We start from the raw sequence: 72,089 nt of genomic DNA on the forward strand, positions 1-72,089 counted from the left end.
GCTCACTGGACTGAGCGCGGGCCTGCAAACCGAAGGATCGCAATTTGATTCCCAGTCAGAGCACATGCCTGGGTTGCAGGCCAGTTCCTAGCAGGGGATGCACGTGAGGCAACCATACGTTGATATTTCCCTCTTTCTCTTCTTCCCTTCCCCTCTAAAGAAAAATAACTAAAATCTTTTAAAAAATAAAATAAAATAAACTATGTCTAACCCAAGGGTGACCCTCAGTTCTGGGAGTCAGGACAAAGATGAAGACTGGATGATTGAGTCATTGGTGCCATTTTTTCTTTTCTATTTGACCCAAGCACCCAACATATATGGGTTTTTTTCAGTGTGCATGGTGTTAAGAATGCACAATGTGAATGCAGGTTGGAATTATCAAAAGAGACCACCTATAATTCCCTGCAGTTACTCTGTGGGATTTCAACACATATCCACACCTGCTCCGTGATGCAAGGCATGGATCTGATCTGTGGAGTTTGCTGCTGTTACTGTTGATACTTGTTTTTCTTTTTCTTTCTTTGATTTAATGACCTATGTCTGTAGTCATAAAGGTGATAAAGCTTCACCTCTAAAGTTAGGCTTTATCTTCATCTTCTATTCTTTAAGAATTTGACACATTAGTTCACAACTACTATCATGGATATAAACTAGTCCAAAAAAATATTGAAAATTCTGTATCAATCCCTAATTTGCAAGTTAGTAAATGAGAAGTTACCATGTCAGGCATCAACACACAGGAAAAAACTAATCCTGTAACAATAGCTTTCTGAAAGTTACAAAATATTTACTACCATGATGAAAGGAATTGAAAAGGACTGTGGAAAACAACGGCACCCCTATCCAATAAGGCAGATGTAGGGGGTAGAAAGGGAGGCTAACTTGAAACATGGATGGCAGATAGGAGAAAATCAGTGGAACAAAAAATTGTGATAAAGAGCTGTGCATGTGTTATTCTACAGCTACTTAATTTAAAATCTGACCATAAACTGGGTAAGTATCTCTGTAGAAACCAAATGCAGCAACAGGACCTGGTGACTGATTACCTGACTCTACCAATCTACGCTCCCACCATCAACAACTGAAAGTACCAGTTGCCCTATCTCCTCATAATTTCATTAATGTTTTCATTTTTTATTGATCATTAATGATAATTTGAAATTTTTCAAATAGGTATTAATCATATATGTCAGTATTTGTGAACTACCTATTTTGTCCATTTTAAATACACTCATTCTTCATATTTACTTGCAAGTCCTTTTATATATGAAAATATGAAAGCTTTGTCTCATATAATTTAACTTTTTTTCTAGGAATTTTACATTTTGATAGATTTTGGAGTTACATGCCACATACAAGTTTTTAACAAGATCTATTCCAATGCGTCTGCTCCAAAAAGAGAAGCTTACTTGTTGCATTTTATTTTCCCTGAGTTTTTCCTGGCTCACAGATTTTGCCCAAAACATCTGGAATTTAGTTCCAAACTACTACTAACTGACTCATTTATTTGCTGATGCATTTAAATGAAATTCAAAACCACATAAAACCCTACTGTCTGCATGGCCGGTGGACTCAGGAGCAAGACTGCAGACCGAGCTAGGAAGGTGGCGGCTCGCTCAGAGCGGATCTGCAGAGAAAGCAGCTCGCATTGAGCTTGGAGAACTGCCGAGAGGAGAAAGCAATACGAAAGACAGATGCCACCTGGTATCACTTATTAGTGAAATCTTTTTTTTCAAGCCAAACTTATAGAAACAGAGCAGAAAACTGCTTGCCAGTGGCTGTGGGCGTGAGAGAAATGGGGAGAAGTTGGTAAAAAGTACAAACTTTCAGGTATAAAATGAATACAGTCTGAAGATCTGCTGTAAAACATGGTGATTGTAGCTGATACCACGCCATTGTGTAGCTGGAATTTGCTGAGAGAGAACTTAAGTGCTGTCACTAAAAAAAGTAAATCGCTTGGTGAGGTGATAGATACATTCGTTAACTAGAAGGGGTGGATCCTTTCAGAACGTGTATGTGTAGCAATCAGCACAATGTATATTTTCAGTATTTTACAATTTCATATAGCAATTATACCTCAACAAATCTGAAATTTAAAAAATATATGTATACATGCCATAGCTTATTTCAATTCAGACTAATAGATTGTAGGTCAGGAGTGCCACCTATTGGCAACATTTTTAAGTTCAGGAATAACTTTTGGAGACAGGAATTAATTCCAAGGTTGAATCTATAAAATTCAGTGAAGGATAAGATAATCTACCTCAAGTATTAAGTCATAATTATGTAAATTTTTTAAGTAATGAATAAAGCTACCATACATGTTTGAAAAAAGTCATAATTAAACTTCTACTTTAAAATTATAATTTCCAAACAACTCTTGATAGAGTTTTTCCCAGCCTTCAGCAAATTTGTTGTCAAAAGAAAAATCACAAATTATAAATATCATCACTAGCTTAAACCAACTGCAAAAATCTGGAAGGTAGTTTTATTCATTATAAGGACAATTCATTGTTTTAATAATGCAATATAGTGTGTACTCAGCTTTCTGCTTATTAAATAGAAGATATTTGGAAAGAGGTAGAATACATTTTTTTTTAAGTTTGGACGCTTATTAAACAATGATTTACTGAGCTCCTCTTAAGTGCCCGGAAACTCTTGTAGGTGTTACAGGCACGACAGTGCACAGGATGAGGTCCCTGCTCCTGGAGAGTCCCCACCCTTTGCAGGGCATAGATAAAATAACTAAAGAAATAAATTAAAAGTAACGTTCAGAGAAAGATAAGGGCTTTGGAGGAAACAAAGCACAATAATTGGACACACCAATTCTAACAGCCAGAAGGTTCTAATTTAGAATGGTCGGAGAAGGCCTCTTTGATGGGAGGATATATTAATAACAGTCGCTGAATAACAAGCCACACAAAATTTTACTAGCTTAACCCAACACACATGTACTGTTTTTCATGACTCTTTGAGTTGGCTGGGCAATCCCCATCCAGGCCAGCTCAGCTGGGGCCGGATGGTTTTGGATAGCCCTGCCCACAGCTCAGAAGCCAGAGCCAGGCTGAATGGAGGACCTGGGCTCTTCTGCACATGAAGCAGAGGCGTTCTCAGCAGCAAGAGAGGAAGACAGGCTTATGATAAAGGGAGACAGGTAGGAAGTCACAAACATTTATGATGAATAATCAGTACTTCCCATCTTTCAGTGATCCTTAAAAATCAATCAAACCACTAGACACACTGACTATGGGTTTACGTGTTTGGCCAGTCTATTAGTCTGTTGCTGCTGCTGAAACAAATTACTATAAATTTAATGCCTTCAACCAACATAAATTTATTTCATGTATCATACATTTTTATATCATATAAAATTTGGGTTATACCAGCTTGTCTTGTTGGCATATACATAGATAGAATCGCTAAATCCATTCACCATTTGCTGAAGTGTGTATTTTCAAGGCACACAGAGGAAGAGTGATTCTCAAACACCCAAACACGGCTCCTGGCAGAACCACTGCCTTATTAAAAATACAGATGATAAGGTCCAACCTATTGACCCAGTAAGTCAAAATCTCTAGAAGCAGAGCCTGAACTTTTCATTTTGCTTAAGATACCCAAATGACTCTGATACTGACATTACTTAATGCATCAGGCAATCCAGTGAAAAACAGCAAAAACATTGTGCTTTAGGTTGGAAAGTGTGGCAAAACTCCAATTTTAATATGCTGGGTTTTTTAAATAGGATGACTTCAGGATTTTTGTCAAAGTATCATGCTTTCCTTTCCAAAAAAACTTCAACAAACATTAACTCAATCCTTCAAGTAGACTGCGAGTCAATTGGAAAATAGGAATAAAAGTAGCATGTCAAGGCAAAGGGATTAAGAAGCACAAACTCAAAACAGCAGTTACAAAATAGTCATGCAAATGTGAAGTACAGCAGAGGGAATACAGTCAATGATACTGAAATGACCACATACAGTTCCAGGAAGGCACTGGAAATATCAGGAGACATACTTTGTGATGTATATGACATCTAACCACTGTGCTATACATCCAAAACTAATACAACACAATATTGAATGTAGACTATGATTGAAAAAAATTTTTTTAAGTAGCATGTAGAAACCAAAACTTGATGAATGGGGGCTGACTGTCTGTCTTCCAGTGTGGAGTAAAAAGATGTTATTCTTCTGAGTTATTACAAACAGGCTGTGTAGCCCTTAAACATACAAACAGACATTTGAATTCATTCATAAGAAAAAATGTAACTTGAAAATGTGTCTCACTTATCAGATCGGCAAAAATTTTTTAAAGTTTGTCAACATACGCTGCCCATGAGGCTGTGGCAAAACAGAAACATTCGTCACTGGTACACGTGCTGATGGGTGTCACACCCAGAGAGACCAAAGAGTTCCATGATATCTAATAGAACTACACATGCACTTTTATTTTGATCCAGCACTTTCTCTCCTAGGAATGTACCCTGAAGATGCACTTCCAACAAGAAAATGAATGTGAACAAGGTTAATCATTAAAACATTGTTTGTGTTTGGGGCAAAACGTTAACAATTAGTGAACCTGAGTAAAGGCTACACAGGTAAACTAGCTAAAGCTGAGTTGGAGGGTTCTGATTGGTGGATGTTCGGTTTCCTTGGCAGGTATTTCCTGTAAGTACCAGCTGACTTAGGTTTAGATTTGGACTATGGACGAGTCACTGGAGCAGCCTCTATTATGTAGGCCCCAATGTTATTGTAAATTGTTAGATAATTGTTAATAAAGAAGGAAACGAAGGGAAGTAAACATTAAGTTTAATAAACTAGGGACCATAAGCCTGCTTGCTTAGCCAGGAACCTATAGCATTTATAGACTCATCTGCATACTCCAGGGGATTGGAATTTTCATTTGCACCCCTCCCTCTGACCCTTTGGGGGAGGGAGGAGAAGCCGGGCTGGACGTTGAATGGATCACCAATTAACAATGAGTTAATAAATCATGCCTACATAATGAAGCCTCTTTAAGAAAAGCAAAAGGAGGAAGTTCAGAGAGCTTCTAAACTGGGGAATCAAAACAGTTCCATGTGCTGCTATGCAAGGCCCCCCAGACTTCACAAGCATAGAAGCTCCTTTTGGGACCTCACTCTATGTATCCTTTCATCTGGCTGGTGATTTGTATCCTTTGGTATCCTTTGTAATAAACCAGGAATGTAGTGAGTATACTGGTTTGCCGAGTTCTGTGAGCCACTCTAGTAAATTAACTGAATCCCAGGAGGGGGTTATGGGAACCTCTCTCTGATTGGTAGCCAAATCTGTCAGAACCGCAGATAACAACCTAGACTTCCAGTTGCCACTGTAACCACTCAGAAACTTCATTACTTTGATACGACAACATATTCTCCTTCCTTTTGATGGAAACTGGCCTCATCCAGCACCCTGACACACCTGCCTCCCCTTTTGCATGTCTCTTAATCATTCAGCCCTCAGGACATGAGGTTCTAGTAGCCATCAAATAGTCTTAGGAACAAAGTCTCAGGCCTAATGACCCAGAGACAGAGCTGGATCAAGCTAAAGAGAACATCTGGGCCTCAGCTGTGTTTCGGCTCCAGGCCCAGAAAGTCAGAGGAAGCAGATAAAGCAACACCCTGCTGACTTCAGGACCAGGTATGCTGATCAACTACCGCTGCCCCAGCACTGACCAATCAGGAGGCACCATGACCCTAACTCTCTTAGTCACCATAGTTAATGATTTGTTCTTTATATAACCCACCCCCTGCAAGCTGTCAGGGAGCCAGGTTTTTGAGCATTAACTCACCTGTCTCCGGGCATGGGCCACTTACTACAAACAAACCTTTCCTTGCTTTGCTGCAAGCTCCTGTTATGACTTACTGGATTCTGACGCGTGCAGGCAAAAGGACCCCTTTAGTCCGGTTACACCATCTGAAGTGGGGGCCAGTCTTGGGGATTTGAGTCCTTCACCTGTGGAATCTGATGCTAGCTCTGAGTGCACAGTGTCTGAACGGAGTTAAATTGTTTGAAAATTCCTTGGTGGTGTGGGGAAAAACCTTGACCCATCAGAATTGGCGATCAAGAAAATTAGTGACAAGGCTAGTAATTACGGGCTGGGTTTCAAACCCAGACCATCTGGCTCCTGAACCTGGGCTCTCAATACCTACGTTATGCCTCTTTTCCTGGTTCAGTAAGACCCTTCGGATATTATCTTTTCATTGTATTCCAGGGGAACCTAAAATCTTGACTGAATGCAGATATTTGAAACAATGTACTAATTTCTTTCTTTCTGGCTGGGGAACAGGCACTCTGTGCCTAAAAGCCTATTGTGTTTTGTGTTCCACGTGATACACCCTCCAGCACCTGCATCTCCCTCGGTGGCACCAGATCTTCATTCCTGCTGGCATTTGGAGGTATTCGCTCCTCCTTTGGAGACCATGATGCCAGTTTCCCATTCAAAGACATTACAGTGAAAGGGCAGGACAGAATGTGCAGTTCCATGGAAAGCATTGGGTGGTGCCTGGAATTGAAACCAGTTTCTTCATTGCTGGTCCATTTTTATGAGTCTCAGCTTCTTCCCTTATCAAAGGTAAAGTGCATTTAGTACTTAGCATATGAATGGGTTTTCTGGACATTCTGTGTTAAATGAAGGAAATAGGTCCTAAGTCACAAAATTAAAGACAAAAAAGGATGTAAAAATGCTTGTAGACTTTTAAACTATAGGCAAGTATTAGTTACCATTAGCAGTCGTTACTACTTCAGTCCAGATCGTGAATTAGGTAATAATTATTTCTATCTATTGTGAGATCAATAGAACAGAAATGAGTATGAATTAATACTGGATTAAAGATTAAGAACTAATCAACAAATTAGAAAATTCAGTGGGCTTGTTTACCTTCCTATTGTCATAAACCAGAAATTATTACAGGCAGACTAAGAGGTAAGGCATAAAGAACAACATGAGATAATCCAGTGATCTTTCACTGTATTCAAATGATGAGAGCACATTCCTAAGCAAACTATAATTTTTATCTGTTGAAATTTGAAAACTCTGCTTGGGAGTGAAAGTTGGTTTAGAAAGAGCCCAATGAATGCTCCTGGGTTTCTAAACCAGGAAGCACATAAGACCAGAGAGGCTGAGTGAGACATTTGGGACTTGGTAAGAGATCTCTATGCTTTAGTGAGAACCTCTATGGCCTTAATGGGGAAACTTTCTAGGGCGCTGGTATGTGAACCCCGATGACTAGTGTGTGACCACTGTGCCTGGCTTTAACCCGACTCACTGAGGCTTAGCTCTTTGGACTTCATAGGTTTTGGGTCAGGGATTTATTGTTAGGAAAATAACAGTTTAGTTCCAGTAAATCCTACAACAAGAACACAATTTTAGTGTCTCCATGAGCTTTGAGCAGACAGAATGACTTCACTACCTTTGATGTTTCTTAGGAGGACCACAAGCCAAAACTTTACATGGAAAGGTAGCTAGATATGCAGAGTACTACTAACCTCCACGAAAGAAATCAAAGAACATCTAAATATAAATGGAGAGATACTTCATATTCACGGATTGAAAGATTCACTATTGATAAGATTTTAATTCTTCCCAACTTGATATATAGATTCAAGGCAATACCAATCAATTTCTCAGGAAGCTATCTTGTAGAATTAACAAACACATTTTAAATTTTTATAGAGATGAAAAGACCTAGACTAACACAATACTGAAGGAGAACAAAGTTGGAAGACTTATGCTACCTAATTTTAAGACTTTCAATAAAAGACTACAGCAATCAAGATAGCATGGTATTGATAAAAGAATGAACACATTGGATCAGAATAGAGATCCCTGGGACAGAGCCACACAAATATTGTCGACTGATTTCTGACAAAAGAACAAAAGCAATTCAATGAAAAAAATGATACTCTTTCAAAAAAATGGTTCTGAAACAACTAGAAGTTCATGTGAAAAAAATCTTAAACACAAACTATTCACAAAAATTAACTCAAAACAAATCCTAAATTAAATGCAAAATGCAAATATATAAAACTTGTGGAAGAGAACATGAGAGAAAATCTAGGTAGCCTAGATGATATATTTTTGATACAACACCCAAAGCATGATCTGCAAAAAGAAGAAATTGATAAGTTCGACCTTGTTAAAATTAAAAACTTTTGTTCTATTCAAAGAATCTGAAGACAAGGTACAGATCAAAAATAATATTTGCAAAACACATCTGATAAAGGACTTGTGTTCAAAATACACAATGTATCCTTAAATTCAACCATACGAAAACAACACTATTAAAATCAAATGAAAAGTCTAAAAATACATCTCTACATAAAAGATATAGAGAAGGAAAATAAGCATATGAAAATATACTCTACATTGCATATCATCAAAGAATTAGGACTTTAAACAACAATGAGATTCCACTACACACGTGCTGAAAAGGCTAAAATCCAAACAACGTACCACGCCCAGCTCTGCTGAGGGTGCAGAGCAAAGTTGCTGGTGGAAACACAAAACGATAGAAGCACGTTGGAAGGCACTTTGGCAATTTCATAGGTAACTTACCAATTTGGCCATACAGTCTAGCAGTTTAGCTCTTGGGTATTTACCCAAGTGGTTTAAAAATTATATGCATGCAAAAATATACATGCAAATATTTATAGCAGCATTTTTCATAACTGCCAAAGCTAGAAGCAGTCAAGATGTCCTTCAATAGGTGAATGAATAAATACACACAAAACACAGCAAGATATCACTTCGTACTTGCTAGAATGACTATTGTCAAAAAGACAATAGATAACAAATGCTGGTGAGGGTGTGGAGAAAAGGGAACCCTTTGTGCATTGTTCGTGGGAATGTAAATTGGTGCAGCCACTATGGAAACCACTATAGAGGTTCCTCAAGAAATGAAAATAGAATTACCATGCAGTTCAGCAATCCCACTACTTGATCGAATGAAATTACTATCTCAAATAGCTATCTGCACCCCCGTGTTCAGTGTAACATTATTCACAATAGCCAAGACATGGAAATAACCTATGAGTTCATAGAAGAACAAATAAATAAAGAAGTTATGAGATATATATGAGGTCTGTCTAGAAAAAGTCCAGCCATCATTAATATAACAAGAATAGCTTGTGCGATATTGATGTAACCCGGCAGCCAAAGAGAGTGGACTGAAATGCACATGTGTGAGCAGTGACGACTTCACTGTACTAGTCAGTGGGGGCAGTAGACGTGGTTGAGTGAGCACGTGCACTGTGTGGATGTTGCATTCAAGATGACCGAGCTAGTAGAGCAATGGATCTGTATCAAATTCTGCTTTAAGCTTGAACATTACTCTACGGAAACTATTTGGATGACTCAGAAGGCCACAGATACAGGCAATTGGTGATTAGCAGCTTCATCATGACAATGTGTCCACTTATGCATCACATCTCGTGCAGAGTTTTTTGGTGAAACATCAAATCACCCAGGTGACTCAGTCCCTCTATAGCCGAGATTTGGTGCCCTGCAACTTCTGGCTTTTCCCAAAAGTAAAATCACTTTTGAAAGGGAAGAGATTACAGACCATTGATGAGATTCAGGAAAATACTACGGGGCAGCTGATGGTGTTTGGGAGAACTGTGTGAGGTCCCAAGGTGCCTGCTTCAAAGAGGACTGAGGTGTCATTGTCCTATGTACAATGTTTCTTGTATCTTCTTCAATAAATATCTCTATTTTTCATAGTGTGTGGCTGGATACTTTCTGGATATATATATAAAATCTCCACACACATATATAATGAAATGGCTTTGAGCTATAAAAAAGAAAAGAAATCCTGCAATTTGGGATGACATGGATGATCCTTGAGGGCATTATACTAAGTGAAATAAGTCAGACATAGAAACATAAATACTGTATGATCTCACTTATATGGGGTGGTGCAAAAGGAGTTTTTCAGTTGTGAATGCATGAAACACAGAGTTTATTATTGTATTATTTCCCACACAAGCAACTGTAAGCTTACTTTTTCCCCATTCTATATGTGTAATATAAAAACCCAACCCATAGAAATAGAGTAGATTTGTGCTTGCCAGGGGTTTGTGGGGAGCGCAAAATGAGGAGGTGTTGGTCAAAGTAAAAGCTTCCAGTTACAGAAGGGATAAGTTCTGAGAATCTGAAACACAGCATGATGATTATAGGTAGCAATAGTGCACTGTACATTTGAGAGTTGCTAAGAGATTAGATCTTAAATGTCCTCCCAGTAACGACAGCCAAAAACTGGTAATTATTTAAGGCGAAGAATATGTGAACTAACCTTATTGTGGTAATCACTTCACAATATATGCATATCAAATCATCTCACTGTACACCTTAAACTCACACAATGTTATACCTCAGTTGTATCCCAATAAAGCTGGGAGAAATCAATTCCTTATTTTCATAAAAAATGAAGTTGTTACAACATTGTGGATAGTGGCAACAGAGGTTTATTTCTTTTAATATTTTCAAACTCCCACCTATAGCTTGCCTCAGCAACTAGAAAACAAAGCCCCAAACCCATGGGGAACATTTACCATGAACCCTGGGGCAAGATTCTACAAGAACCTAAAACACAAGTGAGTGGGAACAAGCAACTGAGAGCATCAAGAACTGCGTGGCCATGGCTGTGGATAGGAAGCAGAGGGAAGCTGCTTCCTGAACTAGAGCCCACCCGTAATGACCAGAACAAGCAGAGGACCAGAGTCAGGAAAGCAGCTAAGACAGAGGGGTTTTGCTTGCCCCAGTAACAGCTGGGTGCTGGGGGCCCAAGTGAGATGTGAAGGGGCGGAAGCTGTAGGTGTTCTATGCACTCAAAACAACCCCCACATAGGTTCTTTACAGGCAGGGCCCCACAGTGAGGAGGAACTGCTGATAGGGTCGTCAAAATTGAGCAGAACCGGGACAGAAGGGCACTCCAGGTAAAAATGGGGGACAGACACACAGCCGGGAAGTGTCCCAAAACAAGCCCTGGTATTTTCTTCACCACAAGGAATTTCTCTGCCGTCCTCAGACCCTCGTTCTCCCGCTCTTCTACTGAAGCTTATTTGTTGATATTTCATCTCTTGAATAATCTTCCTTGTGTTTATTGTTTTCCTTGTTTTTTTAAGGGCTTTATTTATTTATCTTTAGAGGGGAAGGGAAAGAGAGAGGAAGAGAAATATCAATGTCTGGTTGCCTCTCGTGTGTCCCCTGCTGGGAACTGGCCTGCAACCCAGGCACGTGTCCTGACTGGGAATCAAACCTCGATCCTCTGGTTCACAGGCCCATGTTCAATCTACTGAGCTACACCAGCCAGGGCTATTGTTTTCCTTATAACTAGCTTTTTTCCCCTGTACATTTTGGGATAATTTATTTACTTAATCTTCTAAATCAAAGGCTATATTCTACTCTTCACTAATGATGCTACCTTTTACTATTAAAATTTGGCAAAAAGCCATTGTCTTTCCAAAAAAGTCTTTTTTAGGTTACCTGCTTTGACTGTTGATTATTCTACTGTATCTAGAGGTTGTCGGCTCATTATTTTTCATTGAAGGTCTAGATTAGTCATATCACCAGCTGCCATTTATTTCAGAACTAGATGAGATCTTATGTTATTCAGTTTTTATGTAAGGCTATTAATATGAGGATAATTTGAGGATAGCTTGGTTGGGATATCACAAGGAGGGTCATGTGACTGGGAATTTGAAAGACAAGCCCCCTTCACCAAGGTGGGCCAGACCATCCTCACTGGGCTTTAGGATCACTGCCCACACACGCACATGCACGCACACGCACACGCACGCACACACACAGGACAGTGGAAGAACAGAGAAACAGTCTCCGCAAACACACTGAAAATCAAACGATAACAGAACAATTCTAATATCTGTACTCATTGCACAGACACGATTTCTTTGAAAGGTTTACCTAAGTCACATGTTTCACCTTTTAGAAATGAGATACTAACAACATCTTATCCACCCCATCCTGCTGGGCTAAGTTCCCAGAATAAATGAGGATACAGTAGACTTGATGTGAGAAAACTATAACCTAGTGTATTTGATGCTGAGGCCCATCCAGTGTGGAACTCAAAGACGCCATTGTGCTACTCGTCTTTGTAAAGGAAGCTGCCAGGTTTCTCTCAGCACAGAGTGGGAGCGACTCAGAGCTCTCTCCACAATGCTGCTGGTCTTGCTTCTAGTGACCTTTGTGACCCTGAGCTCAGCTCAGAGCACAAATAAAGGTAAAGTGGGGGTGGAGGGCAGTTGCTGTGACTGCACTTGGGACTTGGAAGGTCACACTGCAGGGAGAACGAGGCTAGAAAGGGAAGGGACATGAGGGGAAAGATGAGGCTACAGAGCTCTTAAGGATAAGAACAAGGACTTTGAGAAACACTGCCCGTGCGCTGCCTTTTTCCCAATGATTACGCATCTAAAAATGCGCTGGTGGTGAGTAAGGAGAGCATTCTCTCCCTCTGACCCTCCCCTCTCCTCCTCACCAGGCCCAGCCGCTTCCCGTCTCAGGTTTCCACCATTCTTTGCTCAGCCTTGCCTCGCCCCAGGCCTCTCATGTCCAGGGTCCCTGCTAAATGACACCTTAATCTGATGCTGCTAAATGTTATCCAGTGTTTTCAATATCTACTTTTAAATTAATATACGTTCACGTTTTTAAAAACCTAACAGAACAGAAAGTTATGAAGCTAAATCTTAGAAGCATATCTCATCCGACCTTCCCACTTCTTTCTGCCAAAGCCGTCACTTAACTCTTTTGAAACTACTCTTAAAATTTACACCAATAAGCACATAAAATCCTCTTTTCCACAAATGATATCATACCTTATATGCAAATCTATATGTCGATTATTTCAAATAGCATATTTTTAGAACACATCCATATCGGTTCATAGAGATAGATTGACCTTTGGATCTATTTGGTCTGTGTTCCAATTTCATCTCACAGTTGTACACTACTCCAATATGTGCCTGGGTCGATTTCTTTAGCCAACTCCCTGCCAGTGGACATTTAAGATGGTTTCGGCTTTTCAGTGTTACAGAGTATGTTGCAGTTACCATCTTTGTAAATAAATCTTGGAACATTTTCAGTACTAACCAAAAGATAAACAACTTAAGAGTAATTTCTTTATTCACCTTGTAAGCAACGATGTAGAATACATTATCTGTTAGGTAACAGAAGCAATAAAGAAAAAGTATTTGGGGAGAAGAAGAAAGAGGGAGAAAAGATGGTCTGTCACCTATTTCAGTTCGGTAAAATAAAATTTAAATTAAAGTAAAATAAATTTAATTTTTAAAAATTTTTTTATTCTTGCTGTTTTAACTGGATATCTTTTGTTCACTTATGTTTCAAATTATTGCGTTGATTCTTGGCATCATCCACTGCCCTGTTTATTCCCTGTAAATTGTTCTTTATTTTAATTAGTGTTGCCTTCATTTCTGCTAGGATCGTTTTTATGCTGTTGAAGTACCCTCTGAGTTCCTTGAGCATCTTTAGAACCAGTGTTTTGAACTCTGCACCAGAGAGATTGCTTATCTCTATTTTATTTAGTTGTTTTTCTGGAGTTTTGTTCTGTTCTTTCATTTGGGACGTATTTCTTTGTCTCCTCATTTTGGCAGCTGCTCTGACTCTGTACCCTGGTGGCCTAATGTAGTAGGTGTCCTGAAGGGCCCGGTGGCACAGCAGTGTTACTCCATGTGCACCCTCCAGGTGGGTTGCGTAGTTGAGTCTTGTAGTTGAGTCCTGATTGCTGTCAGCAGGTCAATGGGAGAGATATACAGACCAGACAGCTAATAGGACTGGCTGTGACCTCTTGCCACCAACCACCGCGCTCCATGGCTTGGAGAGGTGGTTGGGTGGGTGTACTCTGACGTGGTCTGTAACTGTCCACTGGGTACGCAGGTCCTGAGGCTTCCCAGATAGTACAGACCAGAGTCAGCCACTGCCTGTGTTCTATCTGGGGCCACTTAGCATAAACTGTAAAGTGATCTCTGAAGTCTTAGGGTTTTTTTTTAAGTAAAGACCTGCCGATGTGCTTTGTATACTGGTAGACATTTAATATTAAAGTGTGATTCAGGACAGTTTGAAATGCAGTCTTCTTAAACTACTACCAGATCGGGAATATGTTACTATAATGAAGTGTTGCCAACATAATGTCAAAGTTTGTACATAGACCAAATTAAAGAATCTATAATATGAAAACAGAAAAAAATGAATTTAAAACAGATTCAATAGCTGGCTGTTTCTTAAACTAAAAACAATAAGAAACAAACTTCTTATTCTAATTGAGAAAAAACAGAAAACAATGTGAACTTCAGTAATGAGAAGGTTAAGTTAATCTCGGGTGTTTAGATTTTTTTTCCACTGTGTAACCCACTTCAATGCCTTCAACCAATGAGTAGAGGCCAGGCAATGGTTCAAGACCACAGTTTGCTCTAGCATGGGGCACTGAGAGACCCAGAGGGACGGGCCTGCCATAATAGATTTTTTTTTAAACTAGGGTAACATGTAAAACTTTATTCTGATATAAAAATAAAATTGACATTGTATACTAGCAATTACCAAATTTGACTCAAAATGCTTTGGAAAAGTTGAATAGAAAAAAATATAAAAGAAATATAGGTATGTTGTTTTCATTTCAACTTCTCTGATGGTGTATGATGTTGAGCATCTTTTCACATGCTTATGTATCATTTTTTTGATGAGATGTCTGTGAAGGTCTTTGGCCCATTTTTAAAAATTGGGTTGTTTATTTTCTTCTAATTATTGAGTTTTAAGAATTCTTTGAATAGTTTGGATAACAGTCTTTTATCAGCTGTGCCTTTGGCAAGTATTTTCTCCCAGTATGTAATGGTTCTTCTAGTTCTCTTGACATTAACTTTAAAGTGTAAAGGTTTTAATTTTAAGGAAGTCCTGCTTATAAGTTATTTCTACCGATTGCAAGGACAATTTTTTCTTCTTCCCTGCTAGGTGCCTTGGTTGGGCTAATAATTAAATTGACATAAGACAGATTAACAAGAGTAAAACAAAGTTAATTATGTTGTGGCAGGCCTACAGAGACATGAGACTAAAAGGCAGGCAGGCCATTGGGGTTGATGTGCGTTCTGAGCTAAGGAGAAGGGGACAGGGATCTGGGGCTTCAAAGGGGAGGAAGATGGTCCACAGGAAGGTGAGAAGTATGAATGTTTAGTAAACAAATGTTTGCCATGCAGGTAAGTATGATATAAAAATTATCTCGGGATGGGTCTGCTTCCTCCTAGCAATCCCTGCGGTAAGGTATCCACATCCAGGATCTGAAGAATCATTGGTAGTTACTGTTTTCTAAAGAGGTGGTTTTGCCTTTTGTTTATAGATCACTGATGTCAACACTGCTCTGCATCTAGGGTACCTGTTAATTACACGTGCATTTCCTTCCTTACAAAACTTTTGTGTTTTTCCTGGAGTTAATAATTACCTTTTCTTCGTTTGTTTAGTTTTCTGTAAACATCTAAGGCTTACTGCAACCTCCAACAGATCTGTAAAGTTCTTCCCAGTATAACTTTCCTCACCCTCTCAAATCCTCTGCTTCTGTGCTGAAAATTTTCTTTTCTCCCTCTTCAGTAGGATGATGCACATCTCGAGTTAATACCTTCCTCTAACTTAGTTTTCTTCCTTGTCTGGTAACACAGCCTACCATATCTTCTTGCTAATGAGTGCAAAATAATTTGAGATCTTTCATGTCTGAGAATGACTGTCATCTAGGCTCATGCTCAACTGATAATCTCCCTAGATATTAGATTCTAGGTTGGAAATTGTTTTTTGCTCAGAATTTTTACAATATTATTCCTCTGTTTTCTGATTTCTACTGCTGTTCCACTGTCATTCTGATTCTCAATTCTTTGCATATGACTATTTTTCTTGATAAAATTTTTAGGATCACTTTAATTCCTACAATTTAATTAGATATAAATTAATGTGGACTTTTCCTTTCAATTTATTGTACCAGGTACTCAGGATTCCAAGGGAGGCCCCTTGGCCAAGGCCTGCACTTTAGGAGCCCCACACAAAAACACCAAAACCAAAGGCATTGGATTTTTTTCCTTTTGGTCTCATTAGAAAATATTTTTAAAGTTCAACAAATAAAATAAGCAGGAATTATGAGAAAGGAGCTCAGGCTGAACTGGGGCACTTCAGGCCTAAGAATTAAGAATGTGCAAAGAATAAATGCACTGCTTCTGCCTAGGGCACCAGAGGAAAAAAATGACTACTTTTATATAAACCCAGTCGCCTCCAATCAACCAAAAGCATGTCTAGGCAAACAAGTTCTTGCACCCGCCGCATAACTGAGTTTCCTATGCTCAGTGGTGTAGTCTGGGGAGGTGCTTAGAAGTTTCTGGAAATCCTAAATCACAACTGAGGCATGGGGGAGGAAAACTCACCAAGCAGATTTGCACAGGAAACTGACCAGGTCAGTCCTGGGTCCAGACCAGCTTTTAACCTGCTATTATTCCAGCAGACATCCTGTCCCTGCCTGCCTCTCAGCTTGGAGGGTGAGGGTTAGTACAAGGCAACATAGCTCCTTTAGTCTCTGGGCTTGGCCAAAAGGAGGCTCTCCAAGGAACAGGCTGAAGGACTTGGAAACATCTGAACCTCAGTTCTAGCTCAGTTATCACCTGCAGGTATTTAGAGATACGGTACAATGACCTCCTTTTGTAGTTCTACACTAGGCTCTGCAAATGTGGGCCTGTGGATAATTGTTGGACACTCTTGCATTGGGGAATCATTCTTTTTTTTTAAGATTGTATTTATTTATTTTTTTCTAGAGAGCGGGGAAGGGAGGGAGAAAGAGAGAGAGAAAGAAACATCAATGTGTGGTTGCCTCTCACATGGCCCCCACTGGGGACCTCCCACAACCCAGGCATGTGCCCTGACTGGGATTCGAACTGGTGACCCTTTGGTTCGCAGCTGTGCTCAATCCACTGAGCTACACCAGCCAGAGCTGGAGAATAATTCTTAAGTTCTGAGAAATGTTTTGTAGTCTTTCACTGATAATTTGTTTCCTTTGAAATTTGTGTTAGTTAATTTTTTTCTTTTTTTTTCTCTTTGCCTTTTTGTTCTATTTTATGGAGGAATTCCTAACTTTGACTTCTATTCTACTTAATAATAGCCAATATTTCTTTTTATTTTCTGGTTGATAATTAATAGGGTCCTATTCTTATTTCAAGGATGGAACATCCCTCCAAATATATTAATTAGAATGTCTTAAAGATTTCTTCTGCTCCTCATATTGACTACCTTTTCTCTGAATTTCCTTTTTACTATTTCTTCAGCCTTTTTTGAGGAAGATTTTCAACTGGTGATGCTTTGCTCTCTGTTAATATGGAAGAGGATGATGGTAAGGCAATCAAACAACATTACATGCATTGCAAGAGATTTGTAGAATCACAGGAAGATTGAGTGGCCCGATAAATATTTTGTTGAAGATGTCTCTAAATGCTGTCTCCGAGTCTTACATCTTCCTACCTCCTGCCTGACAAGTATAATCGTCACTGCTGACACTTTGGAGCTGGCCAGGATAGAGGTTGGGGACCTCTCCATTTGTTTTATAGGCTTTCATTTCATTGCCCTGTTCCTTTTATTTATTTTTTTATTTAATCTTTATTGTATTTTTCCATTGCTATTTAGTCCCATTACACTCACCTCCCCCCAGCAAGTACCACCCTGTTGTCTATGTCCATGAGTCTTTTTTCTCCATCCTTCCACCCCCTAACCTCCCCTCCTTAGCTGTCATCTTACTCTCTACCTATGAGCTTGTTTCTGCTTTGCTTGTTAGTTCAGTTTGTTCATTAGATTCCACATATGAGTGATATCATATGATATTTGTCTTTCTCTGATTGGCTTATTTCACTTAACATAATGTTCTCCATATCCATCCTTACTATCACAAAGGGTGAAATGTTCTTCTTTTTATGGCCAAGTAGTATTCCATTGTGTAAATGTCCCATAGTCATTTTATCCACTCATCAACTGATGGACCCTTGGGCTGCTTCCATATCTTAGCATTTGTAAATAGTGGTGTTTATGTTCTTTCAAATTAGTGTTTTGGCTTCCTTCAGATATATTCCCAGAAGTGGTATTGCTGGGTCAAAAGGCAGATCCATTTTTCATTTTTCTGAGGTATCTCTACACTGCTTTCCACAGTGGCTGCACCACCAACAATGCCAAAGGGTCCCCTTTTCTCCACATCCTCACCAACACTTGTTTGTTGATTTATTGATGATAGACATTCTGACAGGTGTAAGATGCTATCTCATTGTGGTTTTAATTTTTATTTCTCTGATGATTAGTGACATTGAGCATCATTTCATTTGTCTACTGACCATCTGTGTATCCTCCTTGGAAAAAGTGTCTGTTCGTTCGGGTCCTTTGCTTATTTTTTAACTGGGTTGTTTGGTTTTTTGGTGTTGAGTTTTATAAGTACTTTATAAATTTTGGATATTAATCCCTTATCAAATGTATCAGCAAATATGTTCTCTCATTCTGTGGGTTATCTTTTTATGTTGTTGATGATTTACTTTACTGTGCAAAAGCTTTTTAGTTTGATTTATATGGGACCAGAAAATGTCCCACATAGCAATTGTGAGAAAGAAAAACAAAGTTGGAGGGATCGCACTATTTAATATCAAACTATACTATAAGGCCATAGTAATCAAAACAACATGGTACTGGAATAAAACAGACATATAGATCAGTAGAACAAAATAGAGAGCCCCAAAATAAATAATTTTATAGTAAATTAATATTCAATGGAGGAAGCAAACACATACAATGGGCTAAAGATAGTATATTTGATAAATGGAATTGGGAAAATTGGACAGATACATGGAGAAAAATGAAACTAAACCACCTTCTTACACCATACACAAGAATAAATTCAAAATGGATCAAAAATTTATGGTTACACCTTAAACCATAAAAATCCTAGAAGACAACACAGATAGCAAAATATTGGGCATTGCTCCTAGCAATCTTTTATTAGATATATCTCTCCACACAAGAGAAACAAAACAAAAAATAAACAAATGGGACTACATTTTGTTTTTTTTAGAACAGCATTTCTCTTGTATCCTCTTCAGTTACAGTTGCCCCGATGTCCAGCACCTCTCTGGTTCAGCTTTCTAGAACATAAAATTGCTCTATCTTGCTGAAATAATGGAGGATATAAACCTAACTGTTTTGTGTTACCTGTCTCACCACCGTCATTACTTCTCCTCCAATCTAATCATCACAGCACCTGATGTCTATAATCCTTGAGCCCTGCCAAGGATTTGTAAGATCATCTGGCATACTTCTATTTGGTATCACTCACCCCAAATCAGACTTCCACAGGTACTTGAGTATTTTATCCTTTCTGTTACATTATTAACCACTCTGTCTGTTTTCAGTCTTCGATGCATTATGGCTAGTATTTGTCCTATAAGCTTTATCAAACATGATGTTTGCATTTCTGTTTCTTGCTATTTTTATTTGGGGGTGGTCTTTAAGGAGAAAGGATAAAATGGTTTTACAACAAAACTCTGTCACTCTCAGTTATGTTCTTGGAAACAACTTTAGCATAAAACATACTCTTCCTTTGATACTGTATGTACCTCTTTTATATTCTAACTCTTGGGTTGTTCCTCAATCCTTATTTTATTTATAAAGTATTCACTGGTTTTTTTCTTTATGCCAGTTATTTTATGAAGAGTTTAGGGTGTTATGATTAATGCAAACTCACAGTTGCCACCATCTAGGAGTTAAAGCCTTGTGTGTTTTTTTTGCAGAGGTACCATCCTCCATTTAGCCATGAAATTATATAAAATTCTGCAGATTTGTTTTAAATTCTTGTCTCTTCTCACTATCTACTATCCTTAAAAAACTCATTCTGGCCCTGGCGGGTGTGGCTCAGTGGTTGAGTGCCATCCTGTGAATTGAAGGGTCACTGGTTCGACTCCCAGTCAAGGGTGCATACCTGGGTTTTGGGCCAGGACCCCAGTGTGGGGTGTGCAAGGAGCAACCACTCATTGATGTTTCTCTCCCTCTTTTTCTCTTTTCCTTCTCCTCTCTAAAAAGTAAAATCTTTTTAAAAAACTCATTCTAAAAAATGTCACTTTGTGAGGTGATGCATGTGTCAATTAACTTGATTGTGGTAATCATTTCATAACATATATGTATATCAGATCACCACATTGCACGTTTTAATTATGTAGTTTTGTTTACTATAGCTCAATACAACTTCAATTATCATCTATGTACCAATAATACAAAATTCTATCTCTTGCCAAAACCTCTACTGAGCTTTACATCTGCTTGACATCTTCATTTGAATATTTTAAAGGCATCACTCAATATTCCCCAAATAAATTAATCTGGTAGCACTAACTTTGTAGACCACCATTCAACCATGAGTATAATACAAAATCTATAGCTTTGGCTCTGTCTCATTTGACATTAAAAAAATCCATCACCAACTTTCGTCCCCTTTTCTAATTTTCTAAATTTTTCTCCACTTTATCCACTGTTCTCTATCTCCATTGCCATGCTCCCCTGCATACCACAATCTCCCACCTGGTGACCTGGAACCATTCTGCCTTTCCCTCCAAATCCTCCTCCGGGCTGCGTCTGCGGTCAGAGTAAGGTTTTTGAACCATACTTGTGATGATATAATATCTTCTGCCAGCCTCAGCTTTAAAACTCCCAAGAGCGCCTACCATTGAGGCTAAAATTCTGCAGGTGGCCATCAAGGCTGCCATGACCTGGTCCCCGCTCCCTCTCCAGACGCATCTCAGATCTCACTCTCCCCTTTGTTTCCTGCTGCAGAACTGCTGCTCCTGTCTGTCCTTCCTGCTCCATCCCTCCAGAGCGTGTAGTCCCTTCCACGCTCCAGCATGTTCTCAACTTTCCACCTTCTCTTTGCCTACTTAACGCCCACCCAGATCCCTTTGTCATAAACTTGCATGGAATCATGTTCATGTCCTTCCAAATTCTTGTAATTACACATTCATTAATGTATTTATTTGATTTATAGTCTTATCTTCTTTAGATCGACACTAACACGGTACTCACAAGCCACATTGCAGTTGTCTAAATCTAAATTAATTAAAATTAAGTAAAATTTACAATTATGTTTTAGTCACACTAAGCCAAGTTTTCTATATTGGAAAAAAATGCCTTTCTGTAATAATCAAAAAATTGATTTATATGAAAAAGGATTTGTATAAGTTTTATGCTTTTAACCCAAGTTGTCAGATAATGTGACAGGATTATTTATGAGATAAGTGCATAATGTATGGAAAATTATCTGTTGTGGGATATGGCAATAAAGAGCAACAAATGCAAACTTCTTCATTTATTCTTTTATTCAGAGAGGTGGTTTTGTTCTTTATCCCTCATGACAACCTTCTAAAACTGAATTATCCAAAACATAGATGATTCACAAGTAACTGCTCTTTTCACAAGTAGTGAAAGCAGAAGGGCCATCTAAAAGGAATGATAATGGTGAATCTATGATAATATATTATCTGATGGCTTGTGAACATTAATGATATCTAAGTCTTATTCTTCATTTAAATGCCAATAATTCTGCACCTTGATATACTCAAGACTCAGTCTGTTCTCTACCTATACAATGAGGAGTGGTATTTCCAAGTAATCTTCCCTAAGGTGTTTCAATATGGGAAATAAAGACCAGTTTCTTCTAAAAAATCACCTGCTTCTTCTTTATTTGTATCTAAAATAAAGCAGGTGTCACTTCCAGAAAGATGGAGTATACACACTTTTTCCTATTCTTTCCACTACATACAACTAAGAGCCCCAGACATAAGACTGTGAAAGTTGGAGAAAATAAAACAGTTGAGATAGGAAGGGACCTAGGGATCCAGAAATGACCTGATGGCAAGTTCTCTAGATTTTTTTTTTCTTTTTGTTTATGGTGGGGTTGGGGTAGTTTATAAACCTCTGACTTACAGCTGAAACATGCAGCAACTCAGAAATACTAATAGACCCAAATGAAAAAAAGCCCCAGCAAAAGCCTGTTCTCTCTTGCCAAATGATCCAGAAAGAACCTAGCAAGACAGAAAACATTTAGACAATAGTCACTCTATCAAACACCACAGAAAAAACTATGACCCAAGTGGGGAAGTAAGATTGCCACATTTGCCAGGCTGTAGGGATCAAGGTGACCTAATTTTCTGCCGGAGCAGTGCCAGAGAGGGTTAGGTGGGAACTGGGACTTTCATCCTCACCTAGCAGCTTGAGCCTCCCTAACCCACAGCATCAGTGGTCGCCTGAAGAGGAGTCTGTACCTCACCCCACATCAGTCAATGAAGAAGCACTCTCCTTCCTACACTAGGGTGATACCAAGAGAGACCCCATGAGAAGCAATAACAAGGCACTCTTACCCAACCCAAAAAGTGCGGGATCAGAAGAGGTCTGGTGGGGTGCCAGCATTCCATTCCTCACCCAGCAACAATGAGGAACCCCTCCCTATTGAGGTGGAGATGTGCATTTCTGCCCCACCCAGCAGTATTGCTGTGCCCCCCCCCTTTCTCCTGCTGGAGTGGCGTCAGAGGAAGCCAGCTAAGACAGAAGATCTACATAAAATTCAGCGTCTCATGATACAACAAAAATATCCTCGTTCAAGTGAAAATATTCACTTGTCAAACCAAGAGTCAGGAAAACCTCAACTTGAATGAAAAGGATAATCAGTAGATGTCAGAATGAAAATAACAGGGATGTTAGAATTATCTGCAAAGATTTTAAAGCAGTCATCATAAAAATGCTTCCATGAGCAATTATAAGCATGCTTAAAACAAATGAAAAAAAAATGAAAATCTCAGCAAGAAAAAGTGTCAGCAAAAATTGAAATGTATAAAATAAAACAAAAGAAAAATTTACAACCGAAATTATAGTAATCAAACTTTGAAAACTTAATGGATGGACTCAACAGCAAATGGAAAAAGACCGATGAACTTGAAGACAGAAAAATAGAAATCACCCAATCCAAACAATACAGAGAGAAAATGGGCGAGGGGGGAGCCAACAGAGCTCAGGGTCCCATGAGACCCTGACAAAGGCCTAATATGTGTGTGGTCTGAGGAGACAAGAAACAGGACAGTCCTCAGAAACCACTCAAAGAAATATTGACTGAACATGTCCCCACCCTGGTAAAAAAAAAATAAATGAGTGCATAAGCCTTAAGACTTAAAAAGACAAGCAAAGTCCAATGAAAATAAACCCAAAGAAATTCACACAAGACACATAACAACTAAATACCTGATAATAAAGACAGAGGAAAGGACTGGAAAACACTGAGAGAAACAGCATATCTCCAGAGGGAAACAATACAGGTGACAAGAGAAAGCATCAAACGTGAAAGACAGCAGGGAGTGGTACAATCTTTGTTAAGAAGTAAAAGAAAAGCATTCTCAATTCTGATTTTTATGTAGAAAAAGTTTATCTCACCTACTAATTCCCAGAAACTGTGAATATGTTAAATTACACAGCAAAGGGGAATTAAACTTGCCAATCAATGGAGCTGACCTTGAAGCAGGGGCGTCCAACCTTTCGGCATCTCTGGGCCACACTGGAAGAAGAGTTGTCTTGGGCCACACATTAAATACATTGCAACACGTAATCACAAAAACAAAAAAATCTCATAATGTTTTAAATAAATTTACGATTTGGTGTTGGGCTGCACCCACAGCCGTCCCAGGCTGCACGCAGCCCGCAGGCCACAGGCTGGACGCCCGATAGAAATCATCCTGGATCACCCGGGCTCTGGCCAAATGTCCTTACATGTGGAAGAGGGAGGTAGTAGCGTCCGTGTCCGTGGCTCTGGGATATGATGTGAGAATCGACCGGCCACTGCTGGCTTTGAAGATGAAAGAAAGCCACGGAAAGAGGGACAGAAAGTGGATTCTTCCAGAGAGACTACCACGAAGAAACCCAGCCCTGCAGACACAAGGTTTTTAACCCAGTGAGATGCCTTTCAGTCTTCTGAGCTACAGAAGTCTAAAAATAACAGGTCTGTGTTGTCTGAAGCTCCTAAATTTGTGGAAAACTGTTACTGCAGGCCTAGAAAAACTAATATACTTTCCGTGGTCTCATTTCATGCTTTCCTGTGACCATGAAGCATTGGAGGGAGCCTGAGCACAGAGTCTCCATCAGAGAGGAATAACAGGATTACAGGTACTGACACAAGGCAACCAAGTAGTCTGTGGTCTCGTGAAATAAAAACCCATCTCAAAACTCATTTCAAATAAGCATTTATTGATCCTGTGTTCAATGGGACATGGTTAGGAAACATGCACCCTCTGTCTGTGGACGGTTCTCGCCACTGCGTGCGTCCTCGGCTGTGTCTACTCTATGGCTCGCTAGTATTTCCATTTATTCAAACGCCTATGTAATGGAATAGTAGGCTTCTGCAGAAGCTCAGAATCTTCTTAGAAAGCTGTGGTTAACAGAGTGAAGATCACAGTCGATGGAGAATCTGCTTCATTTTCTAAAATAAAAAAGTAAAACAGGAAACAGGCATTACCAACAGAAAGAAGAGAACCTGGTGCTCCGAAGATTAGGCTCACCTTTCCCACTTCCCTCTGTGACCTTGGGCACGTGACTATAAGGTCTAATTGCTTGTTCTCCCTCTCTCTCCTTTTGCCTTAAGTGAGATATTTCTACACAGTCTAGTTATCCATTTGACTGCACAAAGAAACCATGTTAGTGAATCCAAAAAAACCAAGAGCGAGGTTAAGTATCAAAACTGACACCTCCTCATTCAGAGCTCCTAGGAATTACAGTTTATAACTGAATTATGTTCTGTGCCTAGGGAAATCTGATGCCTTTTCTGCAGGCTCTCTCCCTTTAAAAGATTCCATGGGTTGGACTGGAATCCACATTTTAGAAAGATGGGAAGAAGGAAATCCCAGAAAAATCGAGGAAGAGAAATTGTGTATACTATGGCTATTTGATTACTAAAACCCCAGACAATTAGATTGGGAAGCTAAACATCAGAGAGACAAGAGGTTGTCTTTAACCTTCAATATTAGATTTTATAGCTGGTCTCAGCATCCTGGAAGGCTTTTAAGTTTGGAATTCTTACCCAGTGGCCCAAAACCTGCATTGAAAATGGTGTCAAGTCCTTAATAAGATATCATGGTCAGGAGAGAAGACACTTACAAGTAAGCTTTGGGATGAACTCATCACCCACTCTGGAGGTGTTGGGCTCCTCTGCAATTAAGAAAAGAAATGGTTTTTTATTCATTTGCAGTAAGGACCATTCACAGTGGGTCTTAGCATTCAGCTAATAGCCTCAAGCAGCCCTAGTAAAGGAGGACCCTACCAAGTCTGTGGCACCAACACCGCCCTTCTCCCACCCTCCTCGCTTCTGCCAGGCCTGAAGTCCTGCCTGTGGGATACAACGCAGACACACTCCAGGGGCATTTGGGGAAAGGGCTGGTCTCCACTCACACCTGGCAGTCCCCGAGAGGAACACATGGTCATACCTTCGTGCAACAGTCCCCCAAAGTGGACACAGCTAAGCTAGCATATGCCTGCCAGGAGGGGTGTGGCTGTGGGCAGGGGACCCCCACCCCCACCAGAGCCCCACTTGTTGACACTGTCCTTGCAAACCTGGAAGAAAAAAAATCCCCCCTTAAAGATCAAGAATAGGAAAAAAAATTCAAAGATCTTTGTTCTTACCTAACTCTCCAGTCACAGGCTCTTCCAAATTATCACCAGTGCCACTTGCTAGAAATAAGGACATCATTTTCTTAATTTCAAAGGTCAAAACCTCCGTGAATTTTCTCTTCCTATTAAACCCCAAAGCTTCTCAATCTAAGTGTATTATCAGATCACACATTGTATATTGTATACCTTAAACATATACAATGTTATATGTCCATTATACCTCAGTAAAACTGGAAAAAATAAACAAATGCATTACAATAAAGAACAAACAAAAACACTTCTCAGTTCATTGGTAATTGCCACGGCCAGAAATCACCTCTGGATGAACAGGCTGTGGAGTCCAGTACTTTTAATTAGCTGCTTTATTTAGAGCTGGGGACCAGCTCTTTTAATTAGCAGAAATGACAGGATGGCTCTGGACCATGAGGCTGCATCTCGCTCTTATAGTCAAAGGTGAGAATTGTCCTAGTGCTGCAAGGGATGGGGGTAAGGATGGGAGGGTTAGGGTGAGACCATTAGCTTATATTAACTTATTAATCAGCAACTACAGGGTGGGCAGTTGGGGTACAATACTGAGACAGAGCTTCATTCCACAAATGAGGTCCATTCTGTGAGGAAGCTGAAGGTCATGGAAAAGAATTTGAAGCCAGAGAACCAAGTCTTCTTTTAATAGGCTCCACAGCCACCACTTAAATACAATTTCTAGATTCCTGCAACTACTACCCACATTTCCCCAATACATTTAGGACATTCCACAGCACTGGAATGCAGTAAATATCAACAAATGTCAGCTATTATTTGTAGATGTAAGAATCAGACTGTTTCAAATTTGTTTTTGCAGGTAAGGCCCAGGGCACATTCTTAGCAAAAATAAAGGCACCCCCGCCATTTCTTGGGTTTTGTTGATTGTGACAGAGGCATTGAAATCTTGTGACTCGAAAGACACTAAGGACAAAGGCCTGACAGGGAGATGGGCCAAGACAGGACCCCAGCTTCATTCATGAAGCTTTTAAACCCCTTTTCCTTCTGTTCAGCCTAAATTCAAGTAAGATTCACGCTAACATAATCTTCATTCATAAAGTGCCCTGTGTAAATTGAATTGTAATCAACTGGAAAAGAAAAGGAAACTGCTAACCCCCTTCTTGCCACCACAGCCCGCAACCCCTTGGAGGCACAGGAAGCTCATCCTCTTTAGAGAAGCCGGCTGGGATGGTCCTGGAAACCCAGGCAGGCCAGGCACCTGGCTGGAAATGATTGGAATTCAAATGGCTCTATCACCTGACACTCAGAAAATGCTTCAGTTCTCCTCAAGTTTCCAAGAACTTTTGGCAAAGTTTAGTTCACCTCACAGACCAAAGCAACAAAGTATCTCCAAATGTGTGAGTTATCAGGGGACATTCCTATGCAAGGAGCTATAAATAAGGATATGGAGGCAGGGAGAAATTTCTGCATTTTTGAAGACACGAATTTTTACCTGTGGCCCCGTTGGTGGTTTCTTCCAGAAAGCTGGTGATGTTTGATTCCACATCAGTAAACAATTCTAAGAAAACAAAACGGGAAGTGGGCGTGGTCACATCTTATGCTGGGAATCCAGTACACTGAGAGAAAACAGCCTTTGCCCAGACATGCAAAAGATGGGAGCCCACCAACTTTTGCCCAGGGATCCTCTGAAGTCAGAAGCCTTACTTACTCAAAACCCGTGTAGTCTCCAAATCAACATCAGTGATCCACTGTACAGCACCAAGGGGGAGAAGGTTAATGGTCACCTCTACAGAAGTGGAGTTAAGGTCATTGGGTGGCACTGCAGAACCATCGAGGTGAAGGCTAGTGTTCAACTCAAGAGCATCAGCGGGATCACGGTTAGCAGCTGGCACTTCAGCTCCAGTGAAGGGAAGGCCAGTGTTCAACTTGAGAGTATCAGTGGAGTCAAGGAAAGTGGGTGACAATACAGTACGAGTGCGGCCAAGGTCAAGGATCAACTCTACAACTTCAGTGGGTTTGAAGTCAGTGGTTGACTCTGGATCAGCAATTGGCTTTAGTTCAGCCTCTAACTTTGAGTCACTGAAAATGTCTGCATCATCGGTGATATCTAGGGGGGAAAAAAAGCAGCTCAAATACTAGAAAGCTAGAGTATCTCCACTACCTCCATGTCCTTCCCATTCCCAGTGAGATCTTCTCTGAGGAAAGCACAGCCATAAGTTCATATACTGCATCAAATGTGGTCTCACCACAAGTCTCTCTTTTACCAACTGCTAGAAAGTGCAGAATACTGCCACCAGGAGAATGTTGGGTGTCCCCTATGTCACCCTCCCTGAAGATTCAGTTTAGGAAGAAACATTTGATATTGTGTCTCTAAATGTAAATTAGGCAGACCGGAACAGAATAAACATTCCAAAGACTCTTCCCATATAATCCTTCCAAGATTTCTGAAAACTTAAAACAAAAACAAAGAGGAGCAAGGAGCAAGAATCAAGGAAAATAGCTATTCCCAAGGCGCCTGTCAAGAATGTAACAGAGGGCCGAGGAGGTTGAAGAGATGAAAGGGGGACCCATGGTGGTGGACAGGCTTGACTGGGGTGGTAAATACACAGATGGTGTATTACAGAATAGTGTGCCCGAAACCTATGTCATTTTATTAAGTGTTGTCACCCTAATAAATTCACTTTAAAAAAAAGAATGGAATGGACTCTCTAACAGGCTCCTCCTATCGTTTGCTCATTAACTATCCAGGATTTCATCTCCCACAGTGTCCCATCAATTGCCCGGTCCGGACAGTTGGGTGCTTGCTGACCATATAAGCACCTAACCGTGCAGGCCTGACGAGGGTACAGCCGGGGGCTCCTTGGGCAACAGTGGAAGATACGGTCATCGTGGCGGCCTGGTTCAGCAGGTTATGGGCATCCTGCCAAAGTGGCCAGAGTCATCAGCTCTCTAAGTTAGTCACTTTACTTTGTTATTCATTCACGTACAATAAAGCACCCAACCCTAGTCAAGGATAGATTGGGAGCTACCGGAGGGAGAAGAAGGAAAAGAATGGGGAAAGTGACCATTTTAAAGCAAACGAGGGAACAGCTGTCCTCCTAAGAACTGAACGGGAAGAACTAGAAAAGAAAGCCTTTGGGTGGTGGGGGTGGGGGGAGCTTCCTTTCCCTGGTCCAGGAAGACCCCTTCTTTCCTTTCCCAGTGTGATTCACAAATTTCCATTCCAGACCCATTGGTCTCCATTGCATGTGACCTAGCCAGATGCTAAAGCACTTTGAAATTTACTCTGCTGTGAAATGGGGAAACATCCTAAGACCTTTCAACCCACACTAACTAAAGCATCTTTAGCACCCAATAGTGAAGGAGAACACAGGTAATCTTTGGCATCTCTCTAGTCACCTACCCTAACCCCATCTGGCTCAGCCTTTTTAGCCTTTATAATGTCAATTCAAACACACAACCCAAATCTGAGCTTAGCCGCTCAACTACCCAAGGCCTCAAAACTAAGCCCCATATCCCCCTCCTAATAAAGCTTTTGACCATTTTACATTACAGTGTTCGTTACATCTGTCTCTCCCTCCCCACCACCACCCATCCTGGTCCCCCCCTCTCCCATACACAGGCACACACACCATGAGAGGATTTTTAGCCCCGTTCTCCAAAAGGCTTCCCAGCGGTCCACTTACGTGGCAGTGTTAAGGGGAGAGCCCCAGCCAAGATGAACCAGGTAGAGAGGACGAGGGCCTTCCTGATCATGGTGTGGGCGGTGGGAGTGCAGGACGCTGGAGAAGGTGAGCAGGCAGGGTGCAGGTCCTCCGTGTACTGAACCGAGAGCTCTGCTCAGCTTTTATAGAACACTCAGCCTCAGGTTCCTGAAGGCAGCATTCCCAGGTCATTACGGAAAAAAACCCTGGCAACCTCACCTGCCCGCACACAATGAGAATGCCCCTGCAGCAAGGACCTGGGGGAGGGAGAAGAAAGGAGGAGTTTGGAGGAAAACTCTGATAAGGTCTTGGGTTGCTGTTGCCATTAGCACCTATTATCTGCGTTTCAAAGCACAGGGGAGAAATCCCAGTTCCACTAGCTAAACAGAGAGCTCCTTTCCTAGCCCGAGGTTGCAAGTTTGTCATCTAGGATGGAGCCAAATATTGCTTTACATACTGAGTCTCTGAAATGCTGCTTGTGTCAGAATACCGGAGTAAGAATGGTGGCCAGACTCTGCTGGCTACTTAGACTGTAAGAGAGAGTCCTATGGCAAGCAGTCTTCTACCCCAAGCTGGTCTCTCTCAAAGAGAATTGTTGAAGAGAATAATTACTCCCAATATTAGTATTATAGTAAAGCAGATATATCTAAATCGATAAGATTTCACATGTGCTATCATTGTGTTTGATTTTCACCATGATCCTGTAAAGGGAGTCATTATTACCCCATTTTTCTGATGAGGAACCTAGCCCAAGAGATTCAATGGTTCCAGACTCACCTGAAGATTTTCATGTTGGGCATTAACAGGAAGTACTTCTTGACTGTGTAGACTTGGCTCCTGCTAGTGACCTCCCCAGTCCTCTAGGGGGCCGGGATCAAGTTGCGGTGTGTCCTTGGTTGACGCACAGACTCTCATCCTCACAGAAGAGGTAAAACAGGCTGAGAATATGCAAGAGGGACTCACATAAATGAGCCTCAGAGTTTAAGAGTCACGACCATTACCTGGAAAGCACATATCTAACATACACACACTCCCTTCACAGAGTTAAACTCCCATGAGTCCTTTAGGCCTGTTTTCTGCTGATTCTTGTACCTCCAAACCCACAGGGTTGGCAATGTCATTGCGAGAATCTTCTCAGCAATAATAACAGCCAACATTCATAATGTGCTTAACTGCGTGCCACAGGTATACATTATTTTATCCAATACCAACCCTAATAGGTAATCTTATTAGTCTCCGTTTTTAGAATAAGGCAACCGTGGCACAGGATAGTTAGGGAATGTGCAGAAGGTTCCCTGAGTGTGGTAGAATCAAGAAGCATAGCAGTGGGCAGTGTGATGCTCGGGCTTCTGCTACCAGCCACAGAACTGTTTCTCCCCGGAACCCACTTATCTCCCAGAACCCCTCACTGCCGGCTTTGTTCTGCGAAGTGTGGCCCTGTGCAGATTTCACTCTAAAGGCAGGGCTGGGGCAACTGCGGAGAGGCCATGGTGGGGAAAAGAAGGACAGGAAGGCAGGAGAGGAGAAGCCTAAAAAAGCAGAAACACCTGTAAAAAGTAAGACAGGCCCTGGCTGGTGTGGCTCAGTAGATTGAGCGCCAGCCTGCAAAGCAAAGGGTTGCCGGTTTGATTCCCCGTCCAGGGCACATGCCTGGGCTGTGGGCCAGGTCCCCAGTAAGGGGTGTGCAAGAGGCAACCACACATTGATTTCTCTCCCTCTCTTTCTCTCACCTTTCCCCTGTGTCTAAAAATAAATAAATAAAATGGGGGGGGGGGAGACAGTGTCTTCAAGTAATGGCAGGGAAAGTTCTCGTTGCCACGCTGAGAACTGATGGGCTGAAGAAGCTTCAGACCCCCCAGCAAAGCCTACAAAGATCTTCGTGTCTGGGTTTCCCATAGATGGTCAGATGACAAAGAAAACCTCAGCCATAGCCATCAAATTTGAGTCAAGTAAACCTGAGGAAACTCTTCCAACTCTTGCTCCAAAACCCCTTTGAGTAGCAGCAGCTTTTAATAAAGTCAGAGAGAGCGAACCAGAGGAAATGACTTCAGAAGCAAAGATGAGGGTGAAGAATATTGGAAGGGATACACCAACATCAGCAGGACCACACTCCTTTAACAAAGGGAAGCACGGGTTTCTGATAACCAGAAGCTATGGGAGCGAAACGCAAAATCTCATCTTGGAAATGCCCAGGACCAAGACAATTAAGAGACATGTTTTGAAATCGGGGTGTGGGGAGGGTGTACAGGGAGATGGAGCACTTTCCTTTTTAAAGACTGGGATAGGACTATCTTGACCACACATACTTTGTCAGAGCTATGTGTTGTGGGAGAGGTTGTATTTTTGTATTGTAATGTGACAGTTAAACACATTTTTAAGGCACAATCATAACTAAAAAAAAAGTGCAGTTTAATGATTCCCTTGAAAACTCCAACGTTAAATTTGCAGGCAGCTGCAGACCATCTTAATGGCGGTAACTACTCACTCAGCTCTTTTAATAAGTAATACCTCCAGAGAAGCAGCCTGTATGTATGTATTCCTAACACTGTGTTCATTAGTATTTAAGTTTAGAGTAAACCCCAGGTAAAACAATGGAAATGTTCAGAGAACTATTAGTTTTTCCTTGCAGGATTTAATCACATCAAGATATGTGAATTTAACTTGTGTAAATGTAAGTGACCTTTTTGGCTTTGTCCATTTTATTGTTTATGTTAAAATAGCATCGATCTCCTGCATATTCTTTTCTTGACTCAAATACTAACGTATGGTCAGGAAGAGAGAAAGAAACAGGTGAGATGAATGTCTTTACTAAAACACCAATAAATTTGTCACACTAAAAAAAAAAGCCAAGGGAAAACACACATATGAGAAAATATTTTGTTTTACTGAAAACAGAATTGCCTTGGCAAGCCTTGTGCAGTAGAAATGTAACCCAAACACAATAGTCAGGAGTTTGGAAAGCAAGAAGCTCATGAAAAACTGGCAGGCAGAAAACACGAGCAAACAACGGAACTCAAATGAGACAGTAATAGAGCAAGTCATGGGCCAGTGGAAGAAGGGGGAATTTTATCCTCATGGGTGACAATAGGAGAATGTTTCCTACACAAGAAAAGTGCAAGAATGAACTTTTGAATGTGCAAGGTAGAATCTCTGAACTCGGAGGAGGGCTAGTCTTAGGAGTTAAGATATTGAAGGGGCAGAAATGACAACTTCCTCTAGAGAAGTTTTGTTTTGCAGCTCAACCACCTAAAAATATAGTAGACATCACTTTAGACAGTACCAAATATCCTGGTACCATTTTAGGTGCCTCAGTTTCCCCCAGGGTCAGAGAAAGAGCTGCTGCCTTAGGACCTCTGTATTGAAATATGGGAGCAATTTGGTCTCCCTTCATGAAGATGTGTTACTCTTTCTCACCACCTAAGAATCAATATTTATTAGGTAATTGACATAGTGGGTCTCAGAGAGGAACCAGCCCAATCTTCTAGGGTTAGAAAAATGTAGTTTATACCAAGATACTAAAATACTAAGTGATCCACTCCTGCATATTTATCCAAAGTAACCCAAAACACTAATTTGAAAAAAATATGCATCGTATGCATTATTTATGATGACCAAGGTATGGAAGCAACCTAAGTGTCCATCAGAAGACAAATGGATAAAGAAGTGGTGCCTATATACACGTACAATAGACTATGACTCAGCCATTAAAAAAAAGCATAAAATCTTGCCATATGCAACAACATGGATGTGCCTAGAGGTATTGTGCTGAGTGAAATAAGTCAGACCTAGGAAGACAAATGCCAGATGAGTTCATTTAAATGTGGAGTCGAAAACAAAACAAAATAAATGAGCATACACAACAGAAACAAAAACTCAGAGATAGAGAACATTTTTACTGTTGCCAGATGGGGTTGGGAGATGGGTGGAAAAAGTGAAGGATTAAGGAATACAAATTGGTAGTCACAGAACAGTCACTGACATGTGAAGTGTAGCATGGGGAATATAGCCAAGAATACTGTCAACTATGGATGGTGTCAGATGGGTACTGGATTTATCAGAGTGATCACATCATAAGTTACATAAATGTCTTATCACCATGTTATGGAAAAGTTCATAGTACATGATTTCATCTTTATAAAATCATAGACAAAGCAGATTGATCTCTAGTGACAGAAAGAGTGTCGGTATATTCAGGGATGGGAGGGTGGCATGGGAGTGGGAGGGGGGAGGAGGGAGAAGTGGGGATGGTTACAAAGGAACACCAGGAGTCTTTCGGAGGTGATGGATATGTTCCTTACCTTAACTGCGGAGATGGTCACATACATGTATGCATACATCAAGGCTTATCAAAGTGTATGATTTAAATGTATGTGGTTTATTGTGTGTCGATTAAACCTCAGTAAAGATATTTAAAATAAAAATGTAAGTGAAGTATAAAATAAAAACTTTTGAAAATAATAATTTAGAAAGAATTTTAAAGAGCAAATTGTTCCAGTGACATACACAGAGGAGCCAAACCAGGAGCCAGTTTCTGAGTGGCAGGGAGAAGAGCAGGAAGTGGGCGAGGAGGGATTTACAGAGGCCTGGGCAGGATGAGCTTGCCTAGTGCGAAATCAGGTGCTTTCAGAGAATCTTGATAGAAATATACCACAGGCAACAGAAAACATGAGGCTGAAGTCCATGAGATTTGGGTTTATGATCATAATTTTTGCTCTAGGCATAATGTGAGGGTAGAAAAATGAAAATTTCTATCTTTTCACATTCAAATAAAAAGTCATACAGTCCAGAAGCTAAGTTTGTAGGTACAATGTTCCATATTTTATTGAACAAGCACTTCGTCCCTAAGGCAGGTCAGTTCAGTTAAATAATTGTTTCTCATTTCAGGAGGCGGCAATGCAGGCAGGCCCCCCAAAGTAGGTCTACACCGAGGGAGCCAGAAATCAGGTATTGAAGAAGAGACTTTTCTAGCAAAACAAACAAAGGTTAATCTTTAGATCGAATTAAAAATATGATTTCTGAGCCTGGAGGGCTGCCAGATTTCTACACGTCAGGCTTGGCATGTACACTGCAGCTGAAATGTCTCTAATGACGTCATCCGGGGCTGGGAAAACCTTTGAAGTGGCGTACACGACCGCAGGCGTGGACGGCCTGAGTCCTGGACGTCATGGCGACTTCCTGAGGTTCATACCCAATCATCAAGCTGCAGTTTGTACAACTTCAGGGAAAAAAATGGCATTTTAGTTCTCAGCGACTCCAAGTCAAAGGATAGAAGAAATCGAAAATGTTACTTTGAAGAACTACAGCCAAATAAATATTTGAGAAAACTAGAAAAAGTCAGGATCCAGTCCAGTTTTCTGATGAAAAACAAACCCTCAAAGATGATTAACTGAACTAGAGTCTAATATCCACAAGTATGTTATAATTACTATTGAAAGATAATTTTCCTTCTCTAAATCACCCTCATTTTTACCAAGGATAGCACAATTGAGACTAATTTATTGGCAAAATAAGTCTAGTTTTCATAAATATGTCCTCTTTAAGTACAGCAAGAATCGCCATCGATCACATGGGCTCTTTTAAGTCTACTTTGCTGAAAGTTTTCATAAGGAATCTCCAGATTAAACTTTTTAAAAAATTTTTATTTATTGATCCAAGAGACAGAGAGTGAGGGAAGGAGAGGGAGAGAGGGGTGTTGATTTGTTGGAAGCCCACCACCTTGGCCCATCAGACAACGCTCTAACCAAGCAAGCTACCCAGCCTGGGCCAGATTAAACTTTTGACAGCATCTCGAAGCTAAGAGGGCAAGCTGTGTACTATCAGTTTGCCTACAGTACACTTAGATCTGGAGCGATTTTTCTCTTCTTGAGGTTCTTGAAATATACTGATGTTTCTATACTGTCAGGAAGTGACCTTCCTTAATCACCTGGTAAGGTTGTTGGGTACCCAGCAAGCAAGGTACCAGGCCAATATTTCCAATGGCTTCCATAAGTCCATCTTAATTCCTTAAAGCTGTCTGTTCATATTGGATTCTATGCATGCCTTTCTCACACATGACACTCCTGTCAAAGCCTTGGTATGTAACCACTTTCCAATTGTGTCTTGCTATAAGGAAACCAGATTCTTACTGAACTTATGCAAATAATTATATTGCCATGAAAATAAGAATATTCACTGAACGTTTCTCAAAGCTGGAGGGCTTAAGTATGGTGAAAAAAGTAAATGTTACAATTCTGCTCACAACAGTATAATTTACCACAATGCTCTAGGTCCTAGGTAGTTTAAGAGAAACAAGTTTTCTTATATGTGGAAAACAAAATTTTTTTTAAATCAGCAATATTCAAAACTAAAAGTAATTAAAATTATAGTCATGATCAGTTCAGTTGACAAACAATTTTTAAAGGAGCTGGGTGGGTGGGGGACTAGACTTGGGCATGGAGACTTTTCAGCAGCTTCTGCTTTTCAAAAGCTCTCTGTCCCTTTTTTCTTTTCCTTTGACTTATTTGGTCTCAGGCAGCTGTGCGCTGTTTACATTCCTGATCATCCACAAAAGGGAATGGGGAATTGCCAAGGAGACTTAGAAACTTCCCTATCAGACTTTGAAAACCAAGCTTCAAATTTTGCCAAATTTCTGATCATGGAATTATTAAATCTTTTCAAATGTCCTTTCAGGTGGCAGCCAGGACAAACAGTCATTTTTTCTGGCAGTGTTAAACATTTTTACAGACTCGGTGGCATGTAAAGTTTATTACCTTCCAGAGTCATTCCCTCTGACAGTCAAAGGAACATGTCCCAGGCAGACAGAAAGCTAATGCCAAGTCCTTAGGCACAAGCATATGTAGCTGCCCTGGGAGAAAAAGGATCAACAACCGACTGGTCTGGATTGGAAAGAAAGGGACAATGTGAAATTTTATTTTTACCTTTCCTTGGGCTCAGGAAATAGGGATAAACTTTCAAGGATCCTCCCTGGCCTAAAAAAAATTTTTTTTTAAATTATGGCTTAGATTGGCCTTAGACCAAGGACTGAGGTTATAATTTCCATGAGGACCAACAGCAGTTTGGTAGGACTCTAGCTGAAAATGGACTTTGGCCCACCTTTCTGTCTGGCCACATTCCGGGGCTCGCAGCTTGATTACCCAGCCAAGTCCTTCGGACATAAAACTTTTAGGTTGTTGCTCCTCCCTTTTGGGCCATCGTGGAGGTACGAGCAGTCAAAATGAAGTTCAATCCCTTTGCAACTTCTGACCAGAACAGGAACCACAAAAGGCATTTCAATGTGTCTTCCCAACTGGCAGGAAGTTTATGTCTTCTCCTCTTTCCAAAGAGCTGCGATTGAAGTACAGTGTTTGGTCCATGTCCATCCGAAAGGCTGATGAAACGCAGGTTGTGGGAGGACATCGCAGAGGACAGCAAATTGGCAAAGCGGTCCATGTCCACAGGGAGAAATGTGTCCTCTACACTGAATGAGTGCTACGGGAGACAGCTAATGGGGCAACTGGCCACGTGGGCACTCGCCCCAGCGATGTGGTCATCACTACACTGACACTGGACGAAGACCACAAAGAGATCCTTGAACATAAAGCAAACGCTCACCAAATGGGAAATAAAAGGGCAAATACAAGGAAGAAACAATTGAGAAGATGCAGGAATAATATAATCTTGTACACAACTGTATTTGAACAATTAAAATTTAAAAAGTTTTTCTTAAAAACTTGAAATGGGTAAAAACTTTTAGGTTGTCTTTAGCAAGATTTTTGTCAAATTTTTCTTCTTTTTTTTCTTAAGTGCTGGACAATTGTACATTCAATGTCCTGATTTTTATAATATCCATAAATATCTGATGGCAAATAGGAATGAGTATGAGTGGACTTTGACTTTTGTTCTAATTTCTGTCCTTCCATCCTATTAAGGGAGTTTTAATGGCTAGTCATCATACCAATATGAGAGCTTTCTTCAAAAAATTTTTTGACTTAGAAACTTTGCCAGTTCGAAGGATCCATTGTCTGGCCATTAATGGTAAGATCTACAGTGACTCTAACCAGTAATCCTTTTATGACCTAAGGAACCAAGAGGCTTCCACAAGAGAGTGGGAAGGTTACAGCCCTCACAGATGCAAAAGTCCACTCCAGCCCGGGATGCTGTGGCTCAGTGCTTGAGTAACAACCTGCAAATTAAAAGGTCGAGGGTTTGATTCCCGGACTCGGGCACATGCCAGGGTTGCAGACCAGGTCCCTAGTAGGGGGCTCACTGGAGGCAACCACACATTGCTGTTTCTCTCCCTTTCTTTCTCTCTCCTTTCCCCTCTCTAAAAAACAAATAAATAAAATCTTTTTTTTTTTAAAGTTCACGCCATAGTGGTCTAGAAAGATCGGTGCCCTGTCTTTAAACAGCTGTTCCAAAACACAGGGAATCATGCGTTTTTCTCCCTTTAAACAGAAGAAGCTTCTAGATTCCCTAAACTTGGATCCACAGCCCCCCAGGTGCATACGTCCCCTCAGCTGGAGGAGATAATGGCCATCTCTGCAAGGGAAGGGATCAACAGAAAACAAGAGATTCAACCCAGATCTTTACTCCAGTCATGTTTGCCCAAGAAACTTGGGCAGACCAATATTCCTTCCTGCCAATCTAAATTTAGAAGGGGAAAAAATGCTCAAAACTTTTGCTCCCACTGGATCCCACAGGCAGAGATCTAAGGGGGTGCCTACACGGTAAGAGCCATTACCTTCTTCCAGCCTGTGTTAGATGCTCCCAGGGCTGCATCTGCTGCCACCAGAGTGGAACGTGTGGGGCTCCAGCCAGTAAATTTTCTTTTCTCCCAGCTGCCTCGCTAAAATCGTGCAAGCAGAAAAATAAGTATTTCTCCTATTTTTCTAAGTTCTTCTGGCTGGACTAATAATTAAATTACCACAAGACAGATTGACAGGAGAAAATAATCAAACTGATCACATGTGTACACATAGCGGTTCCAAAAGAACATGAGGCCCAAGGACAGGTTGGGCAGGTCAGGCTTAACATGCCATCCTGAACTAAATGGGCAGCAGTGGGAGAGGCTGGTGCTTCACAGGGCAAGAAGGCAATTTACAAGGAGATGAAGAGTTCATGTTTGGTAAACAGATGTTTGTTGGACCATTTTTTTTTACTTTTTAAAACTTTATTTAATTGTTGTTCAAGTACAGTTTTCTGTCTTTTACTCCCATCCCATTCCACCCCCACACTGCTCCCCACCTCCCTCCCATTTCCACCCCCCTTAATTGTTATCCATGTGTCCTTTGTACTAGTTCTTGTAAATCCTTCCCCTTTTCCCCTGAAATTCCTTCCCCTCTCCCCTCTGGTCACTGTTAGCCTCTTATCTATTTCAGCATCTTTAGTTATATTTTGCTTGCTTGTTTGTTTTGTTATTTAGGTTCCTGTTAAAGGTGAGATCATATGGTATTTGTCTTTTACCACCTGGCTTATTTCACTCGCCATAATGCTTTCCAGTTCCATCCATGCTGTTGCAAAGGGTTGGAGCTCCTTCTTTCTTTCTGCTGCATAGAATTCCATTGTGTAAATGTACCATAGATTTTTGATCCATTCATTTACTGATGGGCACCTAGGTTGCTTCTAACTCTTGGCTATTGTAAATTGTGCTGTTATGAACATTGGGGTGCATAGGTTCTTTTGGATTGATGTTTCAGGGTTCTTAGGATAGAATCCTAGCAGTGGAATTGCTGGGTCAAAAGGCAGATTCATTTTTAGTTTTGTGAGGAAATTCTGTACTGTTTTCCATAGTGGTTATAGCAGTCTGCAATCCCACCAACAGTGAACCAGGGTGTTGGACCATTTTAAAACAATGGGACACAGAGGACTTTGACCAAACCAGCCTCACTAGCTATCTCCCTATCAGGTCGTGTGGTTCACACTGAACTAGAGTTGCCTGTGATGGTATCTCCCTTCCTGGAACAGGTCCTCTCTCTGAATTCTTTTAGGTAGTTAGGGGAAGGTCAGAGGTTTGTCCTGAGTCTTTTGTTTCTCAAAACTAACCAGCTTAATCAATATCCCAAAAGGGCATATTTTGGGTTGGCAAACTCTGTCCCCTTCAATACAGACGTGTGATTGATTTCCTTTGAAGTGATGACTGTGACCAAGTGGTGGATACAAGTCCAAAAGAGATGTGGAAAAACAGGGGGACCAGGCAGAACCCTGGTGTAGGGGAATTATTTTATTTAGGGGGATGGAGGAGAAGTCAGCAAAGAAAAATAGAGAAGTTAGGGAAGTAGAGAACCAAAATGTGATATGGGCAAAGAAGACAAGGAAATAATTGATCAGCAGCATTAGATACAGCTGGGAGAGGCCCAAAATAGAGAAAAATAGGAAGTACACACAGATGAGAAAAAAGATCAAGAGAAAGTGTGGTAAAGTTGGGGTTTGTTTGTTTGTTTGTGGTGGGGTGGGGGAATGCAGTTATTTTGGTTTTTAGATAAGGAGTGTTAAAAACAACACAACAGACCCAAAATGGAGCTACTTATGCTAAGGTCCATGTCAACAGACCAGGACCTAAGTACAATTTCAGCTCTCCCAGAAATGGAATCTTAAACCAGTCCCTCAGAAGTGTCCTGGTGGTTAGGTGTTCTACCTGACAGATCCCTGCTGCGCCCTAAAGGAAAGTGTCCTGGCAAAAACCAACCCACTTTTTTGCCTGTTACGACTCCCTTGTTCCTGCTCCCTTCTGCCTATAAAGGTCTTTTATCCTGTACATCTCTTCAGAGTTCGTTTCTATATGCTAGATTGGGTACTGCCCAATTCATAAATCATTGAATAAAATATCTTTAGAAAGATATTTTAAGTATATTTTATTGATTATACTATTACAGTTGTCCCAATTTTTATCCCTTTTGCCTCCCTGTACCTAGTACCCTTCTTCCCTCTAGCATTTCCCAACTTAGTTCATGTCCATGGGTCATGCACATAAGTTCTTTGGCTTCTCCATTTACTATACCATCCTTAACTGTCTATTTTGTACCTACCAATTATGTTTCTTAATCCCTGCTCCATTTTTCCCTTTCTTTCCCTTCTCCCTCACAGCTGATAACCCTCCAAATGATCTCCCTACCTGTGATTCTGTTCCTGTTCCAATTGTTTGCTTAGTTTGGGTTTTTGTTTTGTTTTCTTTTCTTTTCTTTTAGATTCAGTTGTTGATAGTTGTGAATTTGTTGCCTTTTTAATGTTCATGGTTTTTATCTTCTTTTTCTAAAATAAGTCCCTTTAACATTTCATGTAATAATGGCTGGGTGATGATGAACTCCTTTAGCCTTACCTTCATAAGAAGCATTTTATCTGCCCTTCCATTAGCTTTGCTGGATAGAGTAATCTAAGTTGAAGATTCTTGTTTTTAATCACTTTGAATACTTCTTGCTAGAGAACTGCAAGATTTTTGCCACTTAAAGGGCCCACACAAATTTACAACATACTCAAACCCACCCACTCTGGAATTTACCACCAGGGCAGCAGCTGGAAAGGTACCAGTCACATACAGGAAGTGGGCAAAGTGACTGGAAATGGGGCTAGTGCCCAGTAAACCTCTAGGAGCTAGGCAGCAACATTGTCCTCTCTCCAAGCCCTCCATCCCCCCCACATAGCCACAAAGCAGTGAAGCAGGTGGCCCCACCCTGGCAAGTACCTAAGGTTCTGCCCCACACAATGTAGGTGTGCCGTGTTTACAATAGGCCATGCTACTGAGACAGGGAGTCAAAGCAGCTCCACCTAATACACAGAAACAAACACAGGGAGATTACCAAATTGAGGAGACAAAAAAATAGGGCCCAAATGAAAGAACAGAACAAAACGCCAGAAAAAGAACAAAACAAAACAGAGATAGCCAACCTATCAGATGTAGAGTTCAAAACACTGGTGATCAGGATGCTCAAGGAACTCACTGTGTACGGCAAGAACACAAAGGAAAAAATTAAGTTTACACTATGTGAAGTAAAGGAAAATCTACAGGGAGCCAACAGTGAAGGGAAGGAAGCCAGCATTCAGATCAACGATTTGGAACATAAGGAAGAAATAAATATTCATTCAGAACAGGGACAAGAAACAAGTATTCAAAAAAAGCGAGGATAGTATAAGAAGCCTTTGGGGCAAGTGCCAACATCTGAATTATAGGGCTGCCAGAAGGAGAAGAGGAAGAGCAAGAAACTGAAAACTTATTCGAAAAACTAATGAAAGAAAACTCCCCTAATCTGGTGAAGGAAATAGACATACAAATCCATGAAGCACGGAGAGTCCCAAACAAGTTGGACCCAAACAGGACCACACCAAGACACGTCATAATTAAAATGCCAAAGGTTAAATATAAAGAGAGAATCTTTAAAACAGCAAAAGAAAAGCAGATAGTTACCTACAAAGGAGTTTCTATAAGACTATCAGCTGATTTTTCAGAAGAAACTTTGTAGGCAAGAAGAGACTTGCAATAAGATCTTTAAAAATTACTCAGTTGAATTTTGTTTTTTAGCAGTTGAGAAGAGCATGGCTTAGGCAGAGGAAAAGGAGACACAAAGGAGTAAGGGAGTGAAAGTATTGGATGGTAAATGTGTTGGGCTAATTAACAGCACAGAGTTGCAAAAAATATGCTTACTTTCCTATGTACACTTCCATTTTCTCCCGCCAAAGTAAGCAACTTTTAGGAAAGAACCAAAAGCTTTCATATTTGCACTCCAGAGAGAAATTACTCCTTATCCCTAATACCCATTCTCCCTTTATGACCCAGAGTGACAGAATGCCTGTGTACAGAGGGCCCTTCCCAGAGTAAACTATGGACACTGCTATGACAACAGCATTTCCCAAAGGATAAAACAGAACTAAAAGGTGCAGCCTCTCGGTTAGTCCTCAAAATGAAGAGGCCTCTCCTTCACCCCCATGTTCCTCTGCTTCACTGTGTGGTATGTGGGTATGGTGGTTAATCATCTTGAACCATCTAGATGAGGGCAACATTGCAGGGATAGCAGAGAAGATAAAAGGAAAAGGTCCTGCATTCCTCTCATAGTTGCAAAACAGAGCCACCATACCAGGCCAAAGAAATCAGCTTCCATCCCATTTGGGGTGGTGCTGGCGTGGTGTTGCTGTGGAATACACTGTTCAGGTAGCCAAGTAGCCCAGGCTAATCCACAGCCGGCCCTTGCAGAGCTCCTATTAGTTGCTTCCTTAAGATGGAAGGGGAGGAAGGAAAAGATTTACAGGGTCTGAATTAGTAAGGAGACCTTGAAAATGGTAAGATAGGAAGTTAAAGAAATTTTGGTGACACTGAGTCATAAGCACACAGTTTTGTTTCCCTGTGTTTCCATTTCTTTGTACAGAGTCAGGCCTGCTATGATGAAAAGCTCCAGTTTGATCTTGTTTCACTTTGCTGTTCTTTAGTGAAAGGCAATATTACCACAAGGCAAGTCTTAAATGAGGCAAGAATTTCCTTCTTTGATTTGCAGTCTTTTATTCTCAGATGCATGAGGCTTACAAATGTTCCAGAGGATTTTCAAATCCAGATCTACTGACACCAATTCTAAGTCATTGACAGAACACATACTAATATCACTCTAAAAGTGGGCACCCAGGACACTGCTGCCTCCATAAATAGCTAAGTATTAAGTGCTAAACCAGGAAATCAAAGATGGTAAGCGACTTGCTCAAGGTCACAGCTAGTTAGTGCAATGCCGAAAGGTAGGACAAACACCTCTAGAATTCCTTCCACCTCTGATCACTTGGCACGATCAGAGGTGGTACAATAACCTCTGAAGAGCCTCAGTGAACCCAAACTGGGAGAAATACTGGGAGGCATCCGATTCCTCATTTTTTTTAAACCAAGATGTCCCATAACTGGCATTTTTTTCACCATCACTTATGGAAAAATACATACAAGCACATTTCCCTAATTTATTTTATACATGCAGTAGTAAACAGTAAAAGGCAAAAAATTTTCTAATTTGTTTCCAAGTAATTAAGATCAATTTATTCTCAACTTATCCCCCCCCCATAACAGCCCATCCACAATGCAACAATCAGTTTTTTCATCTTTATTCACTACATTTAGCTAAGAAGTCCAACTGTAAGCATGAAAATTTATAAGTTCTCCTGCTTAAGGCACAGAAAGGCTAACTATAAAAAATATTTTTTTTAATAACTACAGCAAGAATCCACTGAATCATGGGAAGCTGAATCATGGGAAATATTCTGGAAGGGGAGCCAGATAGGCTATTTTACCTCCCAGGGTTTCGTAGTTATGACTAGGGTGCTGGGTGCCAGTGTCCTTCTGAGCAGTCACTCAACATCAGTGGTTAGAAATATTCGCTGTGTTTCCTCCAACCCCCAGAGGCCAGCAAGGAGCCCCAGTGTGCCCCATGAGATGACCCCTTATTCCATGTCCCCAACAATGTTCTTCACTTAATGGGAGGTCAATAAAATAAATACTCATTGAATAAATAAGCCAATATATAAACAAATTGATGTTTTCAGGACAATTCTATGTTGTAGACCGCTCTGCCTGGTTCTAGGAATTGTATCTCGACTCCTTGTGGCTAAGGGCAAGGAACAACCTTTGGAATGCAAGCCACAGCAGACAAAGCTTTTCTTTGGTAGCAAATGCTGCCTCAGTTTCCTCTCCCTATCCCCACAAAGCTTGGTTGGAAGTCAATGATGGGTAAGACCCCTCACAGTGGGGGGCAACCTAAGCCAGACTCCATCACTTGGGAGGCCTTCATTGAAGGACTCGGGGGCTGCAACAAAGAGCAATGGACTCTTGCTCCCGGCTTTGACATAGCCCGAGTTCCCATGTTCTCTGAGAGAAGTACTTCCTGGCTCTAATCCCCTTAAGCCTGAATACCTGATGGGGAGAGGTACAGCTCCTTGCCTTGCCTTGCTAGAGTGAGTCCTGGGGGGAAAATCTGGCATCACAAAGACTTGCTGATAAACCTGTGAAATCTGATCTACTAAGAGTCCTTTCATTCATATGTTAAGGGTTTGAGCAGGAAACCCTAAAACTCTGTTCCTGACAGACTCTGACTCATACTAAGCCCCTCAGATTTCTTTGAAATGTTATCTACTGTTTGATCCTTGCCACCCTGTATTCCTGTGTATTACAACCCAATAAAAGGCCCTGGAGGAGGGGCCTCGAGGCCTTTTTCTCCTCGGAGAAACTGGCCACTGCTCACAGCCTTTTTTCTCTGGGAAAATGGCCACCTCTCCTCCCCAAGCAGATCACATCATGTCTCAGTCATATTTACTCTCATCCATGGCACATGAGGGGACTTGAGAGGAAAGTGGCTCCTACAATTTTAAATATTCTCCATTCTCAATTCACTGGACCATCCTAGGACAGCTATTCTGTGTGACTTAGCAATGGGTCACCCAGATTAAAGAAAATAAACATGTATAACAGGAGCCCAAAGGCCCAGGAAGCCAGAAATAAGAGCAGAAGAAATTCAGGAATGTATCCAACTTTTCCACCCAAGAATATAAAGATGGGTAATGAGGATTGGTATGTGAATCAAACGGAATTCTAAAGTCACTACTCAAACAGCATTTTAAGTGAAACCAGCAGGAATTTTGCCCTACTTACACTTTTTTCCCCACTGGTTAAGGAAATCTAATGGAAAATTTAATGGGATGATGGGCCTGCAAACTCTGACTAGGGACCAAACAGCCTAGAGGTTTGTTTGGGGAGATTGTTGTGTTTTGACCCTAGAAAACCTAAAGCAAAGCTGGGTGTATCTTGCCCTTTAATTGTCACGGACACTAATCTGGGCAGACAGAACATATGTTCGGCTTCCCACATGCAATTTGCATGGAATTCAAGTGGAAAAACCAGTCCGCTGGTTTCTAACTGTGAATCAATGTTATAAGACCATACTAGTAATTCCTTGCATTTATATAGAATTTGACAAGTTACAGGAGAGTCCCCAGCATTATCTTATTTGAGTCTCAGGGGAGCCCTGTGGGGTGGGTGTTATTCTTATTTTATTGATTATCTTCAAGAATTGATATTGGCTCTTTAAAAGTGAGAAAAATGGGTGGATTTATGCTTCCCTTTAAGGAACAGATATCGGTTCCTTTGTCTCAATTGATTCTACTTTCACGCTCTAAAAAACAAAAACAAACAAAAATAAAGAAAGAGAAAAAATGTCTGCAGTCCTAATAAAAGCAGCTCGCCAGGGCACCCACCCTTACTTTTCCTGATTACTACAAGAAACCAAAACATCCTGCAGTGGTCCGGGTAGGATTCCCAACTGTAAAACCTCACAGAATCATTTAGAATAGAAATAAATTCAAAGACCTTATGACCTGTTACCTTCATTCTAATGAGAAGGAAACTGAGATATGGAAAGATTAGACGAGATTGTTTGGGTTCTAATCCCAGCATTGCCTCTTAGCAAATTCCTTAATATCTCCATACTTCAGTTTTTCTATATGTAATATGGAAATAAGGATACTTACCTGGTAGGGTTGCGGTGAGAATTAAGATATTGACTGCACTTATAAAGTACTGAGTACCTAGTAAGTACTCAATAAATAGCCAACACCAGTATCATCATCTACCAAGCACTCATTGAAGAGCTGGGGCTAAACCTGACCGTAAATCCAGTATTCTTTTCACCACAGAGAATTATCAGTTTCTGTGGAAGGAGCTCTGTTGCTCCCTTTGAGGTGCCAAAGGCATTAAAGGTAATTCTTGTTTCCCACATTTTAATCTATAGTAGTAACTGAATTCAGAAAGACTCCAAGGGAATGGGTGTCTAAGAAATAAAATGATGAGTGTTCATTATGGCCTTTCATTCATTTATGCATTCAATCATTCCAGAAAAATCCTCTGAGTATTACTTGTATTACACAGCTGAGTATTACATGGCTCTGTCAAGCCGTGTGGTATCTGTCAAGTGTACCACGGTGCATTAGACATGATCATCGCTATTAGGGAGTTTACAATTCAGAGGGGAGGCAAAGCAAGCAGGCAACTAATTGGAATGCTATTTGTTAAGGGGAAGAAGGCATGATGACATGAAATCCAAAAGGTGAGTGTTGCCCTGTACACAGGATAAGTGTTGTAGGGAGAAGTTCCTAGTAAAAGAAAAAGAAGAAAATCCCTCTCTTTCAGTCTCTGTTCTAGAACTGTGCATTTATATGCAGTACCTCAGAGATATATCCTCAGAGATATAGCAACTTTGGTTGCAGACCACTGCAATAAAGTGAATATCACAATAAGCAAAATCACACAAATGTTTTGGTTTCCCAGTGCATATGAAACTTACGTTTACACAACATTATATTCTATTAAGTGTGCAGTCTGAAAAACAATGTACGTACCTTAATTTAAAAACACTTCACTGCTAAAACACGCTATCATCTGAGCCTTCAGGGAGTCGTGATCTTTTTGCTAGTGGAGGGCCTTGCCTCAGTGTTGATGGCCATTGACTGGCCAGACTGGCAGCTGCTGAAGGTTGGGGTGGCTGTGGCAATTTCTTAAAACAAGACATTAAAGTTTGGCATGTGAATTGACACCTCCTTTCATGAATGTCTCTGTAGCATGTGATGTTGTTTGATAGCATTTTATCCACAATAGAACTTCTTTCAAAATTGGAGTCAATCTTCTCAAATCCTTTTCAACTCAATTTACATAATAGTCTAAATCCTTTGTTAGAACTTCAGCAATCTTTTTAGCATCTTCACCAGGAAAGATTCCATTTCAGTAAACTACTTTCTTTCCTCGTCTCTAAGAAACGACTCTTCATCAGTTCAAGTTTTATCAGGAAATTGCACGGATTCAGTCATGTCTAAGGCACCACTTCTAATTCTAGTTCTCTTGCTATTTCCACCACATCTACAGTTACTTCCTCCACTGAAGTCTTCCCCCCCTCTCAAAGTCATCAGTGAGAGTTAAAATCCACTTATTCCAAACTACTGCTAATGTTGATATTTTGATCTCTCTCCATGAATCTGAATCAATGTCCTTCACGGCATCTAGAATGGTGAGGTTTCCAGAGGTTTTCAATTTACTATGTGCATATACATCAGAGATGTCAGTATGTATGGCAGTGATAGCTTTGTGAAATGTAGCTCTTAAAAAGTAAAAATTATTCTTTGATTCATAGAGCTACAGAATGGGTGTTGTGTTGATACAGGGTGCAGCCAAAGGGGGCCCCCCCCCAGAAAAAGATTTGGAATGGTGTCCAGAATTCAAAGTGTATGGGAATGATGGAGAGACATATAAGATGTCCTCACCCCCCCCCCCCCCAGGGGGAAGGGATGAATAGAGCCAGGCCATTGAGAGCTATTTTGCATAGCAACAGTTTTGGAGCTAACCTCCGGAGGAATGGTTATTTAACATATCTATAACCTTTAACTGGTTTCATAGATATGTTAAATAGCAGTGGCCAAGTTGGGAGCCAGAGAGAAGTTGGTGGCAGGGACTCAGGAGTGAGTAGCTGGGACTCAAGATGGGATCTATGAGCTGTTCTCCGGAGTGAGAAGGGCTTGGACTCAGGAGGATGTAACTGAAGAGCTGCTGCTCTCCTGAGTGAGTGGACTGGGACTCAGGAGGATGTAACTAAGGTCTGCACTCCTGAGTGAGAAGGGAGCTCAGGAGGTAAAAGGGAAAAACCACGCAGCTTTGCCAGAATGGAGATCCCTGCAGCCAGGTGAAGAAGACAGCCACATACTTTTGGTGGAGTGCGGACTCCTGCAGCTTTGGTAGAAGAGGCCCACGCGGCTTTGGGGTGCCCCCTTTGGCCGCGGGGCCTGAAAAGCAACAGAGACTTTGACTGGAACTGGGTACAAAGGACTCTTGCCAGTGGACCATGAGAGGGTACCACAGTACTTTGGATTAACTCGAGATCCTGCCTGCACAGTGACACAGCTGACGGTGCCAGCGGCCTGCAACACAGACGTGTGCTCTTTTCCTGATTTACGGTACCCGGAGTTGGGACAGCGGGGGAAGGGAGCGCTGTGTGGGTGTAGGTGTATAACCTAAAGGACTTTGATATTTTAGTGGTGGCATTAGGCCTAAATAGCATTAAATAAACATTTTGTTTCCTTTTCACAAATCTCTGGCATTAAGAGATGTGTTTCCAATTGGCGGCGGACAGAAGGGCCCAGTAGATTTTAGTATTTTGGTTTTTGGGAGGGGCCCCTGTTGTACAGCAGTTTTGGGCATCCCTAGGTGGGCCAAATATTGTATTGCCCCTCCCTCGGACCTCCTCTTGTTCGGTAACAGTTTTTGGCGACTCCGGTGGGACGATAATTGTCCGTGGCAGACCGCCCCCCTCAGGTGCGAGAGAGTGAGGCTTTGGAATTTTCCCAGTCTCTGAGCATTTCTCTGCGCTCTTGAGGGCATCGGCCGCCTAATCACGCCTGGAAAGGTGAAAAGGAAACAAAGAGGGAAGGGAGCAGAGACGTGAAAGTGTTCGGGGTTGAAAAACTTGGTTTCTGACTGCTCTTTTGCAATAATGGAGCTGGAATTGTGGGCGGTAGCAGGGGAAATACCTGGTCTTTACGCCATCTGTATTCTTTTTGCTCTGAATCTATGTTTGCTTTGTTGGAACTCTATGAGTAGTTCTGAGCCGGTACCTAAGTGGAGTCCACTGGGCAGAATCCTTAGAGATTGGGAGAGCTACCGTGCTAAGTCGACGTACAAAGATCCTTTGACTAAGGAGTTAATGATTTACTATTGTAACAAGGTGTGGCCTACTTATGTTTTGAGTGATGAGCTGAGATGGCCTGTGAATGGTTCTTTAAGTTACTGCATCATTACTAGATTGAAACGGTATTGCCGGCAGTATGAACTCTCGGAAGAATTACATTACCTTAATGCATTTATAATATTGCACAACAGCCTTATGCCAGAGACAGAGAAGCGTGTAATGGTCCAGAAGGAGAAAAGGGTCTCAGAACCCCTCCCTGATAGATCACAGGAGGAGAAAGATGATGAGGAAAGAAACTTAATTAATGCTCTGAACCCAGGGAATGGGGGACCCCAGAGAGCTGGAACTCCTTCTGGGGAGGTGAGGCCCACTGCGACTTCTCCTGCCCTGCAAGTGGGAGAAGTCTCCACCACAGACTCGCAGCCTCTGCGACTGGGCTCTGGGCGACAGGGGTTGCGAGGGTCTTCCTCGGAAAGGGGAGCTTCAGGGCCCCCACCTACACAGGTGGGCGGCGACTGTTCTCCACCTGCACTGGTGACCACAGCCTCAGTGCACCACCCCCAGTGGGTGGAGGGTGGCTCTGCAGCGCCCCCACACCTGCAGGGGGGTGGAGCTTGTGGTCAGCCGGGGCCTGTAGCCTGGGAACCCAGGCCCCAGTCCGTCGGAGGAGTGCTGCCTCTGCCACCTTCACAGATGAGCGGATTCTGCACTCCTCCTGGGCCTGGGGCCTCGGCACCCCAACCCCAGTGGGTTGGAGGAGTTCCCCCTCCGCCACCGGCACAGGTGGGCGGGGCCTCCGCCCCGCCTCCACCAGTGACGGCAGCCTCAGTGCACCACCCCCAGTGGATGGAGGGCGGCTCTGCGGCGCCCCCACACCTGCAGGTGGGCGGAGCTTATGGTCAGCCGGGACCTGTAGCCTGGGAACCCAGGCCCCAGTCGGTCGGGGGAGTCCCGCCCCTGCCACCTTCACAGGTGAGCGGATTCTGCGCTCCTCCTGGGCCTGGGGCCTCGGCACCCCAACCCCAGTGGGTTGGAGGACTTCCCCCTCCGCCACCGGCACAGGTGGGCGGGGCCTCCGCCCCGCCTCCACCAGTGACGGCAGCCTCAGTGCACCACCCCCAGTGGGTGGAGGGTGGCTCTGCGGCGCCCCCACACCTGCAGGTGGGCGGAGCTTGTGGTCAGCCGGGACCTGTAGTTTGGGAACCCAGGCCCCAGTCGGTCGGGGGAGTCCCGCCTCTGCCACCTTCACAGGTGAGCGGATTCTGCGCTCCTCCTGGGCCTGGGGCCTCGGCACCCCAACCCCAGTGGGTTGGAGGAGTTCCCCCTCCGCCACCGGCACAGGTGGGCGGGGCCTCCGCCCCGCCTCCACCAGTGACGGCAGCCTCAGTGCACCACCCCCAGTGGGTGGAGGGTGGCTCTGCGGCTCCCCCACACCTGCAGGTGGGCGGAGCTTGTGGTCCACCTGGGCCTGTGGCCTGGGAACCCAGGCCCCAGTCGGTGGGGGGAGTCCCGCCTCTGCCACCTTCACAGGTGAGCGGATTCTGCGCTCCTCCTGGGCCTGGGGCCTCGGCACCCCAACCCCAGTGGGTTGGAGGAGTTCCCCCTCCGCCACCGGCACAGGTGGGCGGGGCCTCCGCCCCGCCTCCACCGGTGACGGCAGCCTCAGTGCACCACCCCCAGTGGGTGGAAGGTGGCTCTGCGGCTCCCCCACACCTGCAGGTGGGCGGAGCTTGTGGTCCACCTGGGCCTGTGGCCTGGGAACCCAGACCCCAGTGGGTCGGGGGAGTGCCACCTCTGCCACCTTCACAGGTGGGCGGAGCCTGCTCTGTGCCTCCGCCCCACCCCCTGGGAGTGGGGAGCATCTCCACTGGCCAGATCCCCTCACAGGTGGGAGGGGCCAGGCCTCCTCTGCAGGGTGAAGCCTTGGGGCATCACTCCATTCAGGTAGGAGGGACCTCCATAGGGTTGCCGCCTTCACAGCTGGTGGAGGTTTCTACATCTCCAGCAGCACAAGCAATGAGAACTGCCGCTGCCGTGATGCCTCCCCCTCCACAGACGGTGGGAGCCAACACAGTACTGTCTCCTCCCGGAACTGCCTCTGAAGCTGAGACAGATAAGCCAACTGCTACACCCTCACCTGCTGAGGAATGCGTCTCACCCCCGCGAACTCGCCAGGGTACCTCCTATAACCGGGGAGCCTCCAAAGGCGTAGCCAGCCAATACCCTTTGAGGCAATACCCAATAGGGGGCATAAATGAAGAAGGTCAGCCTGCTGGCTATTATTGGGCCCACACACCGTTCTCCACTTCAGACTTACTGAACTGGAAGAATGCCAACCCCTCATATAGGAATGATCCTCAGAAGATGGCAGATCTTATTGCCTGTATTTTTGCCACTCATCACCCAAACTGGGCAGACATACAGGCCCTCCTGAACATTTTACTAACGGCAGACGAAAGACGGTTGGTTCTAAATAGGGCTCATCAGGAGGCCCAGCGTCTCCATGATGATGACACAGAAGGGATCCTCCACCCAGCTGAGGCAATTCCTCGGGTGGACCCTAACTGGGACCCGAATAGCAGAGACGGTTTAGCCTCTTTGGGACACTATAGAAGGTGTATATTAGAAGGACTTAGGAAAGGAGTGCCCAAGCAGAAGAGTCTGAATTTGATACAGACTCTCCAGCAGAAGCCAGACGAGGATCCTTCTGAATTTTTAGAAAGGATCTATCAAGCATACAGGAAATACACCGATGTTGATCCAGAGGCACCAGAAAATGCGAGAATGATAAACATGACTTTTATTGGACAGAGTTCTCCGGATATCAGAAACAAACTCCAGCGTGTAGATGGAGTACTGGGAATGAGCTGCTCCCAGCTAGTAGATATAGCATTTAAAGTCTACAATGCTCGGGAAGCAGGAAAGGCAAAACGGGCCACAGTGTTTTTGGAATCAGCCCAGGGAAACCAAAAGAAGCAGGATCCTGGGGCAGAGAAAGGAAACTCATCAGGTGCCCACCACCGTGCCAGTGGCAAAAGGGGCCCTAAGGAGAAGAAGAAAGGTACAATAGGCATTAATCAGTGTGCCTATTGCAAGGAGGAGGGGCACTGGAGGAATGAGTGCCCACATCGTAAAAGGGAAAGTAAGAGTAAGAATCCAGGTCGAATGATGGTAAAGCAAGAAACAGAGAATGCCAATGAATGAGGAGGCCCAGGGGCTCCATTGGACATCTCCCGACCCATCACTATTTCCCCACAGGAGCCCCGGGTGCAAGTGACTGTGGGGAACAAGCCAATTGACTTTCTTGTAGATACGGGAGCCACATACTCAGTGTTGAACACGAAGTTGACTGGAAAAAGCTCAAATGAAGTAACGGTTACTGGTGTGTCTGGCCAGGTACAAAAGCAGACATTCCTGCAACCTCTGGAATGCCAGCTTGGGGGTCAAAAGCTTACACATAGTTTTTTGTATATGCCTGATTGTCCCATTCCGTTGTTGGGCCGAGATTTGCTGTGTAAATTGCATGCACAAATAACCTTTTCTCCCAAGCGACAGCAGCTGCGTGTGGAGGTCCCGCTGGAAAATGCCCTCCAGTTGCAGGCTATCCTGACCTGTCCTGGAGGCCCTGAAGGTGAACCCTTCCCACCTGAGATCTGCGAGCAGGTCGATCGAACTGTTTGGGCCGACGGAACTCCAGGTAAAGCAGTTAACGTACAACCCATAAAGATATATCTGAAAGAAGGGGCGCGGGTCCCAAGAAAGAAGCAGTATCCCCTCAAAAAGGAGGCTTTAGAGGGGATCCAGCCAGTGTTGCAGAAGTTTTTGAAATCAGGACTAATCCGGCCTTGCCGGTCACCATACAATACTCCCATTTTGCCGGTCAAAAAGCCTCACTCAGATGAGTACCGGTTTGTACAGGATCTCAGGGCCATCAATGATATTGTCCAGGACATTCACCCTACTGTGCCTAACCCTTACACCCTGTTGACTATGGTGCCTGGGGATAGCAAATGGTTTTCAGTCCTAGACTTAAAGGATGCGTTTTTCTGCATCCCGATAGATGAGCAGGCTCAGCAACTGTTTGCCTTTGAGTGGCAGAACCCAGAGACTAAAGCCACGCTCCAATATTGCTGGACTGTGCTGCCACAAGGATTTAAGAACTCACCGACCATATTCGGGGAAGTGCTGGCAAAAGACTTAAGGGATGTTCAGTTGAGATCAGGAGTTCTTCTGCAATATGTAGATGACCTATTAATAGCCAGCAGTAACTATGAGGATTGTCTGCACAACACCATCACGGTTCTAAATCATTTGGCAAAGAAAGGATATAAAGTGTCCCCTCATAAGGCCCAAATTTGCAAGCAGGAGGTGGCGTATCTGGGATTTCAACTGAAACAGGGTACCAGGAGTCTAATGGCAGATAGAAAGCAAGCCATTGCTACGCTAAAAATCCCGGAAAATCGAAGGCAACTTCGTGGGTTCTTGGGAATTACAGGGTTTTGTCGAATTTGGATTCCAAACTTTGGACTTATAGCAAAGCCACTGTATAATTCCCTAAAAGGACTGGACTCTGAACCCCTAGATTGGACAGGAGATTGTCAAGTAGCATTTGATACTCTGAAGGAGAAACTGTCCTCAGCCCCTGCATTAGGATTGCCAGACTTAAAGAAGCCTTTCAAATTGTATATTCATGAAAGGCAGGGGATAGGACTGGGGGTGCTGACCCAGACCCTGGGAAATATCCCCCGACCCATAGCCTATCTCTCAAAGAAGCTGGATCACACAACAAAAGGATGGCCACCATGCCTCCGAGCCGTAGCAGCCACCTGTGATATCTTACAGGAAGCTGAAAAGTTTACCTTGGGACAACCTACTACAGTGTTGGTGCCACATCAGGTTCTGACTCTGTTAGAACAGAGAGGAGGATATTGGCTGACAGCTGGGCGTATGGGGAAATACCAGGCAATTCTGCTGGACAATCCTAATGTTACCTTGCAGACCACCACCACCCTAAACCCAGCCACCCTACTCCCAGATATGGAGGGAGACTCTGCCCTTGAGCACGAATGCTTGGAAATAATTGACCAAGTTTATTCTAGCAGGCCAGACCTGACAGACCAGCCGCTGGCATCACCAGACTGGGAGCTGTATACAGATGGGAGCAGCTTCATGGACAATGGCCAGCGACGAGCTGGGTATGCGGTGGCCACTGCAGACAAGGTAATAGAAGCCCAAGCTCTTACGCCAGGAACCTCAGCACAGAAGGCTGAATTAATAGCTCTCACAAGAGCCTTGCTGCTGTCCCAAGGGAAACAAGTTAACATATATACAGATTCCAAGTATGCCTTCATGGTAGTTCATGCCCATGGAGCAATATGGAAAGAGAGAGGACTCTTAACCTCGGGGAACAAGGATGTTAAACACGCAGAGGTGATTTTACAATTGTTAGAGGCAGTGAATGTACCGGACCAGGTTGCTATAATGCACTGCCCAGGACACCAGAGGGATGGTTCCCACACCAGTCAGGGAAACCAAATTGCTGACAAAGCAGCAAGACAGGCAGCCAAGGAGCTGCCACACCTAGCAGCCTTGGTTCCCCATCTGGACTTATCAGAATTTAAACCTCATTACACAGAAAAGGATGAGGAGCGGGCCCGTGAATGGGGATTCACTAACACTGATCCCGATTCTATGTGGAAAGTCAATGCTCATGGTATGATTCTGCTTCCTGAGGCTCTAGTGTATCCTGTGCTCAAGCACCTACATGAAGGGACACACTATGGAAGGGATGCTCTAATGGACTTCATTAGACCGCATCTAAAAGGCCCTTATTTGCAAAGGACTGTCCACAGGATCTGTCAAGCCTGTCAGATATGTGCCAAAAACAATCCTAAGACAGAGCGTGTTCCCACAGAAAAGGGAGTACAATATAAAGGGATGTGCCCCTTCGAGGACTGGCAGGTGGACTTCACGCAAATGCCTAAAACAAGGGGAAACTTCAAATTCTTGTTAGTCTTTGTAGATACCTTTTCTGGGTGGGTAGAAGCGTACCCCACCAGGACTGAAAAGGCAACTGAAGTGGCAAAACTGTTGCTTAAAGAAATAATCCCCAGGTTTGGACTTCCCCAGAGCATTCAAAGCGACAATGGACCATCGTTCATTTCAGAAATCTCCCAGAAGGTTGGACAGGCATTGCAAATACAATGGAAACTGCATGCATCTTGGAGACCACAGTCCACAGGAAAGACTGAGAAAATGAATCACACCATAAAGAAGACTCTGGCAAAAATATGCCAGGAAACACATTTAAAATGGGACCAGGCATTGCCCATTGCTCTGCTCCGAATCAGAGTGGCACCCAGAAGTGGGCTTAAACTGAGCCCTTTTGAAATAGTTTATGGGAAACCCCTGCAAGTTTCTGTTTTAGGTACGCCCCCTCTGGATCTGGAGCATGAGGCACGAATTAAGCAGTATGTGCAACATTTAGGGCAAACACTAACCATTTTGCACAAGTTTGCTCATTGCAGGTCTGCCTACCCCTCTGACGAGCCTCTGCACCCGTTCCAGCCAGGGGACCAGGTCCTACTAAAGACCTGGAAGAGCCAAGGCCCTGAGCAGCAACTGTCTGAACAGTGGACTGGTCCCTACGATGTCCTATTGACAACACATTCCTCCCTGAAGCTGATGGGAATTAAGCCCTGGATTCACCACACACGGGTAAAACGGGCACCGCCTAAGGGAGATGCAGACCCTACTGCTGCAGTAGGGGCAGAAAGGGAAAGATGGACCTGCACTCCGGAGGAAGGTTTGAAATTCCTCTTCCGGAAAGAGACAACGAACCCAAATATAGGGTGACAAGGTTTGATATGTCATGCAAGTGTTTGTAAAGCTGGGAACTTTTGGCTGCCAGATACTAGGTTTGAGTACTGAGCTTAAGTATAGTCCTTCCCAATGTGGGAAAGGGACCAAGAGTAAAAGAGAGTAATAGCTAAATCTAGATAAGTAGAAATGTGTATAAAGGATATGAAAGTTTTAAACCTGGAGTAAGGAAAACCTCAACTACTTTTTTTCTGGTTTCATGGGAGAAGAGCAAATTTCTCACATGTGGTTCTATTTCTGATCAGAAACTTGTATTGTAAGACCTAGTGAAGGTCACCTGTAACCGGTTGGGGAGAATGCTTTTGCCACCTGGGACCCAGGAAGGGTCATTTGGGGCTGATGAGTGTTTCAGCCTGAGGCAAAGCAGCATGTCTCTGCCAAGAGACCGGGCCTGAAGGAGCATGTCTCTGTGAGGCACCAGTGGAAGCATTGGTGCGAGAGAATGTCTCTACCTGTATTGTTTCGGAACACTGTGTTTCAGATTTTGCTCTGTATCTGCTCTGAAAAGGAAATTGAGGATTCCAGGAAAGATTGAAACTTCATACTCTGTAGGAAAGTGAACAAAGAAAAGGATTTTCCATTATGCTTTGTATTTTTCTCCCTAACTAATCTCTCCAGAAATTTGGCATTCTAAAGGAATGAGTGATGACATAAAGTTTCTTTGCATAAAACCAATAAGACCAGTCTTTAATAGTGGTTTTGTTAACCAGGACTTTGACTGGAATGTCACGCCTGAAGGAGGCATGTATGGGTTCTGGTCGTTACCAGAAAGCCCTGAGGAACTGGGATTGACCTCTGAAGCTAGCGAAAGCCCACAAGAAAAGCCTGGTACTTTAGTTGGTTGTGCGGTTCGTGCCAGTATTTCCAGGGGAGAAACGAAGGTTGCTTTCCTGAAAGATGGCTAAAAAGGAACCTGTAGGCACAATGAAGGCTCAAGGACTTGAGTGAAACAACTGGTACAGGCAAAGCCAGATGGCAGGTGTGTGGCTCTGCGTTTGTGCCCTGAGGGGCGAACTGAGAAGTCAATCTGAAAGTTCCCTGTGTCAGTTCCAGCAAAGTAGACTTAGGGATCATAAGTGATCCAGGCTGCTCTTGGTGTGTTTATGCAAACGAACAGTCAAAATCAAAAGCGGGACCCAAAGTAGTCCCTGTAAATAACAGTGAGGGTGATCTTAGGGAGAAAAATTATAATTCAAGGAAAATCACAATGCTCAGTATTACACATCAGAATGGCGCAGCTAATTGTCTTGAAAGTTTGTTTTCATTTGAAAGTTGAAACCAGGTTTGTGATGTTACCGAAAATGTACAATTTACAGGTGCAAAGGATCTTGCAATGGAATGTCTTCCCAAAAGACAGTCTCACAGCGCAGAGACTGGTTTGGGAATTGTTGTGTGAATTAACCTGTGTGTTCTCTGTTTTCATAGAGTGTATGCCTATGACCTGCCTATGCCTATGAGTGATTGGTTGCAATATAGGCCTCACTTAAGGAGCCCATCTTTGTCATCGCCCCCCTGAGACTCAACGGTTTGGCTGAACTAAGTAGTTGGGTTGGTAAAGGGCTGGGGCAGTCTGTGGGCTTCACTTGAAACTGATTTTCCCTTTTCTGTCTCGATGGCTTGGGCAGAAAGGGCGCAGAAATCTGAAAGGAGGGAAATCTTAATGTATTCCCCTCAGCCTGAGTGAAGTATAGTGGAGCACAAGAGTTTTTAGATAGGTGTAGCATGCCTTGTACACCTTCCACTGGATAAGCCATTCTTTACTGGAGTGTCTGCCTTTGTCATTTAATGGTTATGATTTAATTGTGCTTCCAATTTCTTGCCTAATCTGTCACCTCCAGAATATGACCTGACCAGAATGCCAACAGTCCAGTAATGCCAGCCTTTGGACACCAAGCCTGCGACGTCCAGGTGACAGCCAACTGACCAGGACCCTGTAAGGTCTTTCCCCTTGCAGGAAGGACTCCCTCTGTGCTGCACTCCCCTCCCCTTTCAGGGCACCCCTGACCTCGGAGTACGTAGGACAGCGTCCATTTTCAGCTCGAAGCAGTTACAAGAAGATGAGATCTGCGTCCATTTTCCTTTATATGATTATAAAGGTGTATATCTGAAAGGAGGGATATTGATACAGGGTGCAGCCAAAGGGGGCCCCCCCAGAAAAAGATTTGGAATGGTGTCCAGAATTCAAAGTGTATGGGAATGATGGAGAGACATATAAGATGTCCTCACCCCACCCCCACAGGTGTGAGTTGGGGGGGAAGGGACAGGAGAGCTTTTGCACAGCCACAGCCTTGGAGCTAATCCAGGCATTGTCTTTTAACATATCTATAACCTCTGACTGGTCACTTGGATATGTTAAATGGCTGTGGCCAGGCTTGGAGCTAGGGAGATGAAGTCACTTCACCCAAGATGTAACTGGGGGCAGGTCCCCCAAGACAGCGCTTCGTAGGAGCTTGGAGAAGATTGGCTCGAGGACATGGGATGATTACGGCCCAGACTAACGATGGCAGCCCAGTAAACTTGTATTATACAGAATACTGGCAGGTGTAACTGATTTTGGGAGGAGTCGGAAAGGGGTACAAGGAAGATGGGTCTGGGACTTAAGAGCCAGGCACGGCAGCCATAGGGAGAGAGCCACGCGGTTTCAGCAGAGTGAGGACCCCCTGTTGGTGAGGTGAAAGAGGGAGCCACGTGGTTTTGGCAGAGTGTGGACCCCCTCTTTCCCAGGTAAAAGGGAAAAACCACGCAGCTTTGCCAGAATGGAGATCCCTGCAGCCAGGTGAAGAAGACAGCCACATACTTTTGGTGGAGTGCGGACTCCTGCAGCTTTGGTAGAAGAGGCCCACGCGGCTTTGGGGTGCCCCCTTTGGCCGCGGGGCCTGAAAAGCAAGAGAGACTTTGACTGGAACTGGGTACAAAGGACTCTTGCCAGTGGACCATGAGAGGGTACCACAGTACTTTGGATTAACTCGAGATCCTGCACAGTGACACAGCTGACGGTGCCAGCGGCCTGCAACACAGACGTGTGCTCTTTTCCTGATTTACGGTACCCGGAGTTGGGACAGAGGGGAAGGGAGCGCTGTGTGGGTGTAGGTGTATAACCTAAAGGACTTTGATATTTTAGTGGTGGCATTAGGCCTGAATAGCATTAAATAAACATTTTGTTTCCTTTTCACAAATCTCTGGCATTAAGAGATGTGTTTCCAATTGGCGGCGGACAGAAGGGCCCAGTAGATTTTAGTATTTTGGTTTTTGGGAGGGGCCCCTGTTGTACAGCAGTTTTGGGCATCCCTAGGTGGGCCAAATATTGTATTGCCCCTCCCACGGACCTCCTCTTGTTCGGTAACAGTGTCAGTATGAGAACAATATGAATCTCATTGTACTTCTCCATCAGAGCTCTTAAGTGACCACGTGGTGCATTGTAAAAGGCCAGTAATATTCTGGGGAAAAAAACTTTTTTTGAATAGTAGGCCTCAACAGTGGGCTTAAAATATTCAGCAAACCATGTTGTAAGCAGATATGCTATCATCCAGATTTTGTTGTTCACTTGTAGAGCACAGACAGTCAATTTAGCATAATTCCTGGGGGCCCTGAGATGACAGGCTTCAACTCTGTCATCAGGAGTAGTAGTCCCTAACAAGAGAGTCAGACTCTCCTTTGAAGTTTTGAAGACAGGCATTAACTTCTCTCTATCCATGAAAATCTTGGATGGCCTCTTCTGTTGTAGACTGTTCTGCCTGGTTCTAGGAATTGTATCTCAACGCCTTGTGGCTAAGGGCAAGGAACAACCTTTGGAATGTGAGCCACAGGAGACAAAACTTTTCTCTGGTAGCAAATGCTGCCTCAGTTTCCTCCCTGCCCCCAAAGCTTGGTTGGAAGTTAATGACTTGTAAGACCCCTCACAGTGGGGGGCAACCTAAGCCAGACTCCATCACTTGGGAGGCCTTCATGGAAGGACTCTGACAAAGAGCAATGGACTCACCTCCCCCCCACCCCGCCCCAGCTTTGACATAGCCCAAGTCCCCATGTTCTCTGGGAGAAATGCTTCCTAGCTCAAATCCCCTTAAGTCTGAATACCTGATGGGGAGAGGTGCAGCTCCTTGCCTTGCTAGAGCATGTCCTGGGGAAAAAATCTAGCATCACAAAGACTTCCTGATAAACCTGTGAAATCTGATCTGCTAAGAGTCCTTTCATTCATATGTTAAGGGTTTGAGCAGGAAACCCTAAAACTCTGTTCCTGACAGACTCTGACTCATACTAAGCCCTCAGATTTCTTTGAAATGTTATCTACTGTTTGATCCTTGCCACCCTGTATTCCTGTGTATTACAACCCAATAAAAGGCCCTGGAGGAGGGGCCTCGAGGCATTTTTCTCTGGAGAAACTGGTCGCTATTGGCTTTTTTCCCTGAGAAACTGGCCACTGCTCACGGCCCTTTTCCTCTGGGAAAATGGCCACTTCTCCTCCCCAAGCAGATCACATCATGTCTCAGTCATGATTACTCTCATCTGTGGTGGCTGGAAAGACTTTCAAGGAAAGTCGCTCCCACACTCTTCTTCCAATGTAAGGCTGTCTCATCTACATTGACAATCTATTTAGTGCAGCACCTTCACCAATCATCTCAGCTACATCTTCTAGATAACTCTCTCCAGCTTCTATATCAGCACTTGCTGCTTCACCCTAGACGTTTATGTTACAGAGACGGCTTCTTTCCTTCAACTTCATGAGCCAGCCTCTGCTGGCTTCAGACCTCCCTGCTGCAGCTTTCTCGCCTCTCTCAGCCTTTCGAGAATTGCAGAGCATTGGGGTCTTGCTCTAAGTCAAGCTTCAGCTCCAGAGGATATTGTGTCTGGTTTGCTCTTCTATCCAGACCACTAAAACTTTCTCCATATCAGCAATAAGAGTGTTTTCCTTTCTTATCTTTTGTGTGTTTGTTGAAATAGTGCTGTTAATTTTGTTCAAGAATATTTTCTTTTAATTCACAACTTGACTAATGGTAGAGTCCTAGCTTTTCCCTATTTTTGGCTTTTGACATGCCTTCCTCACTAATTTTAATCATTTCTAGCTTTAGATTTCCAGTGAGAGACATGCAACTTTTCTTTTTTATGTGAACACTTAGAGACCATTGTAGGGTTATTAATTGGCCTAATTTAAATATGATTATGTCACAGAAAATAAGGAGGTTTGAGAAGAGAGACATGGGAACCATTGGCAGACCCATCATAACAAACATTTATCAATGGAGTTTGCTGGCTTATATGGTTGCAGTCCATGGCCCTTCAAAACAGTTGTGATAACAACATCAATGATCACTGATCACAGCTCACCCTAACAAACATAACAATGGTGAAAACATTTGAAATATTTTGAGAATGACCAAAATGTGACACAGAGACAGAAATGAGCAAATGCCATTAGAAAAGGGGCACCAACAGCCTCGCTCAGTACAGGGTTGCCACAAGCCTACAATCTGTAAAAACCACAATACCTATGAAGTGCAAGAAAGTAAAGTGCAATAAAACAAGATATGATGATACCTCATATGTACCATGTAGTTCATGGATTAAAAAAAATTTAAATTCATGAAGAAAATGGCAAAGAAGACACAGACAAAATAAAGAATTTTTTAATTGCACTTTAAAGTTGCAGTAGAAATACACCATCCTGATTTTAAAAGCTAAATTGTCAATGCCTATAATACAATAATCTGTAATGAGGGGAGAGAAGCAAAATTCAAAACTCTATATACAACTTGCCTGTAACTGAGTTTTAAAAAAACGTGGCATAATAGACATATATAAAAGTCTGTGATGGAAACACTGTCAAGTTACCGAGTATGTGGTTCTACTTGTATAATAAAATTTTGGACGTTTCTCATTAATTTCATAATAATTTTATTGCATGAACAAGATACTCTTTATAATAAGGGATAACAATTATTTAAAGGAAATATAACACTACCATTCTCTTTACATGTTCTGACATTTAACAAATATATATTGAGTATCAAACATTGTTCTAAGTACGACTAGAAAGTAAAACAGGGTTAGTCCCTGCCATGGAGGTGAAGGAAGAGAAACGCCAATAATGAACAAGTAAATATAAATAAACTAGATGGGATAAGTAGTATGGAGAAAATCGACAAGGGAAGATTACAGTGTCGGTGTGGGCAGCTCTGAAGGAAGCTAAGAGGTGTGCTATTCTATTTAGAGGCTCTGCGAAGGGCTCTCAACAACATGAGGGAGAGAGACAGATGCTATCTGGAGAGTGTTCTAGGCGGCAAGAACAGGAAGTACAAAGGCCCTGAGGAGACATGACATCAGTACACTCTCTTCATGCTCTGTTGTCGAGTCTTTTCCCAATCTCATATGAGTAAAATCGAGAATCACCAAAGAGCCCTGGCTGGTGTAGCTCAGTGGATTGAGTGCGGGCCCGTGAAGCAAAGGATCGAGGTTTGGTTTCCAGTCAGGGCACATGCCTGGGTTGCAGGCCAGTTCCCAGTGGGGGACACACGAGAGGCAACCACACATTGATATTTCTCTCCTTCCCTTCCCCTCTCTCCGAAAATAAATAAATCAAATATTTTTTAAAAAGAATCACCAAAGAGAAATGGTCATGAGTTAAATATATATAAATACCAGACCTCATTTATGCAGCAACTATTCGTGGAGTACCTGTAAGATACCAAGCACCGTTCTCAGCATTAGGGACCAAGCAAAGCCCGAGACAGAGTTGCTGGCCGTGATGAGTGTGACACTGTAGAGGGAGCCCCTTGCCAGTTAAAGGAGTAAAACATACTTGGTAGGCTGCACAGAGCAAGTGCTAAGAAGGAAAGCAAGGCGGAGAAGAGGGATGGGAACCGTGTGTGTCGGTGCAGAGGAGCCACAGAACCTACACGGATTCTACAATAATTACAGGTGAATCACAAAAAAAGGAACACATGGCTGACCTTTCCTGTGTCGAAACTGATGTGTCAGTGTGGCTTAAAATTGGGAAATAAAGGTCATAATTTCAAAACAGCCACAGTGTTCAACTCAATTTAAGACCATGTTCTATGTTATTCCCTCCTTTTCCACAGAGCAACTGGCGTGTATGTACTCAAAGAATGCCAGTCCACAGTGAGCTTGGCTTAAGCAAGGCATAATTAAGGAATCAAGTCTGTGAGAGTAACAGCTAACATCGATTGAACATTTACTCTGTGCCTATCACAGTTCCAAGGAATTAACATATATGTAATTTATATATAATTACTTATACATCACTTATATATTAATGTATACAATTTATATAAATTAAAGTTTTATCCCCACAGCAACTCTACAAAGTAGATGCTATTATCTCCAACTTAAAACACAATAAACAAACAGGACGAAAAGTCAGACCACTTGTCTGAGGTCATACGGTCAACGACTGACGGAGTCTGGCTCGCAAACCCATGGTGTGCGACATCTGGGGTCAAACTCTGGACACGCTGCCTCCACGGCCACAACAAAGGAAACCCACATAGCATAAACGTCACAAGAAAACAAAGACGACTTAGAATCACCCAATGTGAAAACTTGAGACGACGTTAGAAATCTTGTCCCCTGCCCTGATTTTAGAGACCCCGAATCAATGGCCCACAGCCAGGTGTCCGGTGCTTTCACTCCTAAGCTGGTCTTTTTCAGTACATTGAGTTTGTGCTCGCCATGGCTTATGACTAAATATCTAAATCTATAGATCTCATCGTTGCTTAAAGAGAACAAAAACCACATTCCTAGCAGGGCGTGTGGGGCCTTTAGTACTTAGGAAGCCGGTTTTTTATAGAACACGTACTCTCAGAGACCCATCAGTGTTACTGTTCTAATCCAGAGGATAGGTCTTCACTTCCTCTAACCCCACTGCTCTTAGATACTAAGATATAAAAGATATCTTACTTGGGCGGGAGCCCCAGCTCTGCTTATGAGCAAAATCCAGGTGATCGAGTGTCTAAGAGAGTCAGTCTGATAGCACCAATGCTATATGTCCATTTGTCATAAGAACCACCTGCCCAGGTGAGCTCTGACTCGTTCTCTCACGTGACACGTATTTGCTGTGAATCACTTCGTGCTTTGCTGTGCTGGGTACTGTGGAAAACACAAAGAAGGGCGAGACCAATCCTTGTGAATGAAGAAAGCAGCTAAGTGTTAACACAAACAACTAAGACACAAAATGATAACAACACAAAACACATATTACTGTAGTCATTGACTAATTTATTCAGTATTTTTCAGAGTTTTTGAGGTAAGCTGAAGAATAGGCTAAATGAAGCTGAGGGAGGAAGCTGCGTGTGCTCATCAAGGCTGAGGAGAAATAGAGAAGGCTCTGAAGGAATGCTACCAGGAAAACATCGAAGAGCAGATACAAAGATATAAGAAGAATGTTCCAGAGAGATTGGAAAAGACTCAGAGCATGAGCAGCAGTGCTAAACTCATACTGTTATTAGTGGAAAACAAGTTCTTTCCACTTGTTTTCCACTGATAACAGTGGGGAATCACAAGGAAAAGAATTTTTTGAGACGTGCATGGGAGGGTGGGGCTCTGTGGTAAGTTGACTGATGATGTAAAATTAAGGGGGTTGCCCTCCTGACTTCCCAATGTCCCATCTCCTCTGTCTGGCCATGGGAAAGGTTCAATCTTGTCTTTAGCATTGCCAAGACAAAAGTCAGTGTCCAGAGTTTCTGCTCTGTATTAAAGCCCAGTCCAGTTGAGCATCTGGCTAGTTTAACCTGTGTTCCCACCTGCAATCATTGCTGTGCTGTGTTCAGGCTCCCACCTGGGGTCTGCTTGTGGAGTGTGCGTGCTGTCAGTCACGTGGCTATGGAGAAGGGATGCATGTGTACATGGTCCGAGTGCAGGTCATTGGCATCAGGCAAGAGAGAGAGACAGAGTGTGTGTGTGTATGTTTCTTTGTTCCCCTGGGATGCTATCATATTGGGTTTAGGACAGTCCAGGTACCCTTTCAAAAGACCCAATCCCTTCCCAAACTTTCACAAGCTTTTGTGAAATAGCCCACCCCTTAATTAGATTGACAGGCCTCTATGTCCCAGCACCACTCCCAATGCCCACCCCCCACAATCCCATACTGAAAGGGGGAAGAAGTATTCATTTACTTGGTGGAGCAATGCTGTGGTCCCTTGGAGTGTGAAGCTGTATCTTCCTGGCTAAGTAAGCAGACTCATGTTCCTCAGTTTACTAACCTCAAAGTCTAAGTCCCTTTGCTCCTCTTTCTTTTTTTTTTTTTTAAGATTTTATTTATTTATCTTTAGAGGGTAAGGGCAGGAGAGAGGGCGAGAAACACCAAAGTATGGTTGCCTCTCATGTTTCTCCTGCTGGGAACTGGCCTGCAACCCAGGCATGTGCCCTGACTGGGAATCGAACCACAATCCTTCAGTTTGCAGGCCCGCACTCAATCCACCGAGCTACACCAGCCAGGGCCTCTTTCTTGTATTAATAATTAAATATCAACAGTAGCAATTCCATGGGTATCATTATTCAAAAAGATCCTATAATCCACTCCATTTGTGTCCAGAATCATCTCCATTTGACTTTTAGTATGGATTTCCACTGGCTCACTACTAGCTTTCACTGGTAACACATTCGTTGATTTAGTAATTCTTCATACCTCTTCTGCTCAAAGTAGCAATAAATAAACTAAGTAGGTTAGTAAGAAACTAGAAAATTCCTTGGCAAGTGGAATGAGGAAACCAAGACAAATGGCTGGAATGGCTGAGCAATTAACAGCCAGCTAATAAAGCACAAGACTCTGTCTTCCCTAACCAATAATATCGAAGAGCAGTGTTTTAAATCACCCTAGTCAGGGAGATAGATAACAAAAAAGTTAATAATCACCAGGCTAATCCAAGATTGAGGTGAAACTAAGCAGAGACAACCCCCAATATCACTTACACAGTCATTTCAATACAGCAGCATACTAAATGACACACCTGGAAATCTAACAAATATTCTGTTGAAATCCTCCCCTGATACCTCTCCCATAATTCCCCCCTACAGAAAACAGATAAAGCCCTCAGGACAAACGACACCAGTGCAGATTCTCCTTCAAACACACCTGTACCCCTCTTGCTTCTTCTATTCTAAACTCTAAGAGTCCCAACAGGACTTGCACCCAGGGGAGCAATGGGCAACAGCAGCTCATCTCAGGCTTACCCCCTGAACCTGTCCCCAGGGGCATTTCCTTTGCCTTCCTGTCTCAAGCTTTAATAAACTTACTCTCACTTTCACCTAGACTTGTGTCTTGAAATTTTCCTGCACAAGTCAAGAACCTGGAAGCTGCCTGACAAGTGCAAGGTCCTGGACCATGTAGGGGCATGGTCAGCCCCCCTCATGGAAGTGGTCTGGTAACAAAACCATTAATACCAATAATCCTTCTTAGTTTGATTCAGTAACAAGTCCAGCTTTACACAATAATAATCATTCCTGAGGCTGGGATCAGATAAATATAACACAAAATACTGCACATAATTGCCCCCCCCAAAGAATGTTCATTAAGCACTTACATGTAAAATTAACAGGAAAGAGTAGTCTCATCCTACAAAGGTTCCTCACATTCTCATTTGAGAGGAAAAATGAGAAGAAATATAGGGCCCTAGGGTCAATTTTATAACCTAGTTTAGGAGGCAGGTATACAAAGAAGGAGGAAGAGGAGGAGAGGTAGGAGGAAGAGGAGAAGAAGAAGAAGAAGAAGAAGAAGAAGAAGAAGAAGAAGAAGAAGAAGAAGAAGAAGAAGAAGAAGAAGAAGAAGAAGAAGAAGAAGGAGGAGGAGGAGGAGGAGGAGGAGGAGGAGGAGGAGGAGAAGGAGGAGGAGGAGGAGGAGGAGGAGGAGGAGGAGGAGGAGAAGAAGAAAAGGAGAAGAAGAGGAAGCAGGAAGGGGAGGAGATGGAGAAGTAATGCTATGAGAGCTGATAAGAACAAATGACTGAAATCAAGAATTGAGAAGCTCGTTTTGGAGAAGATGGAATTTAGTATGAACTTTCAGGGGTGGGAGATCAGAGGTGGAAAAGGCATTCTGATCCTGAAGCCCTGTTTCACTTGCCATTAATGTCAAACCACCAAGGAAAGATAAGTAATTAGCCTCTGGGTGGGAAGTGGTCTGCTTCTGTTTATCCCTTTCCTAATTCCTCTTAAGGGAGGGTACCAGAAGGATAAGGAGTCTTTATGCTTCCTTGAGGCCATAAGACAGGCATTCTTTATGTAACTGCTCCTACTTAGAGAAAAAGGAAAAGTCCTGTTGTGGTTCTTCCATCCACAGAAAAGAGATTATTTCTCTTCCACCACTTTTCCTCTGACTCCAGGTCCACCTTTCCCAGCCCTCAGTCACTGATCATTTCCTGAACACATACTAGGTGTCATGCAGTATGCTGAATAATGTTCATAAAAAGATTCAAAATATGTGAATCCTCCCTTTCAAGATTTCAGACTTGAGAAAGAGAGGCTTACAAAGAAATAATGGCAAGTAATGTGCCATGAGCAAGAACTAGAGCCTGAATGAACTCCACAGAGGCAGAGTGTGGACATGAACTTACCACTGGGTTGAGGGAAGATGGATCTTGAGGAGAGTCTGGCCTGAGACATTTCCCAGAGATGGGATTTGCAGGCAAGGAATGGGGAAACTATAGAAGACTAGTGGGGAGAACACTGAGAACACAATAAAGCAAAATGGACTAAAACAAAGGGGTGCGTTGGTGAAACAAAGGCATGCACATCGGGAGTGAAGGTGTGCGGGAAACTGGAGAGAGATCAGGGGCCTTGAATGTCTTGCTAGGGACCTTGGGCTCCATCCTGGGACCCCATGGGCTGACACCCCTCACTTCAGATCCACAGAGTAACTTGATAAATGAAGGGATTTCCGGGCCCTACTCCAAAGAGTAGGACCTAGGAATCTACATGTTTTTACCAGCCTCCCAGGTGATACTTAAAGTTTGATAACAATGGCTAGACTAAGGGGACCTTTGAAAAGTTCTAAGCATGGAAGAAACATAAAATGATATTTTAAAAATATTACATATAAACATAAAGTGTACATGCCTGCATGTGTGTGATATCTGACTCTTGTACCAGTTCAGAACTATTTTTCATATGTGGGTATCTCATTGTCTCCATTAAGAGAGAAAAACCATGCCGACCCCAGCATGCATCACCAACTACTTACTCCTCCTCCAAACACAGTCAATTGTGTTTCAGCGTCCTTGAGCATAGGTGGCAGGAATACCTAAGCAGAGACAAGGCCTTTCCTAAGCCCCAGGCTCACTGGGAGGTGGTACCATCCCCGCATCCTCCCAGCATCCTCAGCACCTCATCCAGTGTTCCTGTGTTGAAGGACTGGGAGGCTGGTCTGAAACAAAACTAAAGTATTTTCTAATTGAGCAGAAGCTTGAACCCAAATCTTTCTTATATTCTGTTGCCAGATAAACTTCAATTAAAAACAAGAAAAAATGTTTTTTTAAAGCATAGACTTTCAGTCTGCACTCATTGCTTCTGAAACTGAGGCAATGCCCCAAGAACAGCATACTTCAGGACCACCTGGGCATCCTGTTGAAGTGCGGATTCGGAAACTATGGGACTGGGACGGGGCTCAGGGCTCTGCATTCTAACAGACGGTACATTTTGAGAAACAAAGCTCAATACACACTGGTATGATCAGGTTTATGTGTAACTGTAAAGTGCTGGCTCCCCTTATTTAACAATAAAACAGTCTATTGACCAGGCAAAGTTGAGTTGACTCCTTACTGTCAAGATGGACATAACTGCCTAGATTAAGGCCTAGCAGCATCTCAAAACTGGAGGGCAGTTTGAGGGACGGTGTTTCAGGGAAGGTGAAGTGGTGAGGAGATTGAGAAGTACAAATAGGTAATTACAGAGTAGCCGTGGGGGTGGAAAGTGCAGTGTAGGAAATGGAGTAGCCAAAGAACTGAAACACACGACCCATGGACATGAACGGTGGTGTGGGGATTGCCTGAGGGAGTCGGGGATGCTGGGTGGAGGGGAGCAAAGGGGGCAAAATTGGAACAATTATAATGCATAATCAATAAAATATAATCTCTTTTAAAAAGCTGGACGTATATATATGATGTTTGGGGGTTTGGTTTGGAGTGGGTCTTTCAATGCAGAAAATCGGTGAGGTTTGGGTAAAGATGCTATAATAATTAAGGATTGGTGGGTAGCAAGGGATTCCAGAGTTTGATGCTACATACCAGAACGTTGAACAATATGATTTTGCAACATTTAGCTTCCTGTGCAAAACTTCCCTGGAATAGCAAAAATTTACTGAGGAGGACAGTGAATAGTAAAGTCTTATTGATAGTAAACTGTGCGGATATAAATGGTTTGGGATTCTCATACAGATGCACACATCCATGTAGTTGAACAGTGGAGACACATTCTGAGAAATGCATCATTAAGCAATTTTGTCATTGTGTGAGCACCAGAGAGTGCCCTTACACACACCTGGGTGGCGTAGCCTACTACACACCTCAACGTACAGCACAGTCTGCTGCTCCCAGGCTGCAAGCTCGTACAGCATTTCACTGGACAAACAACATGAGATTAAATCAAGCACAGAGAAAGGGATGCAGTCGAGACACGCGGTAAACACCAAGTGTACGAGGTTGCTGCTGATGTAACACAGCACACCCTTCTAGAGTAAACTTTTTTATAAGTAGAAAAAGTACACTCTAAATGATGATAGAAAAGTATAATGCAGTATCAAGGAATATGCACTGTTTGTAACTGCATGTGCTATACTTTTATATGACCAGCAGTGCAGTGGGTTTGTTTGCATCCACATCACCGCAAACCTGCAAGCCATGTGCTGGTCAGATGGCTACAAGGTCATCGGTGATAGGACTTTTCCAGCTCCATCTGGGACCACCCTTGTGTATGCAGTCTGTGTCCGCGGTGACCAAAATGTCGCTATGCGGTGCATGAGCCTATAATGATATATATAGTATGCATCCACTCTTTCCCTAAAGAAGCCAGGAGCTAGGGAAAAGGAAGGACTGAGGGACTCAACGGGAGAGAAAGGCTTTTTCTGTCAGTAAGTGCCACCTGCTGGCTCATGTTGGTTATAGGAAAAAAATGTTTAAAGTGCAATCGGTTTTGGCAGAGACTTGGGTGCCACCTACTGATTTATTTTTAAACTTTTAGAATATTTTGCAGAAAGGTGGTTTACTTTCAATTAACGCGTATACTAAGCATCAACCATATAAGAGATGCTAAAAATAGAAAAGTAGCACACGGTGGTGGAGGCGTCTTGCGGACATGTGAACACAAAGGGAACCTGGGGCGCAGTGGAAGTGTGGTTACAAATGGGTGCGGTGTGTAGCCCGAAGGACAGAGTATATTATCAACTCGGGGAGACCAGGTTAGGGAAAGTTGTTGAACTTTACTGAGGTGAGGAAACCCAAGGAAATCTTCTAAAAGTGAGTTGATGAGCAGGTTTGAGAAAGAGCTGGGAGATCCAGGCAGAAGGACAGGTGAGAGAGCCTGCCAAGTGACTGAGTACGGCTGAGCCTGGTCACGCAAGGTGTGAAGACCGGCAGCAAGAGAGAAAGCTGGGGAGGGAGGCTAAGGTCAGATCCTGAGCGGCTTCACGTGCCACACTGGGGAGGATATCCCATAGCAAACAACCACAGAACTCTTGGTAGGAATTGAGTAGAGAGAATACAGGATTAGACCTCTGTTTACAAATACCACACCCTCAGAGGTACATTTTCTTTGAAAGAAAGGGAAAGTAGAATTCAGTGCACCAATTTGGAAATTTATTGTTGCTGTTGCAAATCATACGAATCCAATCTACTCACTTAAATGAAAAGGGGGGCTTTGTTGGAGGGATAGCAGGCATACGACAATCTCCAGAGGCCGGAAGAGCAGGATTGGAAGCAGCGGGAGAAAAGGCAGTCCGCGGGAGGCACAGAAGTTGTCTCATACTTTTGGCGCAATCTGACCAAGAAGATTTGGTTAAGGGAGCACATCACTGCTACTGTTGTCCTGAATTATTCCTAGTCACAGCAGTGGAAGAAGCATATGACTGCCAGCCATCTGCCCACGCCATGGTTGCTAGGTAGCTGTGGCTTCTTAAACAAAGTATTACTTAGGGTACCCATTTCACAGCAGTAACAATGATCGAAATTCATAATGCCTTAAACAATATTCATTTCTCTTCATGGAAAGGCACGGGTTGGTCAGACAGCTCTTCTCTGGGAAACCGGCACTGACCCACCCCCTGGATTTTTACTCTGCAGTCCCCCACACATAGTTTCCACTTGGTGGTCCGAGATAACTGCTCTAATTCCCACCACTGCCTTGCCATTCTAGCCACGGAAAGAAGGAGGGTAGAAAAAAAGAGACGGCATGCTTCTTTCTTTTAAGAGCACAAGCTGGGAGTTTCATATTTCACTCCCATGTACAAGCCAATGTCCAGAACTTGGTGGCATGGCCACCCCTAGCTGCAAGAAAACCTGACAACTGTAGCCAGGATACTATGTGGCTGCGTGGTCACTGAAAATTCTCTTACCATGGAAGAAAAGAAATGTGTATTATAACCAGAGGGTCCCCCAAATAGGGAGTGGGGAGCTAGATTCTGGAAAGGTCAAAGCATAACAGTGAAATGCCCACTACAAGCAGATAAAGTGAGTGGAAAAAAATATTTTAATCATCTGTGTAAGAGATAAAAGGGGCCAGAACAAGAAAGTATAAATCCGGATGGGAGCAAATGTTTTAAAATGTAAAGGAGTCAGAGTCCTAAGGATTTGGAGCCTATTGAATGGAGGGGATAAGAGAAAAGGAGGAGAGATAGATGAATCTCAATTGTCTGACTTTGACCATGGGGTTGATCTTTGAGCCATCACCCAAATAAGGAAGACAACGGGAGGTATACATGTTACATCAGGGTCCGTGTGACATTCTGGTGGAGATGCCAGTAGTTGGTCAGGTATTTGGTTCCTGACGCCAGGCAGATGGATTTGATAACCGGCAGCAGATTGGTGGTAATGGAAGCTGTGGAAGAGAATTACATCCCCAGAGGAGAGCTTGAAGTTTGAGACTAAAAAAGGACCAAGGGTAGAGCCTTAAATTAACCTATGAGCACAGACCCATCAAGCAATCC

General features: G+C 42.8%; 2 protein-coding genes, 1 non-coding gene and 1 pseudogene across 3 annotated transcripts; 1 reads left to right on the forward strand and 3 right to left on the reverse strand.

The window, feature by feature from the left end:
- Positions 1 to 14,386: 14,386 nt before the first annotated feature.
- Positions 14,387 to 14,521, reverse strand: LOC119063484 (small nucleolar RNA SNORA42/SNORA80 family). Its single transcript, XR_005085188.2, has one exon. It is a non-coding gene; the product is annotated as a small nucleolar RNA SNORA42/SNORA80 family (small nucleolar RNA).
- Positions 14,522 to 14,980: 459 nt separating this feature from the next.
- On the forward strand, positions 14,981 to 37,746 carry LOC119063476 (60S ribosomal protein L26-like; annotated as a pseudogene).
- On the reverse strand, positions 24,298 to 29,544 carry LOC119063475 (uncharacterized). Its single transcript, XM_037164808.2, has 6 exons — positions 29,397 to 29,544; positions 27,419 to 27,817; positions 27,203 to 27,268; positions 25,741 to 25,788; positions 25,219 to 25,269; positions 24,298 to 24,544 (listed from the first exon to the last, which is right to left on the reverse strand). Coding segments are annotated over exons 1-6 (636 nt in total). The 5' UTR covers positions 29,467 to 29,544; the 3' UTR covers positions 24,298 to 24,542.
- Positions 37,747 to 49,568: 11,822 nt separating the features above from the next.
- Positions 49,569 to 51,004, reverse strand: LOC128626903 (formin-2-like). The gene is made up of 2 exons (XM_053662192.1): positions 50,958 to 51,004; positions 49,569 to 50,826 (listed from the first exon to the last, which is right to left on the reverse strand). The coding sequence occupies exons 1-2, from the start codon at positions 51,002 to 51,004 to the stop codon at positions 49,569 to 49,571; spliced, it is 1,305 nt and encodes a 434-aa protein (XP_053518167.1).
- Between the last annotated feature and the right edge of the window lie 21,085 nt (positions 51,005 to 72,089).

The sequence above is a fragment of the Artibeus jamaicensis genome, unplaced genomic scaffold (genome assembly GCF_021234435.1).
Source record: "Artibeus jamaicensis isolate MK-2021 breed Jamaican fruit bat unplaced genomic scaffold, CSHL_Jam_final contig_233, whole genome shotgun sequence".
NCBI classification, from domain to species: domain Eukaryota; kingdom Metazoa; phylum Chordata; class Mammalia; order Chiroptera; family Phyllostomidae; genus Artibeus; species Artibeus jamaicensis.

Coding starts and splice junctions, on each gene's coding strand:
- LOC128626903 (XM_053662192.1), bottom strand. CDS start 51,004: ATGCCCCAAGGCTTCACCCTGCAGAGGAGGCCTGGCCCCTCCCACCT. Junction 50,827..50,957: donor AGGCCTGGCCCCTCCCACCT/GTGAGGGGATCT, acceptor CTGGGTTCCCAG/GCCACAGGCCCAGGTGGACC.
- LOC119063475 (XM_037164808.2), bottom strand. CDS start 29,466: ATGATCAGGAAGGCCCTCGTCCTCTCTACCTGGTTCATCTTGGCTGGG. Junction 27,818..29,396: donor TCTCCCCTTAACACTGCCAC/GTAAGTGGACCG, acceptor TTTCCCCCCTAG/ATATCACCGATGATGCAGAC. Junction 27,269..27,418: donor GGAGACTACACGGGTTTTGA/GTAAGTAAGGCT, acceptor TTGTTTTCTTAG/AATTGTTTACTGATGTGGAA.